Source organism: Meles meles, chromosome 5 (assembly GCF_922984935.1).
Source record: "Meles meles chromosome 5, mMelMel3.1 paternal haplotype, whole genome shotgun sequence".
Lineage (NCBI taxonomy): Eukaryota > Metazoa > Chordata > Mammalia > Carnivora > Mustelidae > Meles > Meles meles.
This window is the reverse complement of record NC_060070.1, coordinates 123,642,865-123,714,279: the sequence shown is the minus strand read 5'-3', so window position 1 is coordinate 123,714,279 and position 71,415 is coordinate 123,642,865. Positions and strand designations below refer to the sequence as shown.

General features: G+C 43.0%; 2 protein-coding genes and 1 pseudogene across 3 annotated transcripts; 2 read left to right on the top strand and 1 right to left on the bottom strand.

The window, feature by feature from the left end:
• The first annotated feature begins 45,766 nt into the window (after nucleotides 1-45,766).
• Nucleotides 45,767-46,444, top strand: LOC123942223 (annotated as a pseudogene).
• A 6,906-nt stretch (nucleotides 46,445-53,350) lies between these two features.
• LOC123941369 (butyrophilin-like protein 1) lies at nucleotides 53,351-67,362 on the top strand. Of its 2 annotated transcripts, none has more exons than XM_046004419.1 (11): nucleotides 53,351-53,627; nucleotides 54,149-54,277; nucleotides 54,774-54,868; nucleotides 56,633-56,980; nucleotides 60,024-60,305; nucleotides 60,420-60,620; nucleotides 60,871-60,891; nucleotides 60,984-61,010; nucleotides 62,905-62,931; nucleotides 65,158-65,184; nucleotides 65,595-67,362. In XM_046004419.1, the coding sequence occupies exons 3-11, from the start codon at nucleotides 54,784-54,786 to the stop codon at nucleotides 66,260-66,262; spliced, it is 1,686 nt and encodes a 561-aa protein (XP_045860375.1). In that variant the 5' UTR covers nucleotides 53,351-53,627; nucleotides 54,149-54,277; nucleotides 54,774-54,783; the 3' UTR covers nucleotides 66,263-67,362. The 2 variants fall into 2 exon arrangements, with proteins under 2 accessions (XP_045860375.1, XP_045860374.1); XM_046004418.1 differs by having other exon boundaries at nucleotides 65,065-65,184.
• A 1,020-nt stretch (nucleotides 67,363-68,382) lies between these two features.
• On the bottom strand, nucleotides 68,383-69,926 carry LOC123941373 (ATP synthase subunit epsilon, mitochondrial-like). Its single transcript, XM_046004424.1, has one exon. It carries the CDS (start codon nucleotides 68,750-68,752, stop codon nucleotides 68,579-68,581), a length of 174 nt encoding a protein of 57 aa, XP_045860380.1. The 5' UTR covers nucleotides 68,753-69,926; the 3' UTR covers nucleotides 68,383-68,578.
• Nucleotides 69,927-71,415: the final 1,489 nt, after the last annotated feature.

The following is a 71,415-nucleotide window of genomic DNA, read 5'->3' as shown; positions in this document are numbered from 1 at the left end:
AGGCTGGTTTCCCAAACCTGCAGAACCACTAGTGTGGACAAGGCTGACTCCCAGAAAATCTTTCTGGGGTGGCAGCTTTAAGCCAGCACACTTACTCCCCAATTGGACTGGCTCCCTGATGAAGCTCTGGGCATTCTATAATCAAGGCCTGTGGGTGTCTCCTCCCGGAGAGTATCTCAAACCATCCTGCACTGCCCTGCTCTGACAACGCAGTCCAGATCCCTCCACATGCATCTTCAGGAGCAAGAATATCTACATTTGTACAGATTAGCTCTTCAAATTAGGCCAAGAACACCCAATAGCCCACTACTGGAACCCAGCCTCTCCCTACAGATGCCCGGGTTCAGATTCCAGACTGTGGAGTCTGTATTGTCAGGTGGCCTTTGGTCTTGGGGCCCCACAAGCCTGTTGGGATCAGGCTGGACCACAAATCTGCATAGCTTCCAGGGTAGACAGAGCCTACTCCCCCCAAATCTTCCTGAGGTGGCAATTTTAAACTGAGGACTGTCAGTTCCCACTGGGACTGGCTGCCTGATGGTGATGAAGTTCTAGAACCTAGGTGAAGTTCAGTGGGGTGAGGTCTGGAGCCGATGACCAAGAAAAGAATTCATGAGACATCTTTGGTGCAAAATAGTGGTTTATTAAAGCACAGGGACGGGAGAGGACCTGTGGGCAGGAAGAGCTGCTGCCCGGGGTTGTGGGGGATGGCAGGTTATGTACCCTGCCATTGGGGGAAGGTGAGGGGATGGGAGGTTTCAACGGAGTTTTCATATGCTAAAGAGGGCCTACAAGGTGCTGGGAGTATCCCCCAGGTCTTTGGGCCTACCGGGAGGTCTTCCTGAGGTGTGATCAATGTTGTTTTTTGGCAAGCCATTAATATCAAGATAGTTGGGAGATTCCTGGTGGGATGTCACAATCCTGCTATCAAGCATCTTTGTGAGACTTAGGTTCAGAAGAGATTTAACTTTATTTACATTTCCTTCTACCTCAGCCTCCTTCAGTTTTGTGTATGGAGGGGAGGGCTTGAGGAACTGAGTTATTTGCCTCTGGAAATTATCAATAGTACAAGGTAACTTCTTTGTAGATTTCTAGGACATTTGTAAACCAGGGGGAACTATTTGTTTCTCATTTATCGTGGTCTGGAGTGCCTGAGGAATGCTACACATATCCTGAGGGGAGCGGATGGAGAGGGGGTGCAAGGTGCCAGCTTTTGCTTTGTCCTCAGCCAGCCTCCTGCTCCCTCATCATTCCCCCCTGAACAATTTTGACCCTTAAATCTTTAAGGTAGTTGAAGGTGGAAGGTCTCATCTTCTTTAACTTCTTCCTGCTGAATAGGGGCCTAGAGTTGTCCCTACCTACTCGGGTCAACATTGATCAGTGGAGGAATGTATAGGGGAGTTACAAAAGGTGGAGGCAGCTGAATCCAGCGCTGATAGTGAAGAAGTATCTTTGTCTGTGGTCAGGATCATATGTCGTAGTGAAGTCATTGCAGTAATGGAGTCTCAACACCAAGTAGAGAAACATGGAACAAAGCAACATATTAAGATTAATAAGGTGATAAGAATGAGAAGCCCGAAAAGGAGATTTTTAATTGTTGGCCATAGTCTTCCCTCATACCAGGAAGCTAACCAATCACTGAGAGAGAGAGAAGGATCTTGTAGAGCCTTAATCTGGGTATTCATATTTTTATTAGTCCTGTGACATTTTTGGGGTAGTCTGGGATGTACACGTAACATTCTGTTTTGATAATTGTGCATGTGCCACCCTGTGCTGCTGTCAGGACACCTAAGGCCATCCTATTTTTTGGACTGCCTTGCGTATTTGTGAGACTTCAGTATTAAGTAAGGAGATGCTACTTAGTGAATCATTGAGTGCCTTTGTAGTATATTTATTAAGGGCTTTTACATGCCACATGACATCCTCTAGTCCCACAGATGGAACAAAAATTGATGCTAAGTGATCATACCATTTAAAAACAGATCATGTCCATCTTTGCTTTAAGTTGGGGAGATTAGCTGGAGTGGTGATGATTTTAGTAGCGTGCCCATGAATCCAGGCAAATTCTAAGGTACAGCAACCTATACACCCTGGAGGAAGGCAGGGCCACAGGTTAGTTCAACATATCCAGTAGGTTCCGTTTGGAGCTGACCATCTAATGCCAGGTCACCTTGCCCAATCAGTAGCAAACCAGTCAGTAGCCTGGAGTATTACTATTTGGGAACACATTTCTAATGATAGCCGTTCTAGATGTCGTGTGTTATTTGCCCAAGTATCATACGTATGATTTCTTTGTTCCCGCCATCAAACTGCCTTTTGACTGAGCTGTCTAATAGTGGGTGTGAGCCACAAATATGTATCCCAGATTTGATATATGTCATCCTCAGTATAGCGATAAGTAAGGTTTTAGAACTTAGGCCCATATTTGACTGGGGAGTTATGACTTGACAGCAATCCCCTTTCCTTCCAAATAGCTCCTTGGGCATATTTGGAGTCAGTGTTAAGTTTTGGGTTTTGGCAAATGCAAAGTGGTAGTGAGCACTATGGCATACCTAGCTTTTCTTATTCTATGAAAACTATTGTTATCAGTAAACCAACTGTCATTTGTATTTTTAACAGGGACATATTAAATCTGACCAACTAGAATAAGCAAGATCAATAACCTCTGAACAGTTTTTGCTCTACAGAGAAAACAGCACAATGGTCAGGTTCAGGCATATGGGTAACTAGGTTTAAAGTTTGACAAGTTTTAAGCATTATTTCTGGCCTATCTGTAAGTGTAGCCCAGTATTTAATAAGTTGACCTCCACCATCCATTGGTGGCCTTTGGCTTCTAAGACAAATCTGGACCTGATGTGAAGTCATTACAGTCAGGGACTGTCCCATAGTGAGCTTTGAGGCTCTTTTTCCGAAGGGGGCTGTGCTATGCTTAGCTAAAGCATCTGCTTGCAATTACACCTCAACAGAGGTGGCTTCTAGGATAAATATGACTAAGGGATGAAACCATTAAGCAGCCCTTTGAGTGGTCCAGCCTTAACAATATCCTGATTACAGAAGGCCACTGGCAAGTGGGAGAAAACATGTCAGGAGATAAGGGGAGTCCTATATGCATCCTCCAATCCAATCATAAAGAAAGTGGGGTCATCCATTATCTCCACAAGTCCATAGTTAATCCTATGGAGTACGGTATGCTGGCTATTAAGCAATTTCATTATTCCAGCCATACACAAGGTGATAGTTAAGTTATACAATTGTTGGGGAATCAATCCCATTTTACAGCTGTTTAATCATGTGCCATGGTGTCTTGTTATCCCCACAGAATAAAAAAACAAGAAGATCATCTAAATGAGCTATTACATAACTTTTCTGAAGTTTACCTCAAGTTGTCTAGCTTAGGTAAACAAACATTTAAAAACAATCAAATCTAGAATTTAACATCCATAAAGGTGTATTACTGAACATAATTTTCCTCTCTAAAATAACCCTCATTTCTAGAGATAGCCAAATCTGGACTAATTTATTTGAGAAACAAGTCCAGTTTTCACAAACTTGGTCTGTTATTTACATAAGCTCAACAAGAACAGTAGGTGATCATACAGATCTTTCAGAATCTGCTTTGCTGGAACTTCTTATAAGGAATCTCTAGGTTGAACTTTTAGTAGCCTCTCCGGGCCAGAAGCCAAGCCACGTACTTGCCATCAGACATGCCTGCAATACCTGTCGATTTGGGCGAATTCTTTTTTCTGAGGTTCCCAAAGTATCCTGCCAGGAAGTGACATTCTTTACTCACCTGGTGAGGCTGCTGGGAACTCTGTAAGCAAGGTATCAGGCCAATGGTTCCAAGGGGCTTTACGGCTCCAGGTTTCATAAAGTCAACCTTAGTTCCTTTAAACTGTCTGGTCATATCTGAGTCTATGCATGTCTTTCTTAAATATGACATTCCAGTCAAAGCCTTGGTAAAATAATCCATGTTTCCAATGCTGTCCTGTTACAAGGAGAACAGATTCTTATTGTACTTATGCAAATGACTGTTTGCCATGGAAGAAAGGATACTTACTGAGACCTTTTGGTTTCCAGAGGGTTCAGATAGAGAGAAAAGTTGAATGCTTTGATTTGTTTGCAAATAAATAATTAAGTCACAGACATTTTAAGAAAAAAGTTTCCTTAGTCTGGAAGAGCAAACATTAGAGAACCAGCAATGTCTAAAATAAGACAAAACATTAAGAGACACAACACTATAATCTTTTAGTTCAGTTAGTCCCATGTTACTAAATCTGGTGAATGCAGCTTAGTTAGTTTTGGAAATTCTTACCCATTTTGGTTTTAGGATTTTCAAGTATATCAAGTATCTGTATTTGTCCTGAAAGTCCTTTATCTGAATCTCCTTTAAGATAAAACTCATTTTACAAGAGAATTAAAACAATTATAAATGACAAAAACTCAGAATGGATATGGTTAGAGCTGATGAAACAAGAGTTAACAATTTACTGGCAAGGAAATCAGGTTATTTCTGTGACACATAACATTTCCATAACTACAATATCAAGCGATGATCTCTCAAAACATTAAAACTTTAGGAAATGCATAGAATGTCTAGAACAGTTATAGCATTTTCCCAAATGTGACCCAAGGTTTATCATTGGTTTAGCAGTTCTTCATGAGTAACTTCACATACCAAGGGAAAGCCTGAGTTAAAGAGATTTACAACTTAAATCTTGTCAACATTTGCTAAAAAAGTTTTAAAGCACATGCCTAAATATAATTAGGCATGTTAAACACCTGATAAAACAAAACGTAGAAACTGGTTTTTTCCTGGGCAGGCAAAGAGAAAACCATTTACATTTTCTTAATGGCAGATCAATTAATCCAAGAAAACTTGATCCTTTGAACAGAATTTCAGCCTTACACCAATGTACCTTTAAAACACATTCATTTCAATCTTAGTCCGTCTTGACCATCCTAAATTCCATTCCAAAGATTTCCCTTCACAAGCTTACAACTTTCCTTTGCATCCAGGTTTTGTCCCAAGCCATTTCCTTCCAAACAACCATCTCATTTAGGACAAAATTACCTTCTCTTACCTTCAACAAAATGTATTCCCATTCCTTAAATTTTTCTTACATATCTCCTACTTTCCTACATACAGAGTTGCTTCCTTTATTTCCATCAGTCTTAGTTACACTAAGCAGAATTTTATACTCTTAGAAACACCTTAATCTCTAGTGAAGACTAAGTATTAACCAATTGTGAACTGTTACAACAGAATTCTTCAGATGGCAAAAATTATGAATCAGTTAAGCGCAAAACAGGTTTACGAACAGATTTAAATACTCTTGGTTTCTTTGCAGTAAGAAGTCAAAAGCACAAACCTATATCCAGTAATTAATGACTTAGCATTTTATCCTGTTTGGTTAAGACCTAGATGTCCAACAAATTTAATTCCATTTGTCATTCAAGCAAAACTTTAAATTTTCAGGTTACCAAAGACTTTGAAAGCTACGTCAGCATTACCCATTAAAACTTTGAGACAGACAATTAACCATAAGTTTAGTCGTTTCTTTGCTAACAGATTTTAACGAATAACACGAGCTTATCTGACCTTCAGTAAACTTCAAAGTTTCACATTTACTGCTGATAACTTAAAAGACATGTATATCTTCATTAAACCAAGAAACTTAACTTAGTTCAAATACTGATTTATGTTGCACCTGGGCCCACTCCACTTTGAATGTTTACCTGAGACATGGGTGGGAAGGTCCAGAGTGGGGTGTGTTAGGTCCAGGGGGTGCTCTTCCTGCTCCTTGACAGTGAAGAGAGAAGGAGCCATGGTGCCTGATCCAGAGGTTAGTCATGCAGGCTGCATGCACGTTGGTGCAGAAAACAGAGGAAACAGAGGAAACAAAGTGCTGCCAGGAGGCAGAGAAAGGATTCCCGGTTTTAAAGTTCATAAGCCCCAATAGGAGCATACACCATGCTTTCCCACCAGCAAGGTGGGGAGGGGTTAAGCAGAAGTTAAGACAGGGAAACTTCCCCGAAACTTGTTTCGGCAGCTGCTTGGGAATATTCCTTAAAGTCTCTGTCTCGAGTTAGACCAACCCCAGTTGGATCCAGTTATAGCCATTAACATGGGAAGTGAGTGAGGGAGAAGCCCCCACACCTATTAGGAGAAACAGAGAGAAATAAGGTCAGAGTCCCCTTTGCTAGGGATGGCCCAGCAACCTGGGTTTATTTGAAGTCCTACTAACATAATTATCATCCAATGTGTCAAGATTAAGTTTACTAGCTGACTCATTCGGGCAAAAGCCCCTTAGATTGGGGTCCTGGTGCAGAACAATGAAGACCTAAATATGAGCAATGAAGGTATCCTAGGTACTTTGCCCTGTTTCCTGCAGAGGAGATCAACTGATAGATCCCACTGAGGCCATGCATTGTTACAGGAGCTCAGTCCTTTCCTAAATTCTGCAATCCAAATTATTTCCAGTAGGTTAAAAGGCACCCAAAGGGAGAGTCCTTGGGCACAGAGGAGGAGGATCCCATGCCTGAAATGTCCATTAACAAAATCCTCTCCCCCCCCCGACTCCCGGGTGGTGTCCCACGCAGGGTATGTCAGAGGTTCCCGTGTGTCAACAGCGACTGGAGGCGGCCCTCAACAAAAATCGCTATTGATCACCATCATGCCTTCCTCAGGAAGGCATTCTTGCCATAAGAGGCCCTGGAGGTGTGCCGGCATCCCTCCTCTTCCCCATCACATCCTAGGCTGCTGATGGGTGCCTGGTGAATGGACCAAAAATACTGTGTCATGCCATGCCATTGTCTGTCCTGAAAACTGCATACTGTTTTGCCATTTTAACCCATGGAAATAGTAGGAAGGTTTTTACAAGGGGAAATTACCCAATTCCATAGCTTTAAGTAGTTAGCAGAAGACACTGACAAGAAACAGTAAAGACTGAAATCCATCATGGTCTATGCGACATTCCAACACATGTGATCCTTATAGCCAACTTCCCCAGGAAACGGTCCCCAGTTGCATTTTGGCCAGCTCCCAGTGGAGGTCTCGTGGCCAGAAGTGGCTAGACCAGGGATGTGGACAGATCACATTAGATCAATCAGGAGGAAACCTCACACGGGAGTCTTAAGATTGGCAGCCGTCCTGGCGACTTATGCGGCTGTCCTGTGCCCAAGAGAGAAAACTTCATGTAAGGACAGGAATAAAGACAGGGTATCAAGTTTCTGGGTCTTATTGCCATTCCAGCCAGGGTACTGACTTACAGCCAAAAGGCAGACGCTCTCCTCCCCGTAGAGTAGCCACGGGCTAGAGGATTACAGCCTGAGCAATTGACATGCAAGTGTTACAATAAGACCACACTTTTTGAAAGACACCTGAAATGAGACTAAAGGAAGAAGAGAGAAAGTACTCACCAATTTTGCACCAAAGCTCGGAGTCCAAATGTAAAGACTCAGTCCCACGTTTGGGCGCCATATGATGAAGTTCTAGAACCTAGGTGAGGTTCGGTGGGCTGAGGTCCGGAGCCGATGGCCAAGAAAGAATTCTTGAGACAGCTTTGGTGCAAAATGGTGGTTTATTAAAGCACGGAGACAAGACCCGTGGGCAGAAAGAGCTGCTGTCTCAGGTTGTGAGGGATGGCAGGTTATGTACCCTGCGGTTGGGGGAAGGTGAGGGGATGGGAGGTTTCAACGGAGTTTTCATATGCTAAAGAGGGCCTACAAGGTGCTGGGAGTATCCCCCAGGTCTTTGGGCCTACGGGGAGGTCTTCCTGAGGCTAGATCAATGTTGTCTTTTGGCAAGCCATTAACATCAAGATAGTTGGGAGATTCCTGGTGGAATGTCACAATCCTGCTATCAAACATCTTTGTTAGTGAGATTTTAGGTTCAGAAGAGATTTAACTTTATTTACATTTCCTTCTACCTCAGCCTCCTTCAGTTTTGTGTATGGAGGGGAGGGCTACCTTAGGGCTTGTGGAACTGTTATTTGCCTCTGGAAATTATCAATAACACAGGGTAACTTCTTTGTTTGTAGATCTCTAGGACATTTGTAAACCAAGGGGAACTATTTGTTTCTTGCTTATGGCAGGGGTGCCTCGGGGTGCCTGAGGAATGCCACACATATTACCCAGGGGAGCAGATGGAGAGGGGGGTGCAAGGTGCCAGCTTTTGCTTTGTCCTCAGCCAGCCTCCTGCTCCATCATTGAACCAGTGGCCAAGCCAAGAACAATGAAAGTCTTGTGAAACCAAACCAGTATCACTTTCAAGTGGCAACTGAGAGGCTTAGCCTGTGTCTCATGGCACTGTAGAAAGTGTGTGTATATAAATGCACGACCTGTATTCATTTGTGTTGCTATAGTGATGTATTGAAGCCAGAATAACTGGTGGACATGGTCAGTGAGAGGAAGTGAAGCATCTTGGTGGTGGCTATTGAGGCAAATGTGAATAAAGAGAGGCTCTTAGATGTGGGACCTTAGGACCAGCAGTGAGGATCATAGAAGCTGCTTCCTGGCCCTGCTCCCACATGATTTAGTTTATGTGGGGCCCTGGACTCTGCACATTTTAAAGAAACACCCCAAGTGATTCTATTGTAGGTGGGCTATGGACCACAGTTTCTAAAATATGCTTATATAACTTTGAGTTAAACATATAAACAAAGGCTTTTTAAAAAGATTTTATTTATCTATTTAACAGACAGAGATCACAAGTAGTCAGAGAGACAGGCAGAGAGAGAAGGAAGCAGGCTCCCTGCGGATCAGAGAGCATGAAGTGGGGCTCGATCCCAGGACCCTGGGGTCATGACCTGAGCTGAAGGCAAACCTCAGCTCCTGAGTCACCCAGGAACCCTGTAAAGTTGTTTTAAAAGAAACTTTAACAGGTAAGTATATAAGTCATTTAATAAATGTTGACATGGAGATCTTAAAATATTCCTTAGGAAGTGTCCTCAGTTAGAACTTAAACAATTCATGGAAACCAATGAGAATGAAGACACATTGGTCCAAACTCTATGGGATATAACAAAGGTGGTCCTAGGAGGGAAATTCACAGCCATCTAAGCCTCCCTCAAAAAAAAAAAAATGAAAAATTTAGAATTCACCAGCTCTCTTTGCACCTTAAAGAACTGGAAAATCAACAACAAATTAAGCCAACTCCATACACAGAGAGGGGGAAATAATCAGGATTAGAGCAGAGATCAATGAGTTAGGAACTAGACGTATATTAGAGCACATCAGTGAGACTAGAAGCTGGTTCTTTGAAAGAATTGATAAGATCAATAAACCACTGGACAAACTAATCCAAAAGAAAAGAGCGGGGGGGATGCCTGGGTGGCTCAGTGGGTTAAAGCCTCTGCCTTCAGCTCGGGTCATGATCTTAGGGTCCTGGAATCGAGCCCCGCATTGGGCTCTCTGCTCAGTGGGGAGCCTGCTTCCTCCTCTCTCTCTCTGCCTGCGTCTCTGTCTACTTGTGACCTCTCTCTCTGTGTATCAAATAAATACAAAATCTTAAAAAAAAAAGAAAAGAGACAGGGCCCAAATTAATAAAATTCTGAATGAAAGGGGAGAGATCATGATTAAACCAAGGAAATAGAAAGAAACATCGGAAATTATTATCAACAGCTGTATGCCAAAGAGTTATGCAACCTAGAAGAAACAGATGCATTCTGGAAACCTATTAACTTTCAAGTCTGTAACAGGAAGAAATCAACAACTTGAATAGACCAATATCTAGCAATGAGACTGAAGCAGTGATCAAAAACCTCCCAAAAAACAAAAGTCCATGACCTAATGAATTCCCTGGGGAATTTCAAGGAAGAAATAATACCTATTCTCGTGAAGCTGTTTCAAAAAATAGAAACAGAAGGAAAACGTCTAGACTCATTCTGTAAGGCCAGCATTACCTTGACCCCAAAACCAGGCAAAGACTCTATCAAAAAGGAGAATTTCAGACCCATATCTCTGATGAATATAGATGCCGTGATTCTCAACAAGATCCTAGCTAATAGGATCCAAGAGCACATTAAAAAGATTATCCAGCAGGACCTCTTCGATAAGCCTCTTCAACAACAACTTTGACAGCAATTTCTTTCAAGTCATGTCTCCAAAGGCAAAGAAAACAAAAGTGAAAATGAACTTTTGGGACTTCATCAAGATTAAAAGCTTCTGCACAGCAAAGGAAACAGTCAACAAAACAAAGAGGCAGCCTACAGAATGGGAGAAGATACTCGTAAATGACGCCCCAGACAAAGGGCTAATATCCAAGATCTATAAAGAACTCCTCAAACTCAACACACACAAGATAGAATCACATCAAAAAATGGGCAGAAGACATGAAGAGACACTTCTCCAAAGAAGACATACAAATGGCTATCAGACACATGAAAAAATGTTCATCATCACTAGCCATCAGGAAGATTCAAATCAAAACCACATTGAGATACCACCTTACACCAGTTAGAATGGCCAAAATTAACAAGACAGAAAACAAAAATTGTGTTGGAGGGGATGTGGAGAAAGGAGAATCCTCTCACACTATTGGTGGGAATGCAGATTGGTGCAGACATTTTGGAAAACAGTGTGGAGATTCTTTAAGAAATCAAAAATAGAGCTTCCCTATGACCCTGCAATTACACTATTGGGTATTTACCCCAAATATACTGATGTAGTGAAAAGAAGGACCATATGTACTCCAATGTTCATAGCAGTCATGGCCGCAGTTGCCAAACTGTAAAAGAGACAAGATGCCCTTCAATAGATAAATGGTTTAAGAAGATATGGTCCATATATACAATGGAATATTATGCTTCCATCAGAAAGTATGAATACCCATCTTTTGTATCGACAGGGACGGGACTGGAGGAGATTATGCTGAGTGAAATAAGTCATGGAGAGAAAGTCAATTATCATATGGTTTTACTTACTTGTGGAGCATAAGGAATAATATGGAGGGCATTAGGAGAAGGAAAGGAAAAGTGAATTGGGATAAATCAGAGGGGGAGATGAAGCATGAGAGATGGTGGACTCTGAGAATTAAACTGAGGGTTTTGGAAGGGAGGGGGTGGGGAGATGGGTGAGTCTGGTGGTGGGTATTAAGGAGGGCACATATTGCATGGAGCACTGGGTGTGGTGCATAAACAATGAATCTTCCCGGGAGACTGGAAAAAAAAAAGACATTTTCTCCAAATTTACAATTTGCAAATTTTACTATCACATGCCTGGAGGTCTTTCTACTCTCATTGATCTGGGGGGTATCCTCTCTGCCTGTAGGACATGAACACTTGTTCCATTCCCCATATAGAGAAATTCTCAGCTAGGATTTGCTCAACCATATCTTCTAGTCTTCTCTCTGTCCACGGGCAAGAGAATCCCAAGAATTCTGACATTGGAACATTTCATGGCATTATTTATTTCCCTAATTCTGTTTTCATGGCTTCTAAGGTGTTTGTTCCAGGCCTCTTGATCCTTCTTTCCTAGCAGTTTGTCTTCTAGGTCACTATAACTTGGGAACCAAAATGGTGGATTTCCTTCCGTCTCCGCAGTGTGGGTTTACCAGAATATTGGACCTTGTGGTAATAGAACTTTACTGAGGAAAAAAAAAAAAAAAGAAAGAAAAAGAAAGAAAAGAGAACTTTACTCAGGCTGCCATTCTGTTATTTGTGATTACATATTTTTTTTTCCTGCTTGAAAATTTTAGTTATTGTGGTAATAATACCAAAATATTAGTAGAGTACTTCTAGAGAATTTCTGGTTATTTGACTTTGAGCAGATGGATAAGGGTGTGGAGCTTTGTGCTCTGTAGTAGTCACTATTTTACTTTAAAACATTTGAGTTTCATCAGGTGCTTTTCTCAGAGAATCAGTTATACAACCATGGCGACTGTTAATGGACTGAAAGCAAAACCAGTGACTTCTCTGAGGTTCTCTTCTTGCAGGAAAATGCAAGTTTGAAAAAATTCAGGGCTCTGGGACATTTCAATTTTTTATTATAATTTACTCGATGCACACAATTATTATGTATGCTCAACGTTTTTCTTCCTGTGGAAATAAAGTGTTGTTTTGTGCTGCTGTATATTCTACTACCCTCCAGAAAAGACTCTGGAGAGCAGTTGTAGAAGTCCCTGGTGTGGGACTGGCTGCTCTGGTGGTGAATGTAAGGGCCTACTTAGCCAGAGTTAGCCATTTTGTTGTTCATGCAGTAAACTTAGATTGACCCTGCCCCCCCCCCCCCCCCCAGAACTTACTTAGATACAAGTCTGGGAAACCAGTAAAATAGGACTGATCAGCCTCTGATAACAGAGCCCATATACCAGGACATGTTAGGTCAGAGGCAGGTAACAGAGCCCAGAATGCAAGGATGAGTCAAGCCAGGTGGAGACATCCAATCAGGAAAGCACCTCCCTAACCACCAAAGAATGTGGGCCCTGCCTTTTGGGTGCCTTTTGAGCGCCAATTCTGACCAGAGTGATCGACTAGTTCTAATAGCTACTATAGGGTGAATTGTAATTCAATTGGCCACCTGTGTGTGGCCAGGCTCAACCACATGGCCTTTACTCTATAAAAGTCTATGAGGCTGGGAGGGGTCGCCTTCTCTGTGAGAGGTGGCCCCGGCGGGTTGGTTTGATTCTTGATGCTTGGCGCAAAATAAAGCTTTGCTTGACCTTTGATTTGTATCGGTCTCGTCCCTTTGTCCACAGACCCTTCAGTGAATGAATTTGGCCAAGGCAGGACGCAGGAAATACAAGTTTATGGAATATGGGGCAAGGGAGCAGGGGGCAGGACGGTAAAGGAGATACTGTCCACCAGGGGGCAGCGGTGGGGGGGGCTACAGGGAAGTGGGGGAGTGAGGAGGTATGAAAATATATGGAATTTTTCTTTTTTGGGACCTGTGCCCAGCCATAAGTAGCCCATTGGTCAGAAGTTAGGGCTTCTGGCTGTTTGGAGATGGGTTTCCTGATGTGCCTGTTTGCCCTCAGCCTGGGGGTCACTGTGGGCCTTTCTTCCTTACTCAGAGTTCCAGGGCTCAAGCCTGCTGCCTGAAAGTGCCCTCTATACCAGGTTTTAAAATATGTGAAAGTGCACGGAAAATGAATTTATAAATAATTACTGTTTGTACAATTCTTCACAACAAACTGTTGCTTTGGCTCCCAGCAGGGGGAGCTGGAGATAAACAATAGTAGAGCTTCCAGGGTGGACATCTGTGCAACTTTCCGGAATCCACTGGAGACTTTCATGGGAGATGGAAAGTGAAGGAGAAATGACTGAGAGACAGTTCATGCTGAGGAGATGGGAACAAAATGTGGACATGCCCAGGAAATAGTATCTTCTGTGCCAGTTAGGTCATGGATTGATTTAATGTCAAGTCATTCTACAAACAGACATTAAATTGGACCAGACAGCAAGTGGGATTTTGTCGACTGTGTATCTGAAAAGGTATTAACTTGTAAAGATGTCCTTGCTGCCAACCGAAAATCAAGAGTATTTGAGAATGACTTCGAAAATAAAACCCAAGACCTTATGGTGCCCTTGTAAAATCTAACCATTGCAGAAATACTTAAATTAAATTAAATTAAATTAAATTAAATTAAAGAGTATACACTAATGTTTTTAAAGAGTTTGCCTACGGCTAATTTCCACACCTGAAATTCTTGGACTCTGTTTGTTGCATACCTGGAAATTACATGTTTGAGTCCTCCCTTTGCTTCAATTTAATATTTGGTGCTCCTTGGATTCAATTTAATATGTTAAATGTTTTCAGTTTGATTTGTTGGTTAAGGCTCTAGCATTTTCCACTTCTATGCAAATTTCTTAAAGCAGAATTTTTTGCATGTTTTTCTGCCTTCACAGAAGGCAAAGTTTCTTTTCTTTTTCTTTTCTTTCTTTTCTTTTTTTAAATATCAAAGTAGGAATTCAGTTATTTATTTCATGTCCTCCACACTATATGTGGGCAGTGTTTATGTATTTCTCATTCATCATTATATTCCCAGCACTAGATCAGTGTCCGGATTATAATCACCACTCAAGAATATCTGTTCATTGAAAGATAAACAGACTTCAGAAGCACAGAGAAAAATTTGATGGTTGTCAGAAGGGAGAAGGTGGGAGGAATGGGCAAAATAGGAGAAGGGGATTAAAATTTTAGGATAGGAGGAGATTTCTTAAACAGGACACAAAAAGCATCAACCATAAAAAAAAACTGAGGAGGTGGACAACGTTGAAATTAAAAACTTCTGTTCATAAAAGCACACTAAGACAATGAGAAGGCCAGGCCCAGAGTGGGAGATGATGGTTATAATACATATAACTGGCAAAGGACTCACATCCAGACATATAAAGAAAGATCCAAATCAGTGAGAAATAAAGATTGGCAACCCAAACTTTAAAAAATGGCCAAGAGGCTAGAAAGTACTAATGAGGGCAGTAGAAAGGACTACCAACAGGTGGACAGATCCTCCACCTCCTTTTTAGGGAAACACACTGGAAGCATGAGGAGATGGCCCTGAGCACCATCAGACTGGTCAAAACTGCAAAGCTGACCAGGATGTGAAGCAGCTTTCTGAAGCCTTGATGGGGTGTGAGTGTAGACCATTTCTGAGCACTGTCCGCATTTGCTGTACAGCTAAACACTGGCATACCCAGCGATTCCAGAACTAGGTGTGCCCCCAGACAATGCATTCACATGTGCACCAGAAGACACATACAAGAATGCCTGCAATAACGTTATTCATAATTGTCTCAAACTGGACACACTCCAAATTCCAAAAACAGTAGGACAAAGAAATGTGGTATATTCAAACAATAGACTACCATAAAGCAAGCATGACACACAATATTACATATTGTATAATTCCACTTGTATGAAACTTAAAAATCAAGAAATACTAATCAGGACTGTGATGACTTTGGGGAGAAGGAGTGTACTTCAAAGGTACTTGGTCTAAATGGTGGTCACCAAGGTGTGTTCATTTCATGATAATTCAGTGAGCTGTAAAACTTGTAGCTTGTATACATTTATATATGTGCATTATATTTCAATAAAAAGTTAAGAAAAGTTTAAAAAAATACTCATTAACTAATGAATGGATTAACAAATGAATATTGAGAAAGGTTTCTTTCTGATTTAACTGGGGCATCAGCTGGACTTTGGCACTGTCCCTTATCATGATTAGTGAGTTTGTTAGTAAGTGTGTGACCTGGGTTTGTAAATTGTACTTGCTTGTTGCATTGATTTTGCCTGTAGTGATTCTTAGTTTGTTTGTAAAATATTCACCTTGGGCTGAAATTAGCAGATGCATTTTTTGCAAACTACTCCCAGATTTTAAAGCTTATAATAAAATTGAAATGCATGGTTTTTTAATGCCTTTTTGAGCTCTCATAATTGATTTTTCCCCTTGCTATTTTATTTTTTAAATTTCTTTTCAGCATAACAGTATTCATTGTTTTTGCACCACACCCAGTGCTCCATGCAATACGTGCCCTCTCTAATATCCACCATCTGCTTCCCCCAACCTCCCACCCCCCGCCCCTTCAAAACCCTCAGGTTGTTTTTCAGTGTCCATAGTCTCTCATGGTTCACCTCCCCTTCCAATTTCCCTCAATTGAGTTTTGATCACTCTTTATAGTAGAGTGGCTAACACATGGTTAAAAAAAAAAAGACAAAAGAAAGAGGAATCCCATTCTTAAAGCTCATCAGCTCAGACAGATATGCAGATGTATTTTTCCCCCCCACCAACACAAAGTGAAATTAGGGAGTCCATTTTAGACCAGAGAAGACAGGGAATGCCCTTGAAACAAAAGGAGTTTTGACACCTGCATGGGAATATTCCTTCAAGGTCCTGTTCTGAGGTAGACTAACCGATAATTGTCTCCAATTATCATAACCATTAACCCAGTAAATGAATGAGGAAGAAGACCCCACATACAAGAAGAATAACCTGGGTCTATTAAGAGGAAGAACAGGGAAAGAGTCAGTGTCCCCTTCATTAGCTTCCTCTGGCAAGCTGTGTTTATTAGGAGGAATAGGCTTATTTAGATATCATCATCCAACATGTCAGAAGGGGGACTATTAGCCCGGTGAGTGGCCAAACATATTCTGTCAAGGTCAGATCCTGATTTAGGGTCATGAAGGCCTGGACATAGGGTACGTCAGTCCATTTGCTCTATTTCCTGCATAAGAGATCTAAATGGTATATCGTATTGAAACTCAGAGTCTCATTTATTGGCCGTTTTTCCTCATCTAATAAGGAGTACTGAGGCCATAAATGATTACAGAGAAAATCAGTTTTGTCTTTCTTAAATATTGTGATCTGAATTGATGCTAGTGGGTTAAAAGACACTCCAAGGGAGAGCCCTTGGGTTCTGAAGAAGAAGATCCCATGTTCTTACAGAAGCAGAGAAGGTCCATTAGCAAAAAAATCCCCCATACTCCCTTGTGATGTCCTATGCAGGATATGTCAGAGGTTCCCATTGTCAAAGTGACTGGAGGTGTGCCTAGAACAAAACTGCTGTGAACACTCCCAGCCTTGTAGGAGGGAAGTAGGAGGGATGCTGTTGCCCCCCACTTCCCCATAGCATTCTAGACTACAAATTGGTGCTGGTGAATTAGCTGAAATCCCACAACATGCCATGAAGAACCTACCATTTTTAACCTGTGGAAAACAGAAAAGTTTAAAGAGGAGAAATTACCCAACAGTGTGATTCAAGCTGTTATTAGAGGACACTGATGAAAAGTTGTAAAGATAGAAATCCATCATGGTCTAAGTAACATCCCAATACATGTAGTCTTTAGAGCCAACTTCTCTAGGAAACAGCCCTTTGCTGGGTTTTAATTCAGTTTTGGCTGGCTCTCAGTGGAGGTCTTTTGGCCAGAAGTGGCTAGATAAGCGATGTGGAAGAGACCACATTGGACCAATGAGGAGGAAACGTCACAGGAGAGATTTAAGGTTGGCAGGCATCCTAGTAACTGTGCCTGTCCTGTGCCCAATAATGACAGCTTTGTATTAAGATAGGAATAAAGAGGGGCACCTGGGTCACTCAGTGTGTTAAAGCCTCTACCTTCGGCCCAGGTCATGATCCCAGGATCCTGGGATCAAGCCCCACATCGGGCTCTCTGCTCAGCAGGAAGCCTGCTTCCACTTCTCTCTCTCCTTCTGCCCACCCCTCTGCCTGCTTGTGATCTCTGCCTGTCAAATAAATAAATAAAAATCTTAAAAAAAAAGATAGGAATAAAGAGAAGGCATCAAGTTTCTGGGTCTTATTACCATTTCGGCTAGGGTACCAGCTTCCAGTCAATATGCAGCTTTTTTCCCCTCCCCTTAGAGAAGCCATGGGCTAGAGGGTTGCAGCTTGAGCAATTGACATGAAGGTGTTCCAATAAGACCTTACTCCCGGAATAGCGCCTGAAATGGAAGAATGGAAGTGCAGGAAGAGAACTTTGCACTGAGGTTCAAGTCCAGATAAGAAGAAAGACCCCATGTTGGGCACCAAAATGGTGTGAGACTGGTGAGCAAATGGTCAAGATATAATTTTTAAGAATTTTCCATGCAAAAGGTCGTCTTATTAGAGCACAGGGACAGGACACAATGGGCAGAAAGAACTGCACAGAGATTGTGAGCTGTGACTGATCTTATACTTTTTAGTTAGTGGGGATAAGGGATAGTGCAATTCTCAAAGGAATCTGGAAGCAAGGCTTCTAGGACTTTGAGGAGGCAGCTGCTGTTAAGATAAGGTTATTTACTACTTTCTAGTAAAACATTAATCCTGAGACCCTTCGGATGTATATTGGTGGACCAATGTTCATAAGGTAATGCAATCATATTTTGGGTAGGACTGTTTATGGTTATCACAGGGAAGTAAAACTAAAAAGAACAAAGCTATAGTGGTCAAACATGAAAGGAAGTCTCCCTGAAGGGGAGGAAAAAGAAAGAAGTCTAGAAGATATAGTGGAACAAGTTGTCTATGAAAATTTTCCCAATCTCATGAATGGAAACAATGTTCATGTACTAGAGGCAGAGCGGTTTCCCCCCAAGATTTTAGATTCTCGAAAGTCCTCATGACACCTGATAGTTAGAATGAAGAATTATGATTCTAGTCAGACCGTCTTAAAAGCAGCTAGGACAAAGAAGCTCCTTACATACAGAAGAAAGTCCATTAGAATAACATCAGACCTGTCCACAGAGACCTGGAAAGCCAGGAAGGGCCGGCAAAATATATTCAGAGTACTAAATGAGAAGAACATAAGCAACCTAGATGAAATGGATGCATTCCTGGAAAACTATAAACTCCCAAAATTGAACCAGGAAGAAATAGACAACCTGAATAGACCGATATCTAGTAACGAGATTGAAGCAGTGATCAAAAACCTCCCAAAAAACAAGGGCCCAGGACCTGACAGATTCCCTGGGGAATTCTACCAAACTTTCAAAGAAGAAATAACACCCATTCTCTTGAAGCTGTTTCAAAAAATTGAAACAGAAGGAAAACTTCCAGACACTTTATGAAGCCAGCATTACCTTGATCCTCAAACCAGGCAAAGACCCTACCAAAAAGGAGAATTTCAGACCAATATCACTGATGAATATGGATGCTAAGATTCTCAACAAGATCCTAGCAAACAGGATCCAGCAGCACATTAAAAAGATTATCCACCCTGGGGCGCCTGGGTGGCTTAGTGGATTAAGCTGCTGCCTTTGGCTCAGGTCATGATCTCAGGGTCCTGGGATTGAGCCCCGCATGGGGCTCTCTGCTCCGCAGGGAGCCTGCTTCCTCCTCTCTCTCTGCCTGCCTCTCTGCCTACTTGTGATCTCTCTCTCTCTGTCAAATAAATAAATAAAATCTTAAAAAAAAAAAGATTATCCACCCTGACCAGGTGGGATTCATCCCTGGGTTACAAGAATGGTTCAACATTTGCAAATCAATCAATGTGACAGAACAAATCAATAAGAGAAGAGAGAAGAACCATATGGTCCTCTCAATTGATGCAGAAAAAGGATTTGACAAAATCCAGCATCTGTTCCTGATTAAAACACTTCAAAGTATAGGGATAGAGGGAACATTCCTGAACTTCATAAAATCTATCTATGAAAGACCCACAGCAAATATCATCCTCAATGGGAAAAAGCTTGCAGCCTTCCCGTTGAGATCAGGAACACGACAAGGATGCCCACTCTCAAAACTCTTGTTCAACTAGAAGTTCTAGCAACGGCAATCAGACAACAAAGAGAAATGAAAGGTATCCAAATTGGCAATGAAGAAATCAAACTCTCTCTCTTCACAGATGACATGATTCTTTATATGGAATATCCCAAAGACTCCACCCCCAAAGTACTAGAACTCATACAGCAATTCAGCAATGTGGCAGGATACAAAGTCAATGTACAGAAATCAGTGGCTTTCTTATACACTAACAATGAAAATACAGAAAGGGAAATTAGAGAATCGATTCCATTTACTATAGCATCAAGAACCATAAGATACCTGGGAATAAACCTAACCAAAGAGGTATATTGTCCTCTTTCACTCAGGATGCTTTCTGGATACCTGCAAACTATCATCTGACCAATGGCTGCTTCTATACCCATTCAGCCCCTGAGTATGGTTCTGCCTGCCCAAGCCACCCACCCTGAAGCTTCTACCTCAGCTAGGGCTTTCTTCTCAAGCCTGCTCAATGCAGCTCTCTAGTGAGCAGCCCCTGAGCAAGCCATGGCACTATGCTGTACTACCCACACAGCTCCATGGGTATAAGGAACAATCTTACCACTGGCCAATGAGTGGCTTCAGCTTGGGGACTGTTTCCATATAGAATGCTCTTTGATGACTGCTGCTCTGACTCAAAAATCTTCCTGGCATGCACAACTTGGTCCCAGAAGCTGGAGCAGCTCAGCAGGGAGAGCCCAGCGACTAGCCTTGTGCAGGATCTCCCATGTTTCCGGAAAGGCCTGGATTTTTATGGGGTGAGGGAGTAGTGAATGACCTCAGGACTCCCATGCTCTCAACCACCAGAACTTGTCCCACTGCTACTGCCATGGCTGAGGACCCAACATGATCCTCCCAGGAGAGTCCTCCCTAGGTTTCTCTAAGGAGATTTTGGCAGAGTTGGCTAGAGTGTCTGACATGAGGTGTCAACAGCCTGGCTGTGGCCGGGTCGGGGCTGGAGGAGGAGCTGGGCATGGAACAACTGGGCCTGGATGGGATCCACATGCTGAGCTAAACTTGTGCCCTGCTCTGTGATCCTGCTGTGTAGGATTCATTCTTCAGTGAGTAGCTGCAGTGAGGGGTTTCTCAGCATCAATCTTCTTGGACTTGCCCCATCACTGTCCCTTTTCTCCCTTTCCCCTGGACAATAGAGACTCCACTCTGCCTCCAGATCCTCTTTCTAACATGAATGAGGGATCCCAAGAATGAGAAAAAGCAAGGCATTTGTCCAGGTGGCCCCTAAATTCCACACAAGGGATGCACCTGGGGAGCTCAAGAGAGAGCCTAATGCATATGTAACTTGTAATTTAAGATTTGTGTCAGTAACAACAACAACAACAACAACAACAACAACAACAACCGCATAAAACCTCATAGTCAAGTGGCTTCCCTAGTGAATTCTAACAAACATTTATATCTATTTTTTTTAATTTTTAATTTTAATTTTAATTTTTTAAGGTTTTATTTATTTATTTATTTGTTTGTTTGTTTATTTACAGCATAATAGTGTTCATTGTTTTGGCATCACACCCAGTGCTCCATGTATTTGATAGAGATCACAAGGAGATCACAGGAGGCAGGCAGAGAGAGAAGGGCGAGAGAAGCAGGCTCCCTGCTGAGCAGAGAGCCCGATGCGGGGCTCAATCCCAGGATCCTGGGATTATGACCTGAGTCAAAGGCAAAGGCTTTAACCCACTGAGCCACCCAGACGCCCAATTTTTTTTTTTTTATGTTATGTTAGTCACCATACAGTACATCATTAGTTTTTTTTGTTTTTTGTTTTTTTTTTAATAAGAACAATAGTTTTATTTTTATATAAAATCAGTTAATACACAGGTAGCATATCATTAGTTTCATAGGTAGAGTTTAGTGACTCATGAGTTGCATGTGACACCCAGTGCTCATTACATCAAGTGCCCTCCTTAATGTCCAACACCCACTTACCCCATACCCCAACCACCTTGCCTCCAGCAACACTATTTGTTTCCTATAGTTAAGAGTCCCTTATGGTTTGTCTCCCTCTCTGATTTTGTCTTATTTTGTTTTTCCTTCCTTCCCCTATGTTCATCTGTTTTGATTCTTAAATTATACATATGATTGAAATCATATGTTATTTGTTTTTCTCTCACTTATTTCACTTAGTATAAACCCTCTAGTTCCATCCACATCATTGCAAAGAGCAAGATTTCATTCTTTTAATGGCTGGGTAATATTCTATTCTTTTATCTATAACCACCTCTTCTTTATCCATTCATCTGTTGATGGACATCTGGGCTTTCTCCATGATTTGGTTATTGTGGGCATCACTGCTATAAACATTGGGGTACATGTTCCCTTTCAGATCACCATGTTTGTATCCTTTGGAGAAATACCTAGTAGTACAACTTCTGGGTTGTAGGGTAGCTATATTTTTAACTTTTTGTGGAACCTCCATGCTGTTTTCCAGAGTGGCTGTACTAACTTGCTTTGCCACCAACAGTGTAAGAGGTTTCCCCTTTCTCTGCATCCTCATCAACAATATTTGTTCTGTGATGCCTGGTTGGCTCAGTCAGTTAAGCATCTGCCTTTGGCTCAGGTCATGATACCAGGGTCCTGGGATTGAGTTCTGCATCAGGCTCCTTGCTCAGTGGGGAGCCTGCTTCTCCCTCTGCCTGCCACCACCCCCCCATGCTTATGTGCTCCCTCTCTCTCTGATAATTAAATAAATAAATTTTTAAAAAGATTAAAAAAAAAGACAAAGTAAAAACCAATATTTGTTCTTCCAATCCATGAACATGGAATGTTTTTCCATTTCTTGGTGTCAGTTTCAATTTCTTTCATGAGAGTTCTATCATTTTCAGAGTAGAGATTATTTACACTTTGGTTAGGCTACTTCTTAGGTAACTTATGATTTTTGGGTTTTGGTGCAATTGTAAATGGGATTGATTCCTTGATTTCTCTCTCTTATTTCTCATTGTTAGTGTGTAGAAATGCAACTGACTTCTGTGCCATGATTTTATATCCTGCCATTTTGCTGATTTGCTGTATGCGTTGTCATGATTTTGGGGTGGAGTTCTTTGGGTTTTCCACGTAGAGTATCATGTCATTCGTGAAGAACGGGAATTTGACTTCTTTGCCAATTTGGATGTCTTTTCTTTCTTTCTTTTTTTTAAAGATTATTTATTTATTTATTTGACAGAGAGAGAGATCACAAGTAGGCAGAGAGGCAGGCAGAGAGGCATGCAGAGAGAAAGGAGGAAGCAAGCTCCCTGCTGAGCAGAGAGCCTGATGCGGGGCTCGATCCCAGAATCCTGGGATCATGACCTGAGCCAAAGGCAGAGGCTTTAACCCACTGAGCCACCCAGGCACCCCTTATTTCTTATTTTTTAACTTTAAAACTTTAAAAATTTTTATGGGTTTATTTATTTATTTTTATTATTTTATGTTTTTGTTGTCAGATAGCTGAAACTAGGATTTCCAGTACTATGTTGAATGACAGTGGTGAGAGTGGACATCCTTGTCATATTCCCGACCTCAAGCGAAAAGCTCTCAGTTTTTACCCATTGAGAATGATACTTGCTGTGGATTTTTCATAGATGGCATTTATTATATTGAGGTATGTCCCCTCTATCCCACCACTGTGGAGAATTTTAATCAAGAAAAGATGCTGTATTTTGTCAAGTACTTTTCCTGCATCTATTGAGAAAAATCACATGGTTTTTTGCTCTTTATTTTATTAATTTAGTGTATTACATTGCTTAATTTGCAGATGTTGGACTACTCTTGTGACCCAGGAATAAATCCCACTTGGTCATGGTGAATAGTCTTTTTAATGTACTGTTGGATCCTGATGGCTAGTATCTTGGTGAGAATTTTTGCATCATGTTCATCAGGGATATTTGTCGGTAATTGTCCTTTTTGGTGGGGTTTTTGTCTGGTTTTGGGATCAAGGTAATGCTGGCCTCCTAGAATGATTTTGGAAAATTTCCTTCCATTTCTATTGTTTTAAAACAGTTTCAGAAGAATACGTATTAACTCTTCTTTAAATGTTTGGTAGAATTCTGCGTGCATCTGGGCTGGACTCTTGTTTATTGGGAGATTTTTGATTACTGCTTCAATTTCCTTGCCGGTTATGGGTCTGTTTAGGTTTTCTTTTTCTTCCTGTTTCAGTTCTGGTGGTTTATACATCTCTCGAGAATGCATCTCAGTAATTTCAGCCTGATTATATTTTTGTTGTTTTATTTCCCCAGTAAGAGATTCTCTACTGTTTTCTATGCTAGTATCTTTATAATTATTGTTTTGATTCTAGTTCTGACATCGTACTTATATTCATATTGATTAAATCCCTGGCAATGATTACTGTCTCCTGATCTTTCTCTTGGGGTGAATTTCCCTGTCTTGTCATTATGTCCAGAAAAGAATAGATGAAAGGCAGAGAAAAGACAAAATTAGCAATAAGTCGAGCAGAGAGAGTCAATTAGCATATGGTTTTGCTTATTTGTGGAGCATAAGGAATTACATGGAGGACATGGGGAGATGGAGAGAAGGGAGTTGGGGGAAATTGGAGGGGGAGATGAACCATGAGAGACCGTGGACTCTGAGGAACCTAGGGTTCTGGAGGGGAGAGGGTTGGGTGATTGAGTGAGCCTGGTGAGGCGTATTGTGGAGGGCATATATTGCATGGAGCACTGGGTGTGGTGCATAAACAATGGATTCTGGAACACTGAAAAGAAATTAAAAAATAAAAATTAAAAAAAGCAACAACAACACGGGAAAAATATAAACAAAACAAAATAGAAGAAAGAAATAAAACAAAATAAGAAAGAAGCATACAAGAAGTGAAACATAACAAAACAATACACTAGATTCTGGGTGTTTGGTGTATTTGTTAAAAGACACAAGGTCCCAAAAGAGGAAAGAAAGAAAAAAATATTTTTACTTCCTCTCACTGTATTCTATTTTACTTTTATATGTGTGTGTGTGTGTGTGTGTATATATACACACACGTATATACACACATATATATGTATATATGTGTGTGTATATATGTATATATGTATATATGTGTGTGTATATATGTGTGTATGTGTATATACATACATATATATGTGTGTGTGTGTGTGTATATATATATATATATATATATATATGGAGGTGGAGACAAACCATGAGAGACTGTGGACATATATATATATATATGTATATATATGGGTATACACATACATATATATATATATATATGAAGGGGAGACAAACTATGAGAGACTGTGAATGAGAAACAAACAGGGTTTTGGAGGGGAGAGGGGTGGGAGGTTGGGTGAGTCTGGTGGTGGGTATTAAGGAGGGCACGTATTGCATGGAGCACTGGATGTGGTGCATAAAGAATGAATCTTGGAACAGTGAAAAAATAAAATTAAATTAAAAATATATGTAAAGTAGAATAGAGTGAAAGGAAATGAAGGATTACATATACATATAGCATATATAAAATAAAATTTTATAAAGAATTTAAAAAGAATTGATTAAGTAAGAGAATGTCTAAACAAATCCCTGAGACTACATCATCAGCAGCAGCCGCAGCATCAGCATCATCATCAAATATGCACAGATGCTATAAACTGTTTTCGCCCAGAGCTGAAGTTTTAGAGTTCTCTATGATCCATAACCTTAGTGTTAGCTGGATGTTCCTGCTGGTCTTCTGGGGGAGAAACTTCTTGTGCTGATTCTCAGTGACCTTTTGGGGGGAGGAATTTCTTTCTTTTTTTTTTTTTTTTAAGATTTTATTTATTTGACAGATAGAGATCGCAAGTAGGGAGAGAGGCGGGCAGAAAGAGAGAGAGGAGGAAGCAGACTCCCTGCCAAGCAGAGAGCCCGATGCGGGGCTCGATCCCAGGACCCTGAGATCATGACCTGAGCGAAAGGCAGAGGCTTTAACCCCTGAGCCACCCAGGCGCCCCTGGGGGGAGGAATTTCTTCTCCCTTGCCAGTGGGCTGGGCTCAGTGCCGGTGGCTCCAGATTTCTGTATGTGCTCCCTAAAGGCTTTCAGCACCAAGGGGGGCAGGGGGGAGATGAATATGATAGTGCCCCAATCTATACCTGGAGTTGAAAGTTTGCACCCCCCACTCTGCAGTGAGCCTTCATGGATGAGTAGTCAATCACTTTTGTCTCCTTGGTTTCCTTTGAAACTTTGTGTGTGCCCGGCCTGTCACTGAGCATTTTTATCTCAGACATGGGGAAGGAGGTGCATCTTGGCACACTTCTGCCTTTGCTGGGCCCCTGCCCAGAGAGTAGCAGTGGGACCATGTAGCAGTTTGCAATTTATGACAACACTGAGCAGAAAGTCAGTGCCTACACTTGCTGTTTTCAGTCATTTTCTCTGCTCTGATGCCTGGGAACTCTGCTGCACTCAGGCATCCCTGTTCTTGTTGTAACCCCAGGGATCCTGAGGCCAAACTGTCTCACCTGGCATTTCCCAAGATTCCTTGACCTGAGCATCTTTAAGCCACAGACAATCCCAGGCACTGTAGCAGACCTCTAAATGTTCTGATTTTGTGTTCTGTTGCTTAAAATACTTTGTGCTAGCCTCCCTCAGCATCAAACAAAATACTCAATCTCTTCCCAAATATTGAGGAAGAGGCAATGCTTCTAAACCATTCCACAAAATCAGTATTATCTTGTTAGCAAATCAGATAATGATACTACAAAAAAAACTTGAAATCAATATTTTTGACCACTATAGATGCAAATATTCTCAGCAACATGTTAGCAAACCAAATTCAAACGCATTAAATGGACTGTACACTGCTATCAGAAGGGATTCATCCGTGGGATGCAAAGGTAGTTCAACATATAAAATCAGTAAATATAATTCAATACACCAATAAGATGAGAGATAAAAATCACATGATCTTCTCAATAGTTGCCTAAAGAAATTTGACAAAATATACCGTTCTTTCATGATAAAAACTCTTAATGGATTGGGTATATAGAGTGAGGGCAGGTGATGGAGTGAGCACTGGGTATTATGTAAGACTGGTGAATCACTGACCTCTACCTCTGAAAGCAATAAATAATACATTATATATTAATTGAATTTAAATAAAATAAAGAAAGACTGTACCTCATCATAATAAAGACCATCTATGAAAAATCTACAGCTGACATTGTACTCAATGAAGAAAAAGTGATAACATTTCTTCAAAGAACAGGAACATAACAAAGAAGGCTACTCACACCACCCCTATTCAATATTGTAGTGAAAGTCCTAGATAGGACAATTAGGTAGGCGAGAGAAATAAAAAACATCCACATCAAGAAGGAAGAAGTAAAATTGTCACTTTTTGCATATGATGCCATTTTGAGCATAGAAAAACTTAAAAAGTTAATCAAATTCTATTGTAATCAGTGATTCGATAAAGTGAAATGTTACAAAATAAACTTACACAAATCAGTGGCATTCCTTTACACTAATGATGGAGCATGAGAAAAGGAAATAGAGAAAACTATTCTACTCATAACAGCATCAAAATACTGTCCTTAGAAATATATGTAACCAAGGAGCTCAAAGATATGTACAATGAAAACCACAAGACTTTGCAGAAAGAAGTTGAAGCCACAAGCTAACGGAAAGACCGCTCATGTTTTGGGTTGAAAGAAATTATATTGTTAAAATGATGATATTACCCAAAGCCATTTACAGAGTTAATGTGATCTCAATCCAAAAAACAAAGGCATTCTAGATGGACAAGGAAGAAATAATTCTGAAATTTGTGTGGAACTGCAGGAGATTCCAAATAACCAAAGAATTCCTGCAAAAAGAGATTGAAGCTGGAGGTATCATAGTTCTTGATTTCAAGCTGCACTCCAAATCATAGTAACAAAATACAGTCTAGCAGTGGCACAAAAAGAGACATATCAACCAATAAAACAGAATAGAGAGTCCAGAATTAAATCCCAACATATATGGTCAACCAATATTGGATAAAGAAGCCAAGAACACCCAATGGGAAAAGGATAGTCTCTTCAAGAAATGGTGCTCAAAAAAAAAAAAAAGAAATGGTGCTCAGAAAACTAGAAAAACACAAGTAGAACCACAAACTCTTTGGATCATGCACACCTTTGGAAAAGATATAAAATGCAAGAGCATATACATAAAACATCAGGGAGGGATTAACAAACGCATTTGTTATAACGTTGTACAGATTATAAAAAGAAACACAACCAACATGTGTAAAAGAGATAATATTAAAAGCTTATATAATAGAAGTTCTAACATAACATTTAAAAAAAAGAAGTTCTAATATGGTTTCTTTCTATCCTCCTGCCCCCAGGTTTCTGGAGCAGTCCTAGTGCTGGTACCCCCCATCCGGTGCCATTTGATTAGAGCTCAGCTGAGCTGTGGCATGGACCTTGCTCCTGCAGGTTTTGGTCACCTAACCATGTGACCCTGGGCAAGTCCCCTCCTATTGTTGAGCTTCTGCCTCACAAGTTTCAAATGAGGAGAGACTTTCCTCTCAGGACTCAAGGAAGTAATTTGCTGAAATAAATTAGCTAATGTTCAGAGTAAAATAGCACTGGCATATAGTGGGCCTGAATATTTGGTGAAGGTCAGTAACAAGTGGGAGCCTGGTCTTAGGGCTTTACCTACCGTTCAGCCTATGGAGACAAGTCTCCCTGACATGGAGGAACAAGGTGTTCCTGGGGACTGTTGGTATCAACCTCTCAGGGTTGGTCAAGGACTCTCCTGCCTTTTCTGCCCAAGACCCCCCTCCTCTCATTCTTTCAAGGTGAGAGACCAAAGTGCCAGGCCTCCAAGCTGTTTCTCATAACTCGGCACTCACATTCTTCCCACCAGGACTTGCTTACTTCAGTCTTAACAAAGGGAGGGTGAGTAAATTCATCCCAGGTCACTGGCATGGGCAATAGGTGCACTCATTCTCAGCAAATCATTTACTGACATCGCAGCACCTGGGGAATGTGCTTGAGACACTTGAGCAGACCTGAGTCTGATCCAGGTGTCTTGTCCCCAGATATATCAGGGATGAATGCAAGGAGGAGTTTGCTACTTCTTTTTTCCCTCTTCTCCCCTCCTTCCCTCTGTTCTTCCTCCCTCCCTCCCTCCATTCTCCCTTAAGCCCTCTCTTCCTCCTTCCTCCTCCTATTTCCATTCTTACACCATCTTTCTCTCTGCTTCCTTTTCTTGTAATTTCTTATTTACCTATTGCTGACTAATGAGCATTATAAATTTATTGAAGTTTCTATCACAATGACTTTGTCCTTCCTCTAAGTCCTTTGCCTTCATAAACTCAGGGCTTGAGAAGGAATGTTGTCTCATCACTTCCTCTGGAAACTGAGACTTTGGAAGCAGAGTGGATTGCCCACTTAGAGAGTGCTGGGGCAGGAACCCCTGGCCTTGTGCACCTGTAGCCTATCTCTAGGTGGGTCTGGGCAGGCCCCAATCCTTGGGAGTGATAAGGATCTTAAGGAGTCTTAAAGGTACCTTTGGTGGGTTATTTCAGTTATGGGATGACAGTCTCATTGGGAGTGGCTGTGCACACCTGAGGGGCAGATTTGTGGGCTCAGAGGATCCTGATTCTTCCTGTTGTGCCCTTGAGCTTCTCCTTAGCAGGCTGCAAGGGTAGAATTCAGCTCACCAATGAGTGTCATGCTGGTTAAAAAGGAGGAAAAAACTGAATGTCCAAGCAGATACTATCACTGTGTGTGTGTGTGTGCGTGTGCGTGTGTGTGTGTGTGTGTGTGTGTGTGTGTGTCCTGTCATATTCCACCTCCTGTTTCCAGATAGAAACAAGTAGAAAACAGTTCTTTAAACATTTGCCTTCAGTGGAAGATAATCCAGTGAATCCTTCATCTTCACAGTGTCAAAATAAATGAAGTTCTTTGCAAGTCAGAAGCAAGTGACATAATATATACACAATGTTGAAAGGTAAAAACAAAAACCCTACAACAAAGAATAATCTACCCAGGAAGATTATCGTTCAGATTTGAGAGAGAGATAAATAGTTTCCTAGAGAACCAAAGGAAAAAGGAGTCTATTACCAAAAAACCAGCCTTACAATAAATGTTAAAGGGACTTTTTTTTAAACAGGGAAAAATGTTCATAAATTGAGCTCAGTATAATGAATAAAAGATGTAAAATACAATAGCATATACATAGAACATGAAAGAGGGATTAAAAAAGGTTTTTTTTTTTTTGAAAGATAGCATGAAGGACATTAGGAGAAGGAAGAGAAAAATGAAGGGGGAAATCAGGGGAGAGAGATGAACTATGGATATGAGAGACTATGGACTATGACTCTGGGAAACATACTGAGGGTTTCAGAGGGGAGGGAGTGGGGGGATGGGTTAGCCTGGTGATGGGTATTAAGGAGGGCATGTATTGCAATTATCACTGGGTGTTATATGTAAACAATGAATCATGGAACACTACATCAGAAACTAATGAAATACTGTATGGTGACTAACATAACATGAAAAAAAGAATAAGGAACTTACATAGCAATAAAGGGAAAAAACTCCCGAAAACAAAACCAAAGACTGTGCTTGACTGAAGTGACCATCCAATTAATATAGACTGCTGTAACCTAGGATATTATATGAAAACCTCATGGTAACTATAAACCTAAAACCTGTAATGAATAAATGAAATTAAAGAAAAAGAAAGGCAAACATAACAGTATATAAACTCATCTATCATGAAGAAAGAGAGGAAGACATGGAGAAAGAAGAGAGAATTACAAAAACAACCACAAAACAAATAACAAAATGGTAGTAAACACCTACCTGTCATTAATTACTTTAAATGTCAATGGCCCAAATGTTGTAATCAAAAGACAAAGTGTAGAGAATGATTGAATACATAAGATCAATCTATATGGGGTCTGTAAGAGACTCATCTCAGATGTAGAGACACATACAGACTAAAAGTAAAGGGATGGAAAACATATACCATGCAATTGGAAGCAAAAAACCAAAAAACAGCACACAAACAAACAAAAAGAAAACCAAAAAAATTGCAAAGCAACCTGGAGTAGGAATACTTAAATCAGACAAAATGGAGTTTAAAACAAAGACAGTAACAAGAGACAAAGAAAGACATTATTTAATACAAAGGGATCAATCCTGCAAGAGTACATAACAATTCTAAACATCTTCCCACCCAACACTAAAGCACCTAAATACATAAAGCAAATATTAATGGACATAAGGTGACAAAGCGCTGTAACATAAAAATAGGAGGGGACTTTACCCCCCCCACAGCAACTGATAGATCATCAAGGCAGAAAATCAATAAAGAAATGGTGTCTTTGAATGACAAATTAGACCAGGTGGACATAACGGATGTATAGAGAATTGTCCAGCTCACAAAAAAAGGATACATAGTCTTTCCAGTACATATGCAACATTGTCTAGAACATATCACTTGTTAGGGCACAAAATAAGCCTTAATTAATTTAAAAAGCTTGCGTGCCTCAGTCTGTTAAGTTTCTAAGTCTTGATTTCAGCACAAGACAATCTCAGGGTCATTAGATTGAGCCCCCTTTCAGCTCTGCACTGGGCATGGAGTTAGCATGGGATTCTGTCTCTCTATCTGCTCTGCCCCTCAACCCTACCTGCTCATGCACTCTGTCTTTAAAAAATAACATAAAATAAAATGACTGAAAGTACACCATACAAGGTTTTCTTTTTGACTCTAAAGGTACAAAACTAGAATTTAATCACAAGAAAAAAAAAACTGGAAACCAAAGAAACAAGTGGAGGCAAAACAACATGATACAAAATGACTAGTGGGTCAAGAAAGAAATCAAAGAGGAGAAAAAAAATACATGGAAACAAATGAAAATTAAAACACAATACTAAAAGTTTTTGAAACAGAAAAAGCTGTTCTAGGTGGAAAATATTGATGGGTACAGCATACTTCAAGAAACAAGAAAAAGCTCTGGGACGCCTGGGTGGTTCAGTTGGTTAAGTTGCTGCCTTGGGCTCAGGTCATGATCCTGGTGTCCTAGGATTGAGTCCCACATCGGGCTCCTTGCTCGGCGGAGAGCCTGCTTCTCCCTCTGCCTCTGTCTGTGGACTCTGTCTGCCTGTGCTCGCTCTCTCCCTCTCTCTCTCTAACAAATAAATAAATAAAATCTTTAAAAATAAAAAGAAACAAGAAAAAGCTCTAATAAACAATCCGACTGTTCACATATAGGAACTACAATAAGAAGTACACGTGAAATTCAAGGTGAGTAGATGGAAGGAATTAATACAGATCAAAGCAGAAATAAATGGCACAGTCTAAAATCAATAAAACCAAGAGCTGGTTATATGAGAAGTTACACAAAAATTGAAAAACCTGTTAGCCAGACTTTTCAAGAAAAAAAAAGGACCCAAATAAATAAGTCAGAAATGAGAGAGGAGAAGGAACAACTGAGAGCACAGAAAGCAAGGGATTATAAAAGAACACTATGATAAGCTTTCTGCCAACAGTTGGACAACCTAGAAGAAATGGATAAATTCCTAGAAGCATACAATCCTCCAAAATAGAATCAGGAAGAAATAAACATTTGAACAGTCCTATTAAAATTGAAATTGAAATAGTAATAAAAAAACACACCAAAAAACTAGAGTCCAGGACAGGTGGCTTCATGGGTGAGTTCTACCAAACATTTACAGAAGAGTTATCAACAGTTCTCTTCAAATTATTCCAAACAACAGAAGAGAAAGGAAACTTCAAATAAATTTGATGAGGGCAAAATTAATCTGATATTGAAGCCAGGAAAAAACATCAGAAAAAAAAAAAAAAAAGAACACACAGGCCAATATCCCTAATGAACATAGAGGCAAAATCCTCAAGAAAATATTAGTAAACCACATTTAGCAATACATTAAAAGGGCCATTCAGCAGTATGAAGTGAAATTTAGTTTGGGGATGCAAGGATAGTTCAATATTTGCAAGTCAATCAATGTGATAAATTTCATCTACAAAATAAAGGAAAACATTGTATGATCATGTCAATAGATGTAGAAATAAACTCATTTGGCAAAATTCAACATCCTCTTATTCTATTTTTAAAAAATATTTATTTATTTATTTATTTGTAAGAGAGAGAGAGAGAGTGTGCACAAGCAGGCAGAGTGGCAGGCAGAGGCAGGGAGAGAAGCAGGCTCCCCACTGAGCAAGGAGCCCAATGTGGGACTCAATCCCAGGACCCTGGAATCATGACCTGAGCTGAAGGCAGCTCTTTAACTGACTGAGTCACCCAGGCATCCCCTTTTATTCTTTTTAAAAAAATTATTTATTTATTTGAAAGAGAGAGAGAGAGAGAGAGTATAAGCAGGGAGAGTGGGAGAGGGAGAAGCAGACTCCCCACTGATCAGGGTGTCCAATGCGGGGGCTTGATCCCAGGAGTCTGGGATCATCACTTGAGCCGAAGGCAGATGTTTAACCAACTGAGATACCCAGCTGCCCCTCAAAATCCATTTTGATAAAAACCCATTTTATGTTGAGGATTGTACCTCAATATAAAAAGGTCATCTATGAGAAACCCACAAATAACATCTTAATGGAGAAAAATTGAGAGGTTTTCCTCTCAGATCAGGAGTAAGACAAGGATGATCACTCTCTCCACTTTTATTCAAAAGAACACTGAAAGACCTGGTTACAGCAATCAGACAAGAAAAAGAAATTAGAGGCATATATATTGGTAATGAAGAACCTAAACTGTCACTCTTTGTAGATGAAATGATAGTGTACATAGAAAACTCTAACAGCTCCACCAAAAAACTCCTAGAAAGAAGAAATGAATGCAAATGCAGTAAAGTTGCAGGATCCAAAATTAATACCGACAGTTCAGTTGTGTTTCTGTTACACCAATAACAAGTAGCAGAAAGAGAAATGAAGAAAACAATTCCATTTACAATTGTACCTAAAAGACTTGACGAAAGAGGTGAAAGACCTGTACTCTGAAAAGTATAATATATTGATGAAAGAAAAATAACATGACAGAAACCAATGGATAGATATACATGCTTATGAATTGGAAGCATTAATATTGTTAAAATGTCCATACCTACTGCCCAAAGCAGTCTACAAATTCAACGCAATCCTTATAAAAATATCCATAGCATTTTTCTCAATACTGGAACAAACAATACTAAAATTTTTATGGAACCACGCAAGACCCCGATAGCCAAAGCATTCTTGAAAAAGAAGAACAAAGCTGGAGGTATCACAGTTTCAGATCTCAAGACACACTACAAGGTTGTAGTAATGAAAACAGTACAATACTTTGAAAAACAAAAAGGTTAAAGGAAGAGAATAGAGAGCACAGAAGTAAACTCACAAATCTGTGGTACATGAACCCATGACAAAGAAAGCCAGAACATACAACGGGGAAAAGACACTCTCTTCCCAACAGATGCTTGGAGAAGTGGGCAGCTGCGTATCAGTGATGACACTGGATCACTTTGTGGCACAGGATACAAGAATAAAGTCAAAGTGGATCAAAGATGTATTTCGGTGAGACCTGAAACAATAGAACTCCTAGAAGGCAATAGAGAAGCGTGCCTGCATGGTTCACTCAGTTGAGAGTCTGCCTTTGGCTCCCGTCATGATCTCATGGTCCTGGGATCAAGCCCTGCTTTGGGCTCTTGGCTCAGGGACGAGTCTGCTTCTCCCTCTCCCTCTCCCTCAGCCCCTCCTCCTCCACTTGTTCTCATTCTCTCAAGTAAATAAATGAAAAAGAAAACAGAAAGAATAATTTCTCTGACATCAGCCATAGAAATATTTTTCTAGATGTGTCTCCTCAGACAAGGGATACAGTAAGAAATACAAAGTATTGGGAATACATGAAAATAAAATGCTTTTGCATAGCGAAGGAAACCATCAACAAAACAAAAGGTAACCTTCTTTGGGAGAAGATATTTGGAAATGATCTATCCCATTGTTGGGGCTAATTCCACATTAAAACCTGTCAAACCCCTAGGGCCTGCCTGGGCCTACTTAGCCATAGTGACTCCATGTTGCCTAGGTAGACATTTTGTTGTTTAATAAATGCCTCAGCAGTTACTGATATCAGTTCCAGGTAACTGTTACTAAAACTCATACCTAAAACAAGGCCATTTTGTTGTTTGCAGTTACTAGTATTGGTTCTGGGTAACCGTTACTAATACACACGGGTAGGAGACATCTAATCAGCCAAAGCCACATACGTAGAGGTCTGCAGTTGTGCCCTATAAAACTAACCTGTAAGATCAAGGGGGGGGGGGGGTCGCTCTCTTCGGAGGCGGCCCTGGCCAATCAGTCTGACTTCTAATGCTTGGCATAGAATAAAGCTTTGCATAACTTTCACTTTGTCTCAGCCTCCTTCCTCTGGCCGGTCAGTCTAACTTCTAATGCTTGGCATAGAATAAGGCTTTGCATAACTTTCACTTTGTCTCAGTCTCATTCCTTTGATAATGGACCCAACACCGTAAGGTGTTAATATCCATAATATATAAAGAACCCATACAAGTCAACCCCCCAAAACCCTCAGTCAATCTGATTAACCAATGGACAGAGGACCTAAACAGATATTTATCAAAGAAGACATACAGATCACCAGTAGTCACATGAAAAGATGCTCAACATCACTCATCATCAAGGAAATACAAATCAAAACCACAGGAGATGATCACCTCACACCTGTCAGAATGGCAAAAACCAATACAAGAAATAAGAAGTATTGGTGAGGATGAGGAGAAAAAAGAACCATTGTACACTGATGGCAGGATTGTAAGATAGTACAGCCAGTGTGAAAAAGAGTACGGAGGTTTCTCAAAAAATTAACAATAGAAAGACCATGTGATCCAATAATATTATTACGGATATTAATGTGGAGCCAGTGAGCAAACAGTCAAGAAATAATTCTTGAAATGTTTTTGGTGCAAAAAGATGCTTAGCATAGGGACAGGACCCATGGGCACAAAGAGTTGCAAGGGTATTGTGAGATGCAATTGATTATATACTTTTTAATTTAATGGTGGTTAGGAATAGTGTTAAGTCTCTAAGGTATTTGGAAACAAGACTTCCAGGACCTTGAGGAATTGCTACTGTTAAGATAAGATTGTAAGGGCCTATTCAATCAGAGCGGCCCCACCCCAGTTGAACTGCCATTTTGTTGTAAAACTTAAATTGACTCTGCCCCCCCACCCCCAACTTACTTAAAAACAAGTCCTGGAAACCAGTCCCAGGTAACAAAGTCCAAATACAAGGGCAGGGCAGGCCAGGTGGAGGTATTCAGTCAGTGGGGGAGCATACTGTCTCCCAGCTACCAAGGAGTATGGGCCCTACCCTTTGGGCACCTTTTTGGGCACCAATTCCGAACTAGTGATAGGCTGATTCAAATGTCTCCTAGGGTAAATTGCAATTCAATTGGTCACCTAGCATGACTGTAGCTTTCTCTGTGTGTTGCAATTTCATTGGCCACCTGTGCATGGCCAGGCCCAACCACGTGGCCTTTGCTCTATAAAAGATGGTCTAGAAAGCAGGGAGGGGTCGCCCTCTCTGTAAGGGGCGGCCCTGACCGGTCTGTTTGACAGTCGGTTTGATTCTTGATGCTTGGGGCGAAACAAAGCTTTGCTTGACTTTCGCTTTGTATCAGTTTTGCTCCTTTAATCACGGACCCATTATTGGGGTACCCATTTTTGAGGGGACCCAACAAGATTATTTAGTACTGTCACAGGGAAGCAATGCTAAGAAGAACAAAGCTATAGTGGTAAAGCATGAAAGGAAGTCCTTGAGGGAGCTGCAGGAGTGTTACCACCTACAAGCCTGAAGACTACAAGCTGCAGCAAAGTCGAGCTTTTGTTCTGTTTTCTCTCATCAGGTATTTATTTACCCAAAGAAAATGAAAACACTATTTGGAAAAGATGTATGGATCCCTATGTGTACTGCAGCATTATTTATCATAGCCAAGATACAGAAGCAGCTTAGGAGTTCACTGACAGATGAATGGATAAGGAGGAGGAGGTCTATAACCAATGGAATATTATGTATGCAGCCAAGAAAAATGATGAAATCTTGCTGTTTGTGACAACATGGATAGACATTGAAGGTATTAAGCAAAGTGAAAGAAGTCAGACTGGGGAAGACAAATATATGATTTTACTCATATGTGAAATCTAAAACACCAAACAAATGAATGAACAACAAACAAAAGCAGAATCAGATCTATAAACACAGAGAGCAAGCCCGCGGTTCAAGAGGGAGGTGGGATGGGCAGATGGGCCAAAAAAGAGAGGGAGATAGGCTCCCAGTTAGATGGGAGGTACACTCACGGTGAGCAGAGCATAATGTTTAACTTGTGAATCACTATGTTGTACACCTGAAATGAATATGTCATTGTCAAGTATACTCGAAATAAAAAAATTTATTTCATGTTTTTAATAAGTGGGTTTAATCCTTTCCACCAACTGGCACATTATAAAATCATAATTCATTTTATCTTAGCCCTAGTTTTCTGGCTTGGGTATTTCTCTGAAACTGCTTCAAAGGCACTTGAAGCAACTAAACATCAGAGAAGGGGGAAAAACCATAAGAGACTCTTAACTGCTGGAAACAAATTGAAGGTTGCTGGAGGGGAGGGGAGTGGGGGGGAAGAGGTAACTGAGTGTTGGGCATTAAGGGTAACACTTGATGTAATGAGCACTGGATGTTAGGTGCAATTGATGAATTACTAAATTCTACCTTTGAAATTAATAATATACTATATATCAATAATTGAATTAAGACAAATATTGGAGGAGGAGATGAACCATGAGAGACAGTAGACTCTGAGAAACAAACTGAAGGTTTTGGAGGGGCCGGGGGTGGGAGTTTGGGTGAGCCTGGTGGTGGGTATTGTGGAGGGCACATATTGCATGGAGCACTGGGTGTGGTGCGTAAACAATGAATTCTGGAACACTGAAAAGAAATTAAAAATAAAAAAAATTAAAAAAAAGATTTGTTATATGGCTGTTAGATAGTATAATATTAACTCAATTAGCATCAGAATAATCTATATTTAGAGCAAGAAAAATCATTCCTGGTCAGTGAACAGTGTTTGTAGATAAAACAGCCAGAACGTAAGGCTGATGAGCTGGAGGAGGCAGTGGAGTTCGCTGCCTTTTTTGTTTTGTTTCCTTTCCAAGGTGTCTTCAGATATCCTTCCACTATCCTTCAGGAAAATCTTCCCAGTGCTTTGTTGTTCCTTTCTCTCCCCTCTCAACATGGGGTCCAAGGGCAGGTATGCAGGGAGATAAGCTTTCAGGCTCTATCATCTGCATCATTGCTGGGTCCAAGGTCCCCTTCCTCCTCTTCTTTCACCCTGCATTGTACAGAGTTGGGGGCTGGGGTGGGCTTGAGGACTGGGGTGTGGAGGGGTGTATGGGACAGTGTTTCTGCAGCTCTAGCCCTCCCTCCTGGGAAAGTTCCTGCATGAAATGTTACTAGATAACAGGACTGACGTCTTCATCTGTTTGCATGTGTGAGAATCGTGTTTTGTGAATATAACTTGTATAGCTTAGTTTCTGGCACTTAGGAGGTACTCAATAAAATAGGACTTTCTTCCCTGTGTCTTTTTTTTAATAGGAGAATTAAAAATAAAAGTTTATTTATTTAATTGACAGAGAGAGAGAGAGAGCACAAGTAGGTAGAGGGGCTCAGTGGGGAGCCCAATGCTGGGCTTGATCCCGGTGCCCTGGGAACACTACATCTATATCTTTGGGGTACATATCCAGTAGTGCAATTGCAGGGTCATAGGGCAGCTCTATTTTTAATTTTTTGAGGAATTGGCACACTATTTTCTGAAGTGGCTGCTCCAACTTGCATTCCCACCAACAGTGTCAGGGGGTTCCCCTTTCTCCACATCCTCTCCAAGATTTGTTGTTTCCTGCCTTGTTAATCTTTGCCATTCTAACTGATGTAAGGTAGTATCTCAATGTGTGTTTTTTTTTTTTAAATTTTATTTATTTATCGGACTGAGAGAGAGAGAGATCATAGGTAGGCAGAGCAGCAGGCACAGGGAGAGGGGGAAGCAGGCTCCCCACTGAACAGAAAGCCCGATGCATGGCTTGATCCCAGCACCCTGAGATCATAACCTGAGTCGAAGGTAGAGGCTTAACCCAGTTAGTCACCCAGGCGCACTTCAATGTCGTTTTGGTATTTATTTCCCCAATGGCTATTGATGTTGAACGTTTTCTCATATGTCTGTTAGCCATTTGGAACAGTATTTGGCTACTCTTAACTGGATTTGCTCATACATTTTTGGTCATGTTGGGGGAATACAATTAAAGGAAAATCTCTGAGAAATCTCCTTCACACAGTGGGAAAGAAAACACTTTAAAAAAATATTTTATTTAGGGGCGCCTGGGTGGCTCAGTGGTTAAGCCTCTGCCTTCGGCTCAGGTCATGATCTCAGGGTCCTGGGATCGAGCCCCGCATCGGGCTCTCTGCTCCGCAGGGAGCCTGCTTCCTCCTCTCTCTCTCTCTCTCTCTCTGCCTGCCTTTCTGCCTAATTGTGATCTCTGTCTGTCAAATAAATAAATAAAATATTAAAAAAATATTTTATTTATTTATTTGACAGAGAGAGAGATCACAAGTAGGCAGAGAGAGAGGGAGAAACAGGCTCCTCACTGAGCAGAGAGCCTGATGCGGGGCTATATCCCAGGATCCTGAGATCATGACCTGAACCGAAGGCAGAGGCTTAAACCACTGAGCCACCCAGGCGCCCTGAAAACACTTTTATTATAGAATTAGATTTACCGACATGTGAGGTGTATCATGGGCAATCTTTGAAGAGATGCAAAGACAAAGAAAATCACTCTTTTCCATAGCCATGCAGACACAGCTCATTACACATACGTTCTCAGGATAGATGGTTACTAGCTCTCAAGTAAGTGGACATGACAGCACCATCTGTCACAAACAGTTCACCCCGGATTTACATAGTAATAGGGTGACCATCTATGTTAGCTAGTTGGCCTCATCCAGAAGAAAACAAATTCTCCCACTTTTATACCAGGAAGCGGTTTTACAGGAGGATCCTGGTGCCCACTGTGGTTAGGCCCATACCCTGGCACAGGAAGGAGGAGAGAGTGGTGTTGTCTTCCTTGAGTGAGCTGTTCAAAGAGAAGATTCCCAGATCTTTGAAAAAGACATTCCTGGATCACAAGGCTGGCAAAAGGCCTATCTATGTTTTTCAGTGGACTCACATACGTTTCAAAGAGGAGAGAAAGCACCCACAGTCACACGTTTTCTCAATAAAGGATGAAAAAAAAAAAAAGGAAGGGACTCTTTTCCCTTATTTTCAAAAGGGACAATTAAGCCTTTTTGCCTTAATTTTTATTTGTCCTGACAGTGTACCTTGGCTGGGTTTGCTCACATGTGTGTTTTTAGCTGGCTCCTGGCTGGTCTAGGACAACTTAGCTAGAAAGGCAGAGCAAACCTGAGCATGTCCTTTCATGGGAGAGGGCAAGGCAAATGGCAAAAGTAGTTTCCAACCACTGCTGGAGTCATATTCCCTGAACTCTCAGTGGCTGAGTCGAGTCACATGATGGAGCCTAGAAGCAGTGCGTGAAAGCACTAACAGTATGCGGCCGAGGGTGAGCTGGATGTAAGGAAGCTGAAGGATTGGAATATTTTCATCATCAGACTATCAAAGATGGGACCAAGTATGAACCTGTTCAGGATTTGAGTTTGAAGCATCTGTGTGGAATTCAGGCAGAGGTAACCCTCAGGGTTGTGGATATCAGGGAGGATGCTCAGGAGGTAGTTAGATTTTTTGAAGGTGAAGTGATGTACCAAGTGGCAGTGTGTGTGCAGATGACCTGGAGAGTGTGTGAGGTGAGAAGAGCAGAGAAGGATGGAATCTGAGAGCAAATTCCTCCTTCTGTCACTCTGGACAATGGAATTCCCATCCTCATGTTTGGGGAGAAAAGCCCTGCCTTCTGTGCCTGCCACAGGTCCCCATGCTCCTTCATTTTGTTTTTTTTTTGTGGTAGGACCCCTGCTTTGTTCCCTGCCATGATCACTCCCCAGTGGAGCCCCCGAATGAAATGCTGCCCCCGGAGGTGTGCACAGGAAGACTTTGTTTGCATCCCTGGTCTCTGGGAGCCCTCCCTGTACTCTCCAGCTTCTCTCTTGTGGGTATGGCCTCTGCCTCTCAAGTGCACATCGTAGGGCCAGAGGAGGATGGGGTCTGAGTGTTGTATAAGGCGTCAGGGTGGTTACTTCTCTCAGTGGAGAGAAGTTCCTGACCTTCTCTGAGACCCATGCCCAAAATGCTGAAGGACTGTATAGTGTGGAGGCTGCGCTGGTGGTGAAACATAGCTCTTCGGAGAATGTGACCTGCTCCCTTTGTAACTCAATCCTGAGCCAAGAGAAAGAAAAGGTCATTTTTTCCTCCAGGTTCATGCTGTTTCCCTCTCCCAGTAGGGCCATACGGAGTGACTGGGAGTCCCTGGGTGTGCTGCATGGACTGCTCTGGGCTGTGCCCCTGACTGTGTGTATGGCCGGACACAGAGGACATCTTTCCCGGGACTTCTCCCTGGATGTCAGCTTTCATGGTTCCTGACCTTGTTGATATTCTTACTCTTTGGGACTGCCTACTACACCAAGGGAGAACAAACTGCTAAGTGCCAGGAGACGCAGGAATGGGAGAAACTCCATAGGGAAAAGGATGAGAACAGGTAAAGGAGGAGGCAGTGAAAGCCAGAGATAATGGAGGGCAGTGGCCACGGTCTGAGTGTGTTAACCAGTGCAGAGGAAAAGTGGACAGAGAGTCCTTACCCTGGAGCAAGTGGCTGAGGAGGTCCAGAGAGGACATGGAGCTATGGAGGCTCGATGGATCTGGAGCTGTAACTTCCAGGATACTGACATGTGCATTTGTGGGTTTGTCAGGTGCAATCTTTGGTGTTCTTAGAGATGGGGGTTCATGCTTATTTCTCACTCCCTTTCAGATGAACTCCAAGCAGATATCAGTAAGTTCTGCTTTTTCTCTAGAAGTTCGTCTTCTTTGAAGGAGAAGTTCTGGTTCTTAGCTCACCTGTTTCCTGTGTTGCCTTTCAGACTGGAGGAAATCTGTTTACCTGACTGGTGAGTGACTGTCCAGGTGTCCTTGGGTCTTTTGTTCCACTTAAGTCAAGGTGTCCTCTCTCCTTGTTTCAGGAAGAAACATGTGGACCCTTCTCTGGGGCAGAAGCAGAAGCTGGTGGGAGGAAGAACCCTGTTCCATGAGCTTTCTCCAATCTAGGCCACTATTTCCCACCCAGTTCTTGAGAACCTGGGGGTGATGGTGGTTTCTGGAGTAGGTCATGCATCTTGGGGTTATTCCAATGCTGACCTGCGTGCCATATTGCTAGCTCCTTAGCCTTCAGTGCAACTAGTTCTGTCAGCCCTTGAATCCAAAAGCCAGTTGCTCTGAGATTTCAAGAAAATAACTATATAAATTAATGGGTCACTAAGTTTAGGAGTGTGACCTTAGCTCCATAATACCAACCAGGGAGAGTGTGTTTTCTCCAGTTCCTGGAAGTTGTGATCACAAAGTGATGGGTAGAGGACTGGAAAGACAATGTGTGTGAATGTGGTGGAATGAGCTGTCAATGCCCCAAACAGTGATTGTGTTATCTGAGAGGGATTGGCCACTGTTACCCTAGAGTTCACCTCACATCCTGCCTGAAATTCTCTCTCCTTTTGGGTTATTTCTCAAAGATCTCTATGTTCAACATCACCAGGTGTAGTAATGATGTTTTTATAATTATGGAATTTTATATATTTTATCCCTGTAATTTTTTATACAGTGTATGTCAGCACATGGCAGGAGATCATTTCCTTTCCAGCCTCCCCCCAATCTGCAGTTAGTGTCACCTGTAGCCCAGAGGGCAGGCAAGGGTCAGGAGAAGAATGCTGAGCAGGCCTGTTCTGACTGAGGTCTCACCAGGGTGTGTTCCCTTTCAGTCTGGAGGAAGGCACATCTGGATGCGGGTAAGCTACTCAGTTTGCTGTTACCTTATCTCCCCAGGCTCAACTCAGCCACCTTCTATGTCACAGACCCTACACCAGGATGGGGTTGGTGTCCATGCTCCCCTTGTCACTTTTGTCCTCTTTCTCCTAAGACTGTAAGGAGTGTCGTTGGGAACACAGTTCTGCCTCCATTCTGACCTGTTCTCTGCTGCAGGTCACTGTTAGGGTTACCAACACCCTCTGAACCCACTGCTCAATTCATACGTTTAATTGGTGTATTGAGAACAAAGAGGTCATTTATAAGGAGAGTCTGGAACAGGATAATGACTTTATAAATCAGAAACTGTTGTGTGTAGAGGATTTCAGAAATCAAGCTTGCCCGCTTAGGACTCAGTTCTTCCTAGGTGGATTCTTGGTTCTGTATTCATTTCACCCTGAAATTCCTAATTTTTTTTTTGGTCTCTGGTTTTGATTTTCCTGTTTCTTGCTAGACCCCTGTCATGTTGGTCTTTATTTTGCTTCCTCATGCTCTGACTCCCTGTTGGAACTGGGTTTCTTCCTTTAAGCCTCTTTAGGTGTTGAGGAATTAAATACTTTAGAGCAGGTGATCTGAATCTGAGATGCAGAGCCACCAGGATATTTATGGATTCCTCAGGTTGCGGTCTGTGAACCACCTGCAATTATATACAATATCATTTGTATATTGTTGTGTAAGAAGAGCAATAACTTATATATGTTATAATCATATTATATTATTAAATATTTATTATATATTAAATATTTAACATGAGAATATGTGATATATATGTGTTTTTAAAAACAGCTACTGATAATTGTTTCCAACCATTAGCTTTCCTTTCAGGAGGATATTGCTCCTACCTGATGGGCTTTACTTGGTTGGCTTTATTGGAGGCAAAGTGTGAAGATGCAAAAGGAGAAAACTAGGAGAGTTAAAATTCTTTACTAGGAAAAAGTGGAGTTCAAATCAGGAAAGAAAAATGTGTTAGGAAAAGAGAAGGAGCTGAGAAGGAAAACAGAGAGCCTGAGATTCCTTTTTAGAGATTATGGGCAGATAAGAAGTGGTAGAATCACAGCTGTGGTGGTTCGAGTGGGCAGTCGACAAGAGGGTGTGCAAGTTATTTGCATGTATGAAAAGTAATAAACTCCTGATACCTGTTTGAGAGATTCCTGAGAGGACTTATACTTGTTTTAAGCTGTTTGAAAGTAATCATGTAACCAGATTTGCCTCTGATAATGAGATCACCTTGATCTTCCAGTGGTGTGCGGACAGGAGGTGGTCTGGGGATCCTGAGGCAATGAAAAGTTATCCAGAGATTCCTTTAGTACTGGGGTAGGTTAAGAATCTGGGCCCTTGAACCTGTGTAATATGTGCTTTTTTTTTTTTTGACTGTTTCTATTTATGATCAGGGATATAAACTGTGAGAACCGAGAAGGGGAAGCCAGAGGTGAGGGAAACCAAGGGTCCAGGTGTGTGAGGCTCCTTATTATGTTATGTTAGTCATCATACAGTACATCATTAGTTAAGTGTTCCGTGATTCATTATTTGATTTAACATGCTGTGCTCATCACAGCACATCCCCTCCATAATACCTATCACCAGGCTACCCCATCTTCCCACCCCCACCCTTCTGAAATCCTCAGATGGCTTCTTGGAGTCCATAGTCCCTCAAAGTTTGTCTCCCTCTCTTATTCCCTCCCTTCAGTTTTCCCTTCCTTCCCATAATGTCTTTCGTGCTATTCCTTATGTTGCACATAGGAGTGAAACCATATGACCTTTGTCTGCTTGACTTATTTCACTTAGCATAATCCCCTCCAGTTCCATCCAGGTCAATGGAAATGGTGGGTTTTCATCCTTTCTGATGGCTGAATAATATTCCACTGTATATATGACCACATCTTCTTTATACATTCATCTGTTGAGGGACATCTCGGCTCCTTCCACCGTTTGGTTTCTTTTCGCTTTTTTGAATTAAAAAAATGATGGTAGGGGCCCCTGGGTGGCTTAGTTTCTTAAGCAGCTGCCTTTGGCTCAGGTCATGACCCTAGGATCATTGGATCAAGCCCCACATTGGGCTCCCTGCTCAGAGGGGATACTGCTCCTCCCTCTCTTCCTTGCTCTTGCTGTCTCTCACTATCTCTGTCTCTCTCTCAAATAAATTAAATCTCAAAAAAAAAAAAGATTTTATTTATTTATTTATTTATTTAGAGCCATTGGAGCAGGTGGAGGGTTGAAAATCTCAAGAGGATTCCATGCTGAATGTGGAACCTGATAAGGGGGCTGGATCCAACCACTCTGAGATTATGACCTGAGCCCAAATCAGGAGCCAGATGCTTAACTGACTGTTGCAGCTGCCAGTGTTTTAAAGTATGTGTGTGTTTTCTTTTTTTGAAGATTTTTATTTATTTATTTGACAGAGAGAGAGATCACAAGTAGGCAGAGAGGCAGGCAGAAAGAGAGGGGAAAGCAGGCTCCCTGCTGAGAAGAGAGCCCTATGTGGGCCTCAATGCCGGAACCCTGAGATCATGACCTGAGCCGAGGCTTTAACCCAATGAGCCACCCAGGCGCCCCTAAAGTATGTGTTTTAAGTATGCCTTGTGTACTTGTATTTGATCTCCCCCATTCTGTTCAAGAAAACCTAGCTTTCATGATGGATATGTGGCTAAGGATTGAGAAGACATAATTTGGGTGAAATCTGGGCATAAAGTCTTCTTTTCAGGTTGTTACACAGCCTCTCAGTGGTGTTAAGCTTTATGGCTTGGCTTTTATGGGAAGGCTGTAGAATGATGGCTGTGTGTGTATGTGTGTGTGTGTGTGTGTGTGTGTGCACGTGTAAGAAATAAATGCATCAGGGAATGTTTCCAAAAGATATTTCCCTGTAACACTTGCACCAGTGTATTTCAGAGACTAGATATAGAGCCCAATGTGTTCAGACTTCTCAAAGCCAGAAACATGTGGTTCTTTCATAGATTGGCGGAAGGAGAATTTCCTGCCTTGTGAGTTACTTTGAGTTCTTTCTGGTTCCTCCTACTGCTGTTCCAGGGTGGTTTACCTCTCCTCAGCTTGCTGTGGTGACACAGGTGTTGGCCCCATCAGTGGTGGTGGGTGCAGATGGGGTGGTGAAAGTCACATAGGTGGGGTTGGTGGGTGTGGATGATATCAGATGCTAAAAAGATACCCTTAAGTGTTGGAGTCCAGTCTTGTCCTCAAATGCCTGTGACATATCAAAATCCTGAATCAGTCTTTAGTTACTTCTCCTGGTTGGTGGGTGTGTTCTTGAGTCATAAGATTCTAATCTCAGGGGACACCTGGGTGGCTCAGTTGGTTGGGCAGCTGCCTTCGGCTCAGGTCATGATCCCAGCGTCCTGGGATCGAGTCCCACATGGGGCTCCTTGCTCGGCGGGGAGCCTGCTTCTCCCTCTGCCTCTGCCTGCCAGTGCTCACTCTCTCTCTCTCTGACAAATAAATAAATAAAATCTTAAAAAAAAAAAAAAGATTCTAATCTCAGTAGGCTTAACCCTGCCCACATGCATCTAGGTGTCTGGTGGTGGGGGTGGTTGATGTGTGTCTTGTTATAGGGCAAGGGGAGACCTCAAATGATTGGCAATTCTCTCTGCAGTGTCTTGGATCTGGGGTCTGCACATCCAAGCCTTGCTGTTTCTGATGAAAAGTCTTGTGTGACCTAGAGGGTACAACTAAGGACCCAGAAAAACAGTATAGCATCTTAGGTCAGGAGGACATCAATCAGGGCTCTGTTACTGGGTGTTGGAGTTCAGGAATGGAGACAGAAGTGTGTGGGCCCTGGGGGCCTGTAGGAGAGATGTGGAGAGGAAAGGCTGGTACCAGGAATCCTCAGAAAAGGGGATCTGGGTTGTAGAGATGTATGCAAATATACTTTGTTCCCTCCCTGATAATTCAGAACTCCTTGTGTCAATTCCCCAGAGGGTAGGGGTTTTCCTGGACCTGAAGGAAGGGGATGTCTCATTCTACAACATGACTAATGGCTCCCACATTTTCTCCTTCCCACTAGTGTCCTCCTCTGGGACTCTGTTTCCATACTTCAGGCTGAGGTCAGGAGATGTGTCCCTGACCATCTGCTCTGGGTGGGTGTGTCTGTGCAGACCCCTGTACCTGTTAACAACCCTCCTTGTTCTTCAGAGGAGCCTGTGAGCCTCTTAGGGCAGGGGTTCAGTTCAGGCTATGGTGTTGATGGTGCTCTCCCAGGGGCTGAATCTCCATTACTCCCCTGCAGCTGTGAAGCTGTGTCCCTATAGGGTCCCAGCAGGGTTCCAGATTCCTCATGGTGGCTCTTCCTGGAGCTGCAGAATTCCCAGTTAATGGCTCTGAATTTAGTCCTGGAAGACTTGGTGTCTTGCCCTTCTCTGCTAGGTGTTTACTGCTGGGGTGTGGTTATGAGAATAGTCGGTTCATGCCTCATGCTCAGGTATTAGAAGATAAATGTTGACTTTTTCAGCTGTAATGAGGTTGGCTGAAATTTGCTATTGGAAGTCATGTTTCTTTTGATCATGAACATTATTTCATGGAGTCTTTGTATTGTTTTGATATGAAATGAGCTGAGGTCTGAATTACTCTGAAGAATTAAATGAGGTATTTATTTTATGCAGTTTGTGTTGTGCAGATGAACCCAAAGGCTATGAGTGAGTCATCAGCTTTGTTTTAGGAAATGTGCACTCTGACTAGAGATGTCTATCTAAACATTTCTGAAGAAATGTATGGCTGATGGACTTTAAGAGGAGTGGAGTGTAATATTCTATTGTATATCTTTCCTATTCTGGGATGGGTGGGACCTACTTATCTTAATGAATCTTAGTATATATCTGTTATTTGTGAAATACTAGTGCTGCATTAATTCAGGGATGGGAAGATGAGAATTTGGGTTCCCTTGTGAGTCAACAGCAGTTGGAGAGAACAGAACTGCTACCAGAATAAAGATGTGAATGAAGAAGATGGTTTTCAGACCCCAGATGAATTGCAGAAAGCTTTGACCATGAGCACAGTTCCAGGATCTATGTACTGCTTCTCGGTACTTCTAGTCCACTTGTAAATGTGGATGGAAACCACAGGAAACACAAGGAAGCCAGACTACTGAGGACTCAGACCTTCAGGAATGAATGCATGTCCACTTCCAAGATACAGAACTCTGACCTGCTGTGGTTCTGGGAGAGATGAGAATACACAGAATCGGAGGTGGAAGAAGGAAGCCACAGATCTCAGTTCCTGCCTGTAACCAAGAGCAGGAAAAGGACTGTAGTAGTTTTGTATATTTTTTCTTTCATGCCAGGTCATTTGTATTAATTATGTATTTTCTTTCTTCCTTCTTCTTACCAGTGTGATTTTATGCAAGTTGTCCATGGTAATATATATATATATTTTTAAATTTGTTTATTTACAGCATAACAGTGTTCATTGTTTTGGCATCACACCCAGTGCTCCATGCAGTACGTGCCCTCCCCATTACTCAGCACCTGGTTCCTCAACCTCCTACCCCCCCGCCCCTTCAAAACCCTCTGGTTGTTTTTCAGAGTCCATAGTCTCTCACGATTCATCTCCCCTTCCAGTTGTGGAGTTATATGGAAGGTGGATTTGTATTGTTATATGGAAGTTCCAGTATGAGTAAAATGGTGTATGGGGAAGCTGAGGATCTAGAGGTGTGAAATCTGCCCATTACCTGTTCTTTGCCTTTTAATTCAAATCTACCTTCTATGTGCCCTGCTTGTTGATACTGGATGTCATAAACTTTTCATTTTTGCCATGTGGCACACTTGATACAGCCTTTGTCAGTCAGTGCACTGCTGGGTTTGGCCAGCAAACCCCGAGACGGCGAAAGAAAAGATTACTCCAGACACCTTCGTAGGAGAAAGGAGAGGCCTAGGGACAGTTGCTCTAGTGGCAAAAGGCCAACATGCCAAGCTTTGTCCCCACTTCATTGGGGTCATATCAATACACCCAGCGCAAGCCCAAAGCAAGGAAGAAAGTGTAGACTTAATGGGCAGGACAGTAATATGTGGGGCAGCGTGTGGTACGGGCAAGGCGGCTAGGAGTTCATGAAGTACATGAGTGCCAAATGTGCCTGTTTCTCCTTGAAATTGAAGCATTTACTCCCTAGATGGGCACTTTGAGCCACAGTTAGAATCTGGCCGGTTTCAGCCAAGAATCTTCAAAGGAGGCCAGCGTTCTGGGTATTCCTCCTTTGTTTTTCTTGGTTTCATCCACCCAGGTTTATACAAGTCAGATTTTGGCTGTCTCACCACTGTGAATTCCTAGGGGGCAGCAGAGGGAATACAGCAAGACACACCTGGGGACAAAGCTTTCTTCTTTTGCTGTGTTTTCAAAGTGATTTTATTTATTTACTTGTCAGAGAGAGAAAGAGTGAGCAAGCCTAAGCAGAGGGAGTGGCAGGCAGAGGGAAAAGCAGGCTCCCCACTGAGCAAGGAGCCCCATGCGCGATTTGCTCCCAGGACTCTGGGATCATGACCTGAGCCACAGTCAGATGCTTAACCCACTGAGCCACTCAGACGTCTCACTTTCAATGTTTTTACCCCTTGATTTTAAGATGCTACTGCCAGTGGCCTGGAGAAGACCTAGCTTCTCTGGCCTCTGGGTAAATGAGTATGGCATTGTAGCAGGCTACAAATGTACATTGTAGCAGTTCTAGAAGGGTGCCTCCCAGGGACTCTTGTCAGTTCTCTAGTGAGAGTTTTCCTGCCCAGCAGCCTTGGTCTGTGGCATGTTGGTGAACTTCTTTCCCTACGTGAGGACCCCAGTTCACCTCCTCCAATAAACAGAATGTCAGACTTATTCTCTCAAATGTCTTCTGTTTTTGGAGGTAGCGTCTGCTTCCTGTATCTCCTACTTCTGGTTTTCTTAGAGCGTTCTTTTACTTCTTTCATAGTTAAAACCTTTGCTTAATAATTCTTTATATCACATTTTCCATGTATAAATGAGTGATGTGGTTTCTGCTGCCTGACCGGACACTGAGTGATACGAACATCTCAACTGAACTGTGTCTTGGAGGAGGGCCCTGCACTGCTCACAGTACATGGGAAAGGTTAATATAGGAATTTTCAAGTTTATCAAAACGTTTATGCCAACAATAAGGTCATAAATATACTCTTTGGGATCTTTGTATACATTTTAAATATTCTGTATGTTAATATATTATCTGACATGTTCATCTCCTCCTTCAGTGTACCTTGTGGCTTTATGACACTGATTACTTTCAGATGAGCTATGGGTATGTTTCCTTTGAAATGGAGAGTAGAGGAAGGTATGGATGTGATACGAATTATCCACACAAAAAAGGAATCTTTTGAAACTAGTGGACCAGCTGCCCGTGTAATTCCAGAAAGAATGGTTAAAACCATCATTCTTGGGAGAAGTGAGGTTAGCATCATGGCAGAATGAGTCCTTCCATTTATCTCCCCCTTTCCGTTTAAAACTAGTAGATTCCAAAGCCCAACAAAGGTTCCTCTGCACAGCACACCAGATGCCAAAGAGATCCATCCATGTTTACTCTGAGAGTATGTGGATTGGTCTTCAGGGAGATGAGAGCCCAGTCAGCTTGGTGGGGCCTGTTACCCTGGCTTCTACAGTGGTGGTAACGCTCACCTGTGACCCCTGTGGCCAAGAAGGTGGAGGTGGAAAGGGGTGAGTGAAAGGGTACTTGGCCCTGTGGGCTGTGGCTGGAGGACCCCATAGCTATGAAGCCACAGAGCAGTGTCCTCGGAGGTAGGACGTCTGTGACCAGAAGGGGACAGTGGGGGAAAGGAAAAGGCAAGGGGAGGAGGCAGAGTAGAAGAAACACTTTATGCACTGTCTGCCCCGAGAGTCCAGCAAGAGAAATCCCAGCTCCGTGGGACTCCGGAAATTGAGGATCCTCCTCCTGGGGCTTAGTACATGCTGCCCCTAGTCCATTGCCAGCCCCCTACTTGTTTTTTATATTGAGCCTGGTCTAAACCACCAGGGCTGCTCTGGGAAGAAAAACCAAATGCTTGTGCTATTCCGCCACCTGCTGTAATACTAATGAAGGGTCTCTAACTGCCCACCTATGAACAGTGAGAATTCAAGTTAATAAATCTTGACCTACATTAAAAAGGTGTTGGCTACTTCAAATGATCTGGCGGAGTAAAATCTCATGAAGGACCATGAAAAATCGTGGTGACATGATCTTGCTAAAAGAAAATGACAGTTCTCCAGCCACCAAACCTAAATTAAACATTGTTTTATCGGATGTCTGTAATAAGTGGGTTTAATCCTTTCCTCCAACTGGCACATTATGAAATCACACTTCATTTTACTGTAACCCGTGTTTTATAGCATGTTTTCTGGAACTGCTCCGAAGAACTTGAAGCAACTAAACATAAGATGTATTATATGACTGTGAAAGTAGAAAGTATAATATTAATCCTACTGCCATCAGGATAATTTATTTTGAACAAGACAAATCATTCATGGACAATGAACAGTGTTTGTGGATAAAGCAGCTGGAATTTGAGCCTGCTGAGTGGGGGGAGGGCAGTGAAGCCTGCTGTTTGGTGTTCTCCCTGCAGTGTCCTCAGGTGTCCCTCCAGTGTCCTTCAGAAAAACCTTCCCTGTGCTTTGTCATTCCTTTCCCTCTTCTCCCAACATGGGATTCAGGGACTGCATTCAGGGGAGATAAGCTTTCTGGCCCAATCATGCTGGGCCATGTTTGAGTCCAAGGTCCCCTTCCTGTTCCTCTTTCACCCTGAGTTGCGTGGAGCTGGGGCTGGGCTGGGCTTGAGGACTGGGGCGTGTGAGGGTGTGTGGAGCCGTGTCTGCAGCTCCAGCCCTCCCTCCTCCAGGAAGTTCCTGGATAAAAGGTTACCAGGTGGCAGGACTTCTGTCTTCCTTCATCTCTGCATGTTTGAAAATGAAGTGTCATAAGTACAACTTGTGTAGTCCAGTTCCTGGAGCTTAGTAGGTACTCAAGAAAATTTGGCTTTCTTCCTCTGACTTTTCACAAAATTCCACTATGTTCTGAGGCCTTGAGAAATCTCCCCATTGGGCAGAGATTGGTGGTGGCCGTGGGGGATGGACCTGGAGGATGATATTGGCCCTTGTCTGTTTTGTTTCACTTGAGATGGATTTTCCCAATATTCCTGAGTCCAAGTGGATATTTTCAGAAGAGACCTTTGGGGATGATAACGTGGGATGTATTCAGGTATATGCAGAAGCCCTGGGATTGCCCAGAGTTTAATATCTCAGACCAGACATCTGAGTGGAAACCAATCACTCCCATGTACCAACAGGTCCATCAGTCCTTGCTTCATGAAAACAGTTCATTCAGAACAACTGAGAGTGAACACAGGCTGGGAGAGGCTTTGCTGGGTGTGTGGCTGTGAAACTCTGAGACATTGGTTTCCTCACCTGTAGAATGAAGGCAACAATGACAACAACCTGGCAGAAGTGGGGCCAGGGAGGCTCTAGCCCAAACTGGTGTCTTAACTCCAGTCGTGTAATAGAAGAACACCTGAGCACTGGGTGGGCTTGAGGGAGCAAACCAGGTGGTTGAGTCTGACATTTCTAGCCCGCTGCTGCATATATGTTTGGATTGGAAGAACAAAAGATCAGGGAAGTTGGTGCGGTTGTTGCATCCACCCAGCGGCTGACTTGTTTAGGTCAGAGTTAAGTCTTCCTGTTTCTCAGTGGACTGAAGTGTTTTCCAAATTTGACAGAGAAGCCAACGTGCTGCTGAGGTGACTTCTCTGCACATGAGCTCAGGCAAAGTTTCCTGAGTGTTTGCTGTGTGCTGGACACGTGACCAGGGCACATAGTGCCTCCCTTTGTGGATGCCACGGACATTCCACAGGAGATCACATATCAGGGCTGTGGAGGAGGACAGGGCACCACTAACAAGCTAACTAACCCCAACAAGCACATGTATGGGGCTCAGATGGGGATGAGCAGGTTGGCGAAGGCCCCTCTGAGGGAGGTCACATTTGGTGAGACTGGAATGGTGACCAGTTTGGGGATGAGAGAGAACAGGAACATGCAGGGGCTTCTGAGAAGGTCTGAGGCTTGGAAAGCTCCATGAACTGGAGGAACGCTGCCAGGTCAGGAGGGAGCACTGGGAGCAGTGGAATGAGGTCCGAGAGGAAGCTGGGGCCCAGGAGCCACAGACAAGAGGTTTAGCAGGGGGATCCCTGGAAGGGGTAAAGCAGAGCTGATATAAGATGGTTTGAGAGGTTATAACCTTGGATGGAAAATGAACTTGAGAGGGCGAGGCTGGAGGTGGGCAGGGGACGCCCATAGGGAAGCAGGGACACCGTGTCTGGGTGAGGGGGGAAGTGAGATGGGTGTGGAGCTAGAAGGTAGGCATGGATATGGATTAGAGAAAAGTCTTGAACTTTCTGGTGCACTGGCAGCAGACTGGGTGGGAAAGTGGAGTGTGTGGTGGAATGACCCTCCAGTGTCTGACAGGCATAACTGAGTGACCCCAGGTGTCCTTTACTGAGATGGGGAACTACAGGAAGGGAGGCCTGGAACGGAAGCCCTAGTGCTCCACGGTGTTCCTTCAGAGACGATGGAATCCACCTTTCCTGGTGCACACTGGTGGGGAGGGGCTGAATGGTGCACCCAGGCCTTGTGTGATAGTACAGTATTAAGAAGCCACAGGGTGCTGTCCATTCAGCTGGGGCAGGGCCAGTGTCCTGGAGCTGGTCCTGGAAGATTCTGTGATGCTCAGGCTTAACCCCTCCATTGCCACGCTGTGGGGAGCACCTGGGTCATCTCCTGGTGAAGAAAAGCAAAGCAGCTACACTGGGGGCGTTTCAAAGGCTCCTGCCACATAGCATTCACCAGCTGACAGCACTCACCGACCAACAGAATAGTTTTGGTAGTGAACAGAAGTACAAGTAGCCCCAAGCATACGGCTTTTTAAATCTTGGCTGTGCCACACACACCCCTTACTTCTGGTCTAGAAGCTACCCAACCTGGAGACTGGCAGTTGTTCAACAAAGGACTATGGAGTCTGTGTCTCTGTGTCCCCCTGCAGAGTGGGTCAGTGTATCTGTACCTGCCCTGTTTCTGTGGCTCTGATCATGCTGTTTCCTTCCTGATAACTAGGGTGCACCGTCCAGAGGGCAGGGTAGAGTCTGCTAGGGTTGCATTTTGTAAGCTTTCACTTTCAAATGGTGGAAGGAGTCAGCGCAGGATTCTTCGGTCTGGGAGTGCTGAGTGCCCCAGGTCCCTGTTTCAGCTGAGACCTCTGCAACCTGTGCCAGCTGTGCTTCTCTGCTCTCCTGGAACCAGCTGCCTCTCACAAGAGGAGCCTGTGGCATCAAGGTTGGATCTGGAGCAGGGTTTGGGGCTTGAGCACGGAACCGCATGTGCAATCTCTGAGAGCAGATTTGGGGCTGGCTGAGGTCTCACAGCACTGAGTTAGAGACGCTCCAGAAGCCCCAGGTTTTCAAGCAGGTGAGTGGGTTCTGAAGACACTTGCTGGACAAGAAGAGGAAAGTGGGGAGCAGATGTTTGGGAGGAGGACGCCAAGATCCTGGGGGTGCTGAGAGACTGGTGCGAATAAGAATGAGGCTCTGAGATGACCCAGGACAACTACAGTGGGGACTCTACTCACTTACTTAATGACATTTCTGTAGCTTTCCTAGGATTAGGCACTGTTCTTTGTGCACTGACTCTCCATACATACATTCATAGGATACTTCTTATACCGTGGGATGAGATCTTATTACTCTCTCCATATCGCAGATAGGACCTGGGGCAGAGCAGGTCAAGAAACTTGTCTCAGGTGATTTCCATAGCAGGTGGCTTAGTATGGAGGAGACCTTAGAAGTCAGCCCCAGAATCTGTCCTTCCCAGTACCTCTGGCTACCCCCCTCCCTCCCCAGGGTCAGTGGTTTGAAGCCCTTCTTTCTGACCAGGTCTCATTTTATCCTGTGCTTCCCCCTGCTCTGCTGGGATCCTTTATCCTGAGGCAGAAGCTCCTCAAAGATAGAGAAGATGAAGATTCACTGTTCATGGGGAATTGTCTGGCTTCAGCTATGAGCAAGTCCACGTCCTTGGCCCTGAGCAGAAAAAGGCTGCAGGAGGCAGGAGCTGAAATCAGGGTAAACTCACCTATCAAAGGACCCCAGAGCAACGTGCCTATGGTGGAGCCACAGTGTCCTTGAGGAGGACGCAGTCCGACTGTCATGCTTCTCAGTCATTCCCTGGTCATAATTAGGGGGCAACAAAAGAACAGCACACAGGAGCTGGTGTGTCCTTCATGGGGAGTGCCCTGAGTCTACGCCTTGTGTCCCTGGACCTCTGTGGTGGCCTATGACTCATGCAGGCATGGAGGAGGCCTCTGTGCTGAGGCAGAAAGGGTCTGGTCCTGTGGGCAGAGCAGGCTGGGAAGGTTTCCAAAGGGCTGGGAGGGCTTTCTTGGCATCAGGGTTGTGGGCCCCCAACCTCATCAGCATACTGAGCAGTAGGAAAGGCTGTGCTCTTGCTGGGGACTGTGCCAGCCCTGAGCCCTGCTGTCTACTCTGAGGCCCAGAGCTCTGGGCTGGCCCTGCTTCCTCTCTGGATGTGTCACCTGCCTCTTGCCCTTTGTCTCCCCAGGTCTGAGGAAATGGAGAATTGCTGCAGCAGATCTTTGCTCTCCCATCTCCCCTCTCTGCTTCTCCTCTTCCAGCTGCCTGCTGGGGGCTCTGCAGGTGAGTGTGTCCCCTCCCCCTCCCTGTGTATCCCTGGTGTGGGTGAAAGCGCCTGTAGCCTGCTGGTGTGTCCATCAGGACAGATGGCTATTGGTGGAGTCCCTGGCTCTAGATAGATTCTGGAGATTCCCCCAACTGTTATTTGAAATTAAACACATAAAAAGAAGCCCAGAACTGCAAAATAAGGGCAGGGGAGCATGACAGTTCTCTAATGACGAGTTTATGTCTTGTAAAGTAAAAAATGTGAATTTCACTATGAAAAGTATGAAAATAATTGTCTCTTTATTTTTTGTTTCCTGGCTTTATTGGCTTTTTGTTTCCTGGCTTTACTGGTACTTCTAATTCACAAATATTTATAGGGTACTGAGTACATGTTAGGTGCTACTCTGTGCACAAAGCAGACAGTCTCTATCTTTACAGAGCTTACATTCTGGCAGGGACAGCGAGTATGAAATACCCCGTACTGTCTAAGTCTGTTAGAGAAGTAGAGAGCATGGGACAAGGACGTAGAGCAGGTGGGACAGTCAGGGCTGCAGGATGGCATGTGGGCAGGCAGCAGTGCCCCATAAGGTGGTCACTGTATGCAGTGAGATGGGAACAAAGTCATGGAGGTGGTGGGAGGAGCCTGTCTGGATCCCATGGAAAGAGGTTCTCCACAGTGTGGAGCAGCCAGACAAAGCTGGCGGTGTGCCTGGGTGTTGAAGGAACAGAGGAGGTGAGTGTTGGCCGGAGTAGAGTGAATGAGGGGGAGAGAAGCAGGGGTTGGGGATCAGAGAGCAGGGAGGGTCTTCCTTAATGGGCTCGGGATCACTTGGGCAACTGCAGAATCATGAAGGGCTTTGATAGAGGAGGGAAATGGTTTTGGTTACAGGTTTAAAGGTTCACAGACATTGACTAGAGGGAGAATGTCACAGGGAGACTAGTAATTGTCATCCCCCAGGCGAGACAGATAGAGACTCAACAAATTTGAGTAGCACAGGATCTGAGAAGTCAGTGTTTGGTTGTCTGGTGGGGTTTGTCCTGCAGAAGTGTCCTGCTGTGACATATCTACCAGGTCTCAGAAGACCAAGGCCTGGGAGGGGCTGGGGGCAGTGGGATGAACCCACTTTGGGAATAGGTAGTGATTTGGGTTTTGTGAGCAGTGGAGTGAAGGCAGGTTTTAATGGAAGTAGCTGTGAGGTCTAGTTTTTAGTGCACATGGAATTCAGCAGAGAACAAAGACATAGGCAAAAATAATAAATTTAGGAGCAGGTGTAGGAAAGTTTCAGGTGTGGTGCAATGAGTAGGATGTTGCCACTAGGCCATAGTAGTGCTCTTTGGTGAATTTTCAGTCCTGTCCTAAGAGGAGGCATGTTAGAGCTGTGGTTCTGAGAGTGTGGTCCCTGGATCGTCAGTATCAGCTTCTCACCACCTCCTTAGAAATGCACAGTCTTGGACCCACTCCAGACCTACTGAACCAAGAGTCCTGGCGGTAGAGCCCAGCAGTCTGTGTTTCACAGGTCTTCCTGGTGATTGTGATGCCTTTGGAAGTTTAGAACGACTGAGTCAGAGTGGCCTTCATAGAAGAGCCTGGAGTCAGGAGCACAGGCTGCTGAGGAGACTCTTTGACACAATTTGTGTGTTTTAAAGTTGTTGTAGGATAAAATTGTCCCATTAGGAGTTGTCACAGCTGAGTCCCTCAGTCAGGGCCTCCCTCCTGACAGCATGTTCCCTTCCCTGTCCTGCATGTCTCCAGCTTTCTCACTTCTGTGCCTGTCTCCACAGAGGAATTTATTGTGATTGGCCCCTCGGAACCCATTGTGGCAGTGCTGGGTGGTGACATCACGCTACCATGTCGTGTGTCACCTGTGATGGATGTGGAGAATATGGAGCTGCGCTGGTTCCGGTCCAAGTTCTCAGAAGCAGTGTTCATCTATCAAAACCAGCAGGAGCAGAGAGAAGAAGAGTTGGCTGAGTACAGAGGGCGAACCTCACTGGTGAAGGATTTCCTCTCCCTGGGGGAGGCTGCTGTGCGCATCCACAATGTCCAGGCTTTCGACAACGGGCTGTATACCTGCTTCTTCCGAATGGGAATCTTCTATGAAGAGGCCAGTTTGGAACTGAAGGTGGCAGGTGGGTTGCTGATCTATATTTAGAGATCTGCGTATTTGAATTTGGAACCACATAGGGTCTAAGTTAATAGCCCTTAATTTATACAAGAGGGAAAGTGGATCTTTCACTCTTCATTTATTCAGTTTAAATATATAGAACTCCTGGTACGTGATAGCTATTGTTCTCTGCATCTGGATATCTCTGTGTAACAAATAAAGTTCCCTGCCCTGTAGAGTTTATATTATACAGACAATAAATAGCCAAATAGATAGGTTATAGACAATGTTAGATGGTGGTGAGTAGAGATTTAGCCAAATAAATATTTTAGCTGTGAGAGTTCCAAGCAGAAGAACACCCACGTGAGACACCTGAGGGAGGAGTGTGGCTGGTGAGTCTGGGCAGAGAGAGAGGCCACATGATTGGTGTGGATGTGAATGGGAGGGTGGTGAGAAGTGACTATCCGGAATATAGAGGTGTTCCTGGTCCAGGTGCACAGAGAAGGGATTTATCAGGAGAAGCCCATGAGTAACGCACACTTGAGCAGATATTTGAGTGAAGCAGACAGTGTTCTGAAATGGCCTTCTGGTGGATGGATCTGTGTGGGGCATACACAGCATGGTGATTGTGGGTCTGAGCAGTCAACCCAATTGTCCTGGGAATGGAGTGTGTACTCGCTGAAAGGTGCAGATTGTGGGATTGGGGAGGAAGTGGATAGGAGTTTCGTTTGTGGGGCAATGGGGATGGTAATACCAGACCATCAAAGGCTTCATGGCTCTTATGCCATTTAGATGCAGGGCTGAGGGAATTTTCAACAGAGCAGTGGAGCGAGGTTTGTGAGGGCAGGTTTGCTTTGGCAGCCGTGATGGAAGGAGTATCGAAGGTGAGCAAGACTGGAGGCCTGGATGTAGTTATGGGGTGGAGAGGATGGCCCCTTGCATTCATGTAGAGGCAGTGTGGTGAGAAAGGAGCACTCCAGCATCAGAGAGGTTTGGATGTAGACCTATCTGAGTGAGGAGATTTGGGGACAAGGGACTTTAGGTACTCACAGTTTTGTTTTTTTTTTTAATTGGTTGTTTAGTGGTAGAAATATTGATTTTATGTGTAAGCTGCAGATTGCTGCCATAATGCTGTGTAACACAGACATAGAAATCTCAGTGGCTTATAACAACAAGCATTTTTTAAATCCAGCATTCAGGGAGTTCAGCTCACTTGGGCTGTGTTCGGCTAATCTTAACAGGTCTTACTCATAAATCTTCAGTCACGTAGGGGAAATATAATTAAAAACATAATCTTCCAACCCAGAATCTTGTCTCTAAGATAGTAGGAAGGAAGATCCTTTTAAATATTAAATTAGCATTAACTACAATGTGCTGTGCATCATAGAGATTCTATCAAGAAATGCCAAGACAGAAGGAATCTCATCTTTTCCATATGCAGACAGAACTCATTCCATACACGTTCTCAGGATCAATAGTTATGAGCCCTCATGTAGGTGGACTTGCGAGCACCATTTGTCCTAGATGGTGTACCTTATATTTGCTTGGAAATTGGGTGAGCATGTAAGTTAGCTAATTGGCTTTATTCCAAGGAAAACCAAATTCTCCTACCATAAAAATAAAAAAAATTAATTCCAGTGTAGTTAACATAGAGTGTTATATTCATTTCAGGTTTGCAATATAGTGATTCAATACTTTCACATATACTCAGTGGAACTTTTAACAGAAACTCTACAGGCCAGAATGGAGTGGTGTGATATATTCAATGTGCTAAAAGGAAAAAAATAATCTGCAGCCATGAAACCAGCAAGGGGATCATTCGGAATGTAAGGAGAGATGAAGAGATTCCCAGACAAATAAAAATAAAAGCAGTGTTTTGTTTTTTGTTTTTTTGTTTTTGTTTTTGTTTTTTTTTTACCCATTCTCCCATTATGATGACAGGCAGTGATTTTTACATGTGGATCATGGTGCCCACTGAGGTTAGGCTCCTACCCTGGCAGAGAAGGAGAAGAGAGGGCTGCTGTCTTCCTTGGTGTAAGCAGTTCAAAGAGAGGGTGCCCAGGTCCTTGAAAAACACACTCTTAGATTAGGGAGCTAGCAAAAGGCCTATTTGTTTGTTTGCTTGTTTTTTTAAAGTACTTATATACATTTCAAAGAGGAGAGAAAACACCCAGAACCACAAGTTTCCTCAAGTGAATGCTATAAGCAAAGAATGGGAAGGGGCTCTCTTTCCCTATTTTCAAAAGGGATAATAAGACTCTTACTTTTAATATATTTTGTCCTGACAGTGGACCTTGGCTGGGTTTGCTCAGCTGGTGTTGTCCAGCTGGCTATTTGTTGATCTAGGACAGCTTCAGCTGGAAAGTCTGCCATAGCCTGAAGATGTCTGTTCTGTGGCAGAGGACAAGGCAAGGGCACAAGGAGTTTCCAACCTCTGCTAGAGTCACATTCCCTGAACTCTCAGTGGTTGAGTCAAGTCACAGGATGGAGCCAGGAAGCAGAGTGTGAAAGCATTAACAGTAGAAGGCAGAGGGCTGGCTGGTTGTAAAGAAGAATGAAAGATTGGGAGTGTTTTCATCATTATCTTCAGAGATGGGGCCAAACATGAATTAGTTCAGGATTTGAGTCTGAAGCATCTGTGAGGAATCCTGGCACAGCTAAACCAGAGACGTGGATATTATGGAGCGAGCTCAGGAGATATGTAGATTGGTGGGAGTGATGACGGAGTGGCAGTGGGTGTGCCCGCAGATGCCCTGGAAAGTGAGTGAGTTGAGAAGAGCAGAGAAGGATGGATCCTGGGACCAAATTCCTCCTTCTATCACTCTGGGTGATGGAATTCCCACCCTCATGGTTGGGGAGAAGAGCCTGCTCTCTGGGCCTGCCACAGGTCCCCATGATCCTTCCTTCTCTTCTCCCTGGCAGGACCCCTTACATTAATCCTTGTAGGGACCACTCCCCCAAGGAGCCCCCAAAATGCAGTGCTGTGCATGGAGTTGTGTACAGGAAGGTTCTGCTGGAATCCCTGGGCTCTGGGTGGCCTCCCTGTGCTCTCCAGTTTCTCTCTTCAGGTGTAGGCTCTGCCCCTCAAGTGCACATCACGGGGCCAGAGGAGGATGGGGTCCAAATTGTGTGCATGGCCTCGGGGTGGCTCCCAAAGCCCCAGGTGCACTGGAGAGCTCTAAGTGGAGAGAAGTTCCTGACATTCTCTGAGACCCAAGCCCAAGATGCTGAAGGACTGTTCACCATAGAGGCCACTCTTGTGGTGAGGGACAGCTCTTCAGGGAATGTGACCTGCTCAGTCCTCAACCCCATCTTGGGCCAGGAGAAGGCAATGGCCATTTTCATCCCAGGTCAGTACTACTTCCCACTCCTAGAAGGGTGGGATGGTCTGGTTGGGGGTCCCTGTGTGTGCTGGGCTGGGCCGTCCTGAGCAGTGCCCTGATGGGGTGTCTGGCTGGGCACAGAACCCTTCTTCCCTCGGAGCTCTCCCTGGAAGCTGGCTTTCATCGTGATCCTGACTGTGCTGATGCTCCTACTCCTTGGGGCTGTCTTCTACATCATGAGAGAACATACTGCAAAGCTCCAGGAGATGCAGGAATGGGAGAAACTGCACAGAGACAAGGAGGAGGACCAGCAGATAAAGGAGGAGGCACTGAAGGCCAGAGGTAAGGCAGGACAGGGTCAAGACAGACAAGTGTGGAAGCTGGTGCAGAGGAGAAGTGGACAGTAGGCCCTTGTCCAGGAGCAGGGGGCTGAGGAGGACCAGAGAGGACAGGTGGGGCTGTGGAGGCTCGAGGGGTCTGGAGTTAGATCTTGTAGGAGACATATAGATGCTCTTGTGGGTTTTCCAGGTGAAGTCTTTGCTGCTCTTAGTGATGGGAGTTTACGTGTATTTTTCACTTTTTTTTTTTTCAGATGAACTCCAAGCAGATCTTGGTACGTTGTGTCCTTTTCCCAGAAGTTTTTTTGTCCCGTTTGTAGGAGACATTCTGGTTCTTAGCTCACCTGTTTCCTGTGTTGCCTTTCAGACTGGAGGAAATCTGTTTACCTGGCTGGTGAGTGACTGTCCGGTTATCCTTGGGTCTCTAGCCCCCTAAGCCATAGTGTCCCCTCTCTGTTTCATGCAGAGATATGAGGACCCATCCCTGCTGCAGAAGTGGAAACTGGTGGGAGACAGAACTTACTCAATGGGCTTTCTCCATCTGGTCTATTGTTTTGGTGCTTTGAAACCTGGAATGATGGTGGTCATGGAGTCTGTCGTGCATCTTGGGTTGATCTACCCACCACCTTTGTAGCTTTTAGTTTTCAATGCAACTGGTTCTCAGTTAACCTGAATACTCTGGAATATTTTAGAGAAACTGTATAAATAAATGGGGTCATTAAATTCAAGAGTGTGATCCCTCCACATAACAGCATCGTGGGAGAGTCTTTTCTCTCCAGTTCCTGGAGGTACTGATCAGAAAGTGTTGGGTAAAGGACTGGGTAGAGCTTGGGTGGGAATGTCCTGGGAAAAGTAGTTAGTGGTCCAGTGATGTGTTTTCTAGGGACCTTTGTCCACTTTTACCGTAGAGCTCACCTAACATCCCAGTCTTTATTTCATCTCCCCTTTTGTGTTATTTCCCATATCTCTCTTTCCTGGAAATCATTGGATGTAATAATGATTTCTTACATTCATGGAATAATGTATACTTTATTCCCTAACACATTCTCATACATTGTTTAATTTTTGATGTTTAAAGCAAATTGAAAGCAGATGGAATAAAAACTTTGCGTTTTTTTTAATGTGAAAATTTCTTTGTTTTGGGATGCAATTGATTTGGGATTCATTTCAGAAAAATTCTGTGGATGAAATTTGTTAGTATTATGTATTTACTTCTGGTAATCGAGAATGATTGGACACAGTGTATTGTTCTTTGAAGGAATACTATTTTTTTATTGAAAATTTATTTGAAATGCACATTTTGACTTATTGTTGAATCCTGCTGCACCCCATAAAAAAAAAGAAGAAACAGATTTAGATGTTGACTGTATTTATGCTAAGTACCTCCCACACTGCTACCAATTTTTTTTAAACATGAAATTTCTTTAGAGATTCAAATTCTTCTCCACTGGCCCCAGGAGATCTACCTGACTCTTATGGGTTCAGTGTTTCCACAGAAATTGTGTCTTTTCTGTTGTTCAGAAAATCAAATGCATATAGATAACTGGCCTTGCAATGCTTGTGTGCATAAAATTGAATGAATAACTTAAGAGTTTTTTCACCTTAGAGATTCTTAATGTTATAATCAATCAGTTCTATGTTATTTTCATTTGTCTCTTTGGACTCTGCTGAATTTATTTATTTTTTAAATTTTGTCTCTTCTGGTTAAAATTGTTTTTCTTGGTTGACTCTTAAGTCTACTTGTCTGTAGGAGAAGAGAATTTTAATAGTTAAAAGTGCTTTTGATTTTTAATTTAACTCTTATTTTGATGGTTTTACTATTCAACTACATGTATCTTTTATTTTTTTAAATTTCTTTTCAGTGTTCCAGAGTTCATTGTTTATGCAGCACGCCCAGTGCTCCATGTAATAGGTGCCCTCCATAATACCCACCACCAGGCTCACACAACCTCCCACCCCCGTCCCCTCCAAAACCCTCAGTTTGTTTCTCAGAGTTTGTATTTTAATATTGTGGTTTTTAAGACTCAGGACACTAACTTGGCAAAGGTCACACAGAAGGAACTGGCAGGCATGGAACTCAGCCTGCAATGCCGGCTCTCTGACCTGTGGTCCAGGGAATTTCCCAGAACATCCTATTGTCTGCCCACGTCAGGAGGGTATCTCCTCTCTAGACTCTCTCCTTACTCTGTGATAGTCACCTGCAGCACAGAGAGGAGGCAAGTGACAGTAGATCAATACTATGCAGACTTATTCTGGCCCATGTCTCACCAGGGTGTCTTCCCTTTCAGCCCTGAAGAAGGCAAAACTGTATGCAGGTAAGTGACTCAGTTTCCTGTGGCTTTACCTCCCCAGCCTCCACTGTGCCACCTTCTCTGTCATTGGACCTCACACCAGGATGGGGTTGGTGTCCCTGATCTCCTTGTTGTGTTTGTTGTGTCCTTCTGAAGACTGCAGGGACTGTCCTTGGGAACACAGATCTGCCTCTATTCTGACCCATCCTGGGTTGTTGTTAGAATTAGCAACACCCTCTGAACGCACCTTGTTCAGATGATAGTTTGTTGGTACAGTGACAACAGAGTGGTCATTAGTAAGGGCAGTTGGACCGTGGCATTGATGGTGTACTTCAGAATTTGCTGTTTCTGGGAGATTTCAGAAATGAAGCTTGCCTGCTTAGGACTCAGGTCTTCCATAAGGGATCCTTTTTCTGAATCCATTGTACCTGGAAATTCCTACCTCTTATTGGATCTTTCTTTGGTTTTCCTGGTTTTTTTTTTTTTTTTTTTTTTTTTTTTTTGTTGTTTCTCTGGAATGATGGTCTTCATTTTGCTTCTGCATGCTCTGATTCCTTGTCCAAGCCAGGTATCTTCCTCTAAACCTCCATGGTTGTTTTGGAAGTAGTTTTCTTTAGCTCAGCTGTTCGGATTCTCAGATCCAGAGCCTCCAGGATGTGTAGGGAATCCTGGTAGTGGGTTTGTGAGATACTGGCCATTATATACAAATGTGTTTGTATTACAGCATTAAGAATTTTTTTTTTTTTTTAAAGAACAGTAACTTATAGCTGTTCACAACCATTATCTCTCCTTTTAGGAGAATTCTGGGTTTACCTGATGGGCTCAGTACTGGTTAGATTTATTAGGGGCAATGTGTGAGGATTGCAATAGGAGAAGCTCAGAGGAGTGAAAATTGTTTATCAGAGAAAATTTGAGAGTAAATCAGGGAAAGAAAATCTGGTTGGGGAAGAGAGGAGGAGATGAGAAGGAAAGTAGAGGGCCTGTGATTCCTCTCAGAGACACTTTGGGTGGCCGAGAATAGAAGAGACACTTTGGGTGGCTTTGGGTAGGAGAGAGACCACAAATGACAGCCTTGGTGGTTAGAGTTGGAAGTACACAAAGGACATGCAAGTTATTGGGTGCGCAAAAAGTAATAAGCTCCTTGATACATGTTTGAGAGTTTTCTGAAAAGACGTATATTTATTTTCAGGTGTTTGGAAGTAATTTTCTAACTGGTTTGCTTCACATAATGAGACCATCTCACCCTTCCCATAGTAGCTGGGGGGAGGAGTTTGATCCTAGGGTTGCTAATGCAATGAAAGTTATCCAGAGCACCCTCTAGCACTGAGGTGGGTTATGAATCTAGGCTGTTTGAATCCATAATATGTGCCTTTTCTGTCCTGTTTCTATTTATGGTGAGGGACACAGCCTGTGAGAACAGAGAAGGAGGAGCTAAGGGGTGTAAGAGTCTATGGGGACCAGATGTGTGGGGAAAACTCTTTAGAGAGCCTCACTGAACCTTGGGACTTATCAGTTAAAAATGTGGATTAAGGGGCGCGTGGGTGGCTCAGTGGTTTAAAGCCTCTGCCTTCAGCTCAGGTCATGATCTCAGGGTCCTGGGATCGAACCCTGCATCGGGCTCTCTGTTTGGCGGCGAGCCTGCTTCCTCCTCTCTGCCTCTCTGCCTACTTGTGATCTCTGTCTGTCAAATAAATAAAAAAAAATGTGGATTAAATAGTCTTCTTTTAGCATCACCCCATTCTCTGCTGGATTGAAATGCCTGTGTTTTAAAGTATACCATATGTATGTTCTTTTTATTTTGTAAGGACAGACACCCTTACGGTAAAATCAACACTTTCACATTGGTGGGCTCATAATGTGATGTGAACAAATGTCTGACCTGATCCTTTTTTTTAGGTCAGTACCCAGTCCCTCAGTGGTGTTAAGCTTTATGGCTTGGGTTTCATGGGAACACTGTAGCATGATGGCTGTGGGTGTATGAGAGAGAGAGAGAGAGAGAGTGTGTGTGTGTGTGTGTGTGTGTGTGGTGTGTCAGAGAGGACAGAAAGAGACAGAGAGAGGGAGGGAGAGTGTGAGAGGAGAGAATTAATGTGTGTGAAAAATAAATTCACCAGGTGAATGCTTCGAAAACATTTCCCCCTATATCTCTTGGTTCAGTGTATTTCAGAGATAGGTACCAACACTGGTCTGCACAGTCTCCTCAAGTCTCTAATTTGTTGTTCACATTTGTGCAATGTGGTTTTCTTGTAGATTGGCGGAAGGAGAAGTTCCAGTCTTGTGAGTTACTTCTGCTGTTTGGGTGCTCCTACAGTTGTCCCATGGCTGCTGACATCTCATTCAGCTTGCTGTGGTGATACAGATGCTGGCATCATCAATGGTGGTGGGGTGGGATGGGGCGGTGAAAGTCATGTAGCTGAGATTACTGGGTGTGACTGATACTGGATATAAGTGGGTATTCTTTAGTGTTGGAGTCCAGTCTGGCCCTCAAGTGCCCTGTGACATGTCTAACACCCATAAGAAATGCTTATTACTTCCAGTTAGAGGCTGTGTGCTTGAGTCAGAAGGCTCTCATCTCATGAGGTTTAGCCCTCCCTGCATGCAGCTAAGTGTCTGGGGGTGGGGTGGTGGTTGTGTGCCTTGTTATGTGGTAGGGCAAGTCCTTGAATGATTGGTAACTGTCTCTGCAGTGTCTGTCCGTCTGGATCCAGAGTCTGCCCATGAAAGCCTTGCTGTCTCTGATGACAAGACTAGTGTGACCTTCAAGGACTCATGCAAGGGCGCAGAAGATGGAGTCTATAGTGTCTTAGGTCATGAAGACATCACATCAGGGTGCTGTTACTGGGAGGTGGAAATCAGGAATGCAGAAAGAAGTGAGTGGGCCCTGGGGGTGTGTAGGAGAGATGTGGAGAGGAAAGGCTGGTACCAGGAATCCCCAGAAAAGGGGTTCTGGGTTGTGGGGACATATGCAGATACATTCTGTTGCCTCCCATATAATTCAGAACACGTTAGGTCAATTCCCCAGAGGGTAGGGGTTTTCCTGGACCTGAATGAAGGGGATGTCTCATTCTACAACATGACTGATGGTTCCCACCTTTTCTCCTTCCCTCTCACTTCCTCCTGTGGGACTCTGTTTCCATACTTCAGGTTGAGGTCAGATGATGTGTCCCTGACCATCTGCTCTGGGGTGGGTGGGCCTGTGCAGACCCCTTTACCCGTTAACAGCCCTCCTTGTTCTTCAGAGGAGACTGTGAGCCTCTCAGGGCAGGGGATCAGTTCAGGTTGTGGTGTTGATGGTGATCTCCCAGGGGCTGAATCTCCATTACTCTCCTCTGGTCCTGAAGCTATGTTCCCATAATGCTCCAGCACTGTCTCAGATTCCTCATGGTGGCTCTTCTTGGAGCTGTGGATTCCCAGCTGAAGTTAGTCCTGAATGACTGGGTGTCTTGCCCTTGTTTTCTGGGTATAGACTGCTGGGTGAGGTTATGAGAATAGTCTGTTCATGCCTTATGCTCAGATATTAGAAGATAAATGTTGACTTTTTCAGCTGTAATGGGGTTGGCTGAATTTTGCTATTGGAATTCATGTTTCTTTTGATCGTGAACATTATTTCATGGAGTCTTTGTATTGTTTTGATATGAAATAAGATGAGGTCTGAATTATTCTGAAGAATTAAATGGTGTTTATTTTATATAGTTTGAGTTGTTTAGATGAACCCAGTGGCTATGGGTGGGTTACCAGCTCTATTTAGGAAATGTGCACTCTGACTAAAAAACATTGTCCATCTGAACATTTCTGAAGAAATGTATGGCTAATGGAGTGGAGTGTAATATTCTATTGTACATGCTTCCTATTCTGGAATGGATGAGACATACTTGTCTTAACGAACCTTAGTAAATATTTGTTATTTCTGAAATACTGGTGCTGCATTAATTCAGGGAATGGAAAATGAGAGTTTGGGTTTCCTTGTGAGTCAACAGCAGTTGGAAAGTTGACCATGAGCACAGTTTCAGAATCTATGTATGGCTTCTCAGTACTTCTAGTCCAATTGTAAAGGTGAATGGAACCCACAGGAAACAGAAGGAAGCCACACTGTTGAGGACTCAGACCTTAATGAAGAAAGGTTTGTTGGCTCCTGAAGTAGAGAACACAGACCTGTTGTGGTTCTGGGAGAGATGAGGAAGACTCAGAATTGGAAGTGGAAGAAGGAGGTCACCGATTTCAGTTCCTGCCTGTGACCAAAAATAGGAAAAGGACTGGAGTTGCTTTGCATATTTTTCTCTCTTGTCATGTAGATGTGTCATTTGTATTAATTATCTATTTTCCTTCTCCCTTCTTACCAGTGTGATTTTATGCAAGTTGTCCCTGGTAATATTTCAAATATAATCTCTAGGTAACAGAATAGTCAAATGAGTGTGGCTGGACTTAAGGAATAAATAAAACTGATTCAATGCCTGAGACTGCCCATTTGTTCCATTTTGGGGCAAGAGTGAGAACTTTTTCACTTGTAAGTGTAGCCCTGTAAATGGGTGAAAATGTGGAGTTGTTGTGTTGTTATATGGAAGTTCCAATGTGAGTAAATGGTGTATGTGGAAGTTGAGGAACTAAAAGTGTGAAATCTGCCCCTTATCAATTCATTGCCTTTTGATTCAAATCTACCCTGTATGTGCCCTACTTGTTGATACAGGATGTCATAAATATTTCATTTTTGCCATGAGGCACATTTGGCACCGCCGTTGTCAGTCAGTGCACTGTTGGGTTTGGCCAGCAAACCCTGAGATGGCGAATGAACAGATTACTCCAGATACCTTCGTCGGAGAAAGGAGAGGGCTGAGGACCAGACACTCTAGTGGCAAAAGGCCTCGAGCCAAGCTTTGTCTCCAGTTTCATTGGGGTCATATCAATACACCAAGCACAGGCACAAAGCAAGGAGGAAAGTGTAGCCTTAATGGTCAGGACAATAATATATGGGGCAGCGTGTGGTAAGGGCAAGGAGACTAGGAGTTCATGAAGTACATGAACACCACATGTGCCTGATCTCCTTGAAATTTAAACATTTACTCCCTAGATGAGAGCCTTGAGCCGAAGTAAGAATGTGGCCACTTTCAGCCAGGAAAATTCAATGGGGGCTTAAATTTCTGCGCATTCCTCCTTTGTTTTTCAATTAGTCTCATCCAGGGAGGCATATACAAGTCAGATTTTGTCTATGCAGACACTGAATTCCTACAGGGCACCAGAGGGAACACAGCAAGATGTAGCAGGAGTAAAAGTTTTTTTCTTTGGGTTTTTTTTTTTGAACCATATTTTAATTTATTGGTATTGTCATTTGAGAACAAGGCAAGATTTCTTTTCCATGCAGGGAGATCATTTTCTTTCTTTCTTTCTTTCTTTCTTTTTGTAAAGATTTTTTTTTTCTTAATTTATTTGACAGACAGAGACCACAAGCAGGCAGAGAGGCAGGCAGAAAGAGAGGGGGAAGGAGGCTCCCTACTGAGCAGACCCCGATGCAGGGCTCGATCCCAAGATCCCGGGATCATGAACCCAGCCGAAGGCAGAGGCCTTAACCTACTGGGCCACCCAGGTGCCCCGGGAGATTGTTTTCAATCTGTTGTAACCTGGACTCACACATCTTCACCTTGGAAAATGTAGCATTTCAAGCTTTAGCCAGGGTAGATTACTCTTTTTTCAGTTTCACAATTTTTGCAGTGCTGCCAGAAGTCTTCTCAGCATTTGCTTTGAACTCTGCCTTCAGTGCATCTCTCACTGCTTTTGCACAGATCTGGGAGTATTGGATGTAGCTGAGTCCAGCCTCTGGCGAGTCTGCCACCACTCTCTGGAGGGTGGGCATGTCGGGTCGAATCACGAGGACGACTCAATGTCGGCTCGACCTACGGCCCAGCGGCAGGAAGGACTCTTTTTGTGTTTTTTAAAAAAGATTTTACTTATGTATTGTCAGAGAGAGATTAAGTGAGCACAAGCAGGGAGAGTGGCAGGCAGAGAGAGAAGCAGGCTCCCTGCTGAGCAGAGAGCCCAAAGCAGGACTCCATCCTAGGACTCTGGGATCATGACCTAAGCTGAAGGAAGACATGTAACTGAGTGAGCCACCTAGGTGTCCTACTTTTGGTGTCGTTTTCCCCTTGACCTTACGATGCTGCTGACAGTGGCCTGGAGAAGACTTAGTTTCCCTTGCCTGTGGGTGAATGAGTATGACATTGTAGCAGGTTGTGTTCTAGATTGCTGTCTCCCAGGGAATCTTGCCAGTTCTCTAGTGAGGGTTTTCCTGCCCAACAGGCTTGTTCTGCAGACTATTGGTGAATGTCTTTCCTTCCTGGGGCCTCTGGTCCCATCTGGTCCAATAAACAGAATGTCCATCTTTTTCTTTCAAATGTATTCTGTTTTTTGGATGCTCTACCTCAGTTCTAGAGGTAATGTCTGCTTCCTGTATCTTCTACTTCTCATTTCCATAGAGCTTTCTTTTATCTTTTTCACAATTAAATACCTCTTTCTTAATAACTGTTTATATCAGATTTTCCTTGTTAAAATGACTGATGTGGCTTCTGCCTCCTGACTGGACACTGAGTGATACAAACATCTAAACTGAAGAACAGGGCACTGCACTTCTCACAGTATATGGGAAAGGGTAGTGGAAGAACTTTCAAATTTATAAAAAAAAAAACAAAACCAAAACAACAAACCAATAAAGCCATAAATATACTCTTTGGGATCTGTGCATATATTTTAAATACTCTACATGTTAATATATTATCTGACATGTTCATCTCCTCCTTCCATATGGCTTGTGGCTTTATGACAGTGGATTCCTTTCAGATGGGCTATGGGTATGTTTCCTTTGAAATGGAGAGGAAAGGAAGGTATGGATGTGATATGAATTATCCACAGAAAAAAGAGGAATCTTTTGAAGCAAGTGCACCAGTTGCCCATGTAATTCCAGAAAGAATGGTTAAAACCATCATTCTTGGGAGAAGTGAGGTCAGCATCATGGCAGAATGAGTCCTTCCAATTGTCTCCCCCTTTCTCTTTACAACTGGTAGGATTCCAAAACCCAACAAAGGTTCCTCTGCACAGCACATGAGATGCCAAAGAGATCCATCCATGTTTACATCTGAAGAGGTGTGTATTGGGCCTCATGGAGACCAGAACCCAGTCACCTTGGTGGGGCCCACTATCCTGGCTTCTACAGTGGTGGTACACAGAATTCAGGTGTGACTCCTGTGGCCGAAGAGCTGGGGTTGGAAAGTGGTGAGTGAAAGGCTATTTTGCCCTGTGTACTGTGGCTGGAGGACCCCTAGCTAAGAAGCCACAGAGCAAAGTCCTCTGAGGTAGGGCATCTATGACCAGGAGGGGACAGTGGGGGGCGGGGGAGGGGGAAGGAAAAGGCAAGAGAATGAGGCAGAGAAGAAGAAACACTTTATTTACCATCTGCCCTCAGAGTTCAGCAAGAGAACTCTGAGCTCCGAGGGACTCTGAAACTTGAGAATCCTCCTCCTGGAGTGTGGGGGCACACTCAAAGCCCAAGGGCTTAGTACATACTGGCCCCTCCAGAGTGCCAGCCTCCTCCTTTTTTTTTTTTTCTTTAAGCCTGGTCCATACAGCCACCAGGGCTACTCTGGTAAGAGAAACCAGAAACTTGTGCTCTTCTGCCACCTGCTGTAATACTAAGGAAGGGTCTCTAACCTCCCACCCATGAACTGTTAGAATCAAAGTTAACAAATTTTTGCCTACATACAAAAGGTGTTGGCTACTTCAAAGTATTCGGCAGAGGAAAATCTCTTTAAAGAGCATGAAAAATCATGGTAATATGGTTTTGTTAAAAGAAAATGACAGTTCTCCAGCCACCAAGCCTACATTTCCAGAAGATTGTGATCTAAGTAATAGAGAATTCAAAATAACTGTCAGAACAGAATTTGGCAAGATACAAGAGAATCAGGCAAGTCAATGAACTCAGTAATAAAATGAATGGATAGAAGGAGTACTTTACCCAAGAGATGGAATTTCTAAAAAAGCACCAAACAGAAATTCTGGAGCTGAAGTCAGTAAATGAGATAAAGAATGCATTACAAACATTGGAAATAGAGCAGATGAGGTGGAAGGGAGAATACATGATCTGAAAGGTGAATCTAGAAATGATTCAGGTCGAAGTGAAGAGAACTAAGGTTTATTTTTTTTTTAAAGTGAAGAAACCCTGGGGTGCCTGGCTGCTTCAGGTAGTGGAGCATCTGACTCTTGATCTTTGGGTTGTGACCTGGAGCCCTATGTTGCATGTAGAGATTACTTAAAAGAAAAACAAGCTTAGAAAATGAAGAAATCCTGCAAGAGCTACCAGTCTCCACTAGGAGAGCTAGTTAAGAATAGTGGGTATATTCAGGTTGTCAATTTCTTCCTGGTTCAATTTTGGGAGTTTATAGTTTTCCAGGAATGTATCCATTTCATCTAGGTTGCTTAGCTTATTGGCATATAACTGTTGGTAATAATTTCTGATGATTGTTTCTA

Coding starts and splice junctions, on each gene's coding strand:
- LOC123941369 (XM_046004418.1), top strand. CDS start 54,784: ATGGAGAATTGCTGCAGCAGATCTTTGCTCTCCCATCTCCCCTCTCTG. Junction 56,981..60,023: donor TTTGGAACTGAAGGTGGCAG/GTGGGTTGCTGA, acceptor TTCTCTCTTCAG/GTGTAGGCTCTGCCCCTCAA. Junction 65,185..65,594: donor GAAGGAGAAGTTCCAGTCTT/GTGAGTTACTTC, acceptor CTGTCTCTGCAG/TGTCTGTCCGTCTGGATCCA.
- LOC123941373 (XM_046004424.1), bottom strand. CDS start 68,752: ATGCCCACCCTCCAGAGAGTGGTGGCAGACTCGCCAGAGGCTGGACTC.